The 72,089-nt window shown below is 45.9% G+C and overlaps 2 protein-coding genes and 2 pseudogenes across 2 annotated transcripts; 1 reads left to right on the plus strand and 3 right to left on the minus strand.

Moving 5' to 3' along the window:
* Positions 1-26,551: 26,551 nt before the first annotated feature.
* Positions 26,552-28,660, plus strand: LOC125554982 (putative F-box/FBD/LRR-repeat protein At3g49030). Its single transcript, XM_048718317.2, has 3 exons — positions 26,552-27,475; positions 27,580-27,726; positions 28,262-28,660. The coding sequence occupies exons 1-3, from the start codon at positions 26,567-26,569 to the stop codon at positions 28,658-28,660; spliced, it is 1,455 nt and encodes a 484-aa protein (XP_048574274.2). The 5' UTR covers positions 26,552-26,566.
* Positions 28,661-33,865: 5,205 nt separating this feature from the next.
* Positions 33,866-35,432, minus strand: LOC125554980 (uncharacterized; annotated as a pseudogene).
* Positions 35,433-49,526: 14,094 nt separating this feature from the next.
* LOC147977232 (uncharacterized) lies at positions 49,527-51,821 on the minus strand. Its single transcript, XM_087519927.1, has 3 exons — positions 50,065-51,821; positions 49,750-49,982; positions 49,527-49,702 (listed from the first exon to the last, which is right to left on the minus strand). The coding sequence occupies exons 1-3, from the start codon at positions 51,819-51,821 to the stop codon at positions 49,527-49,529; spliced, it is 2,166 nt and encodes a 721-aa protein (XP_087376053.1).
* A 1,713-nt stretch (positions 51,822-53,534) lies between these two features.
* Positions 53,535-56,493, minus strand: LOC125554979 (uncharacterized; annotated as a pseudogene).
* Positions 56,494-72,089: the final 15,596 nt, after the last annotated feature.

Consider the following 72,089-nt stretch of genomic DNA (forward strand, 5'->3'; position numbering starts at 1 on the left):
AACCAACACACACAATAGCCCAAACGGCGGGGTTATGTCCAAGAATATGCATTTTCATTTTATGCTTCCAACTAGCAAAATTAGTACCATCAAAGTAAGGACCTCTATGGTGATAATTTCCCTCGCTAGACGCCATACTCTCCTAGGTTGTGAAACCAAGGCTATGCCACCAAAAGCTATGGAGATCAAAGCAAATGGAGACCAAAGCTCTGATACCACTTGTAGGATCGAAAGTATGTCTAGAGGGGGGGTGATTAGACTACTTGACCAAATAAAAACTTAACCCTTTCCCAATTTTAGTTCTTGGCAGATTTTAGCTATTTTAGGACAAGTCAAGCAATCATCACACAATTCAAGCAAGCATGCAAAGAGTATATTGGCAGCGGAAAGTAAAACATGCAACTTGCAAGAATGTAAAGGGAAGGGTTTGGAGAATTCAAACGCAATTGGAGACACGGATGTTTTTCCCGTTGTTCGGATAGGTGGTGCTATCCTACATCCACGTTGATGGAGACTTCAACCCACGAAGGGTAACGGTTGCGCGAGTCCACGGAGGGCTCCACCCACGAAGGGTAATGGTTGCGCGAGTCCACGGAGGGCTCCACCCACGAAGGGTCCACGAAGAAGCAACCACCCATGAAGGGTCCACGAAGTAGCAACCTTGTCTATCCCACCATGGCCATCGCCCACGAAGGACTTGCCTCACTAGCGGTAGATCTTCACGAAGTAGGCGATCTCCTTGCCCTTACAAACTCCTTGGTTCAACTCCACAATCTTGTCGGAGGCTCCCAAGTGACACCTAGCCAATCTAGGAGACACCACTCTCCAAGAAGTAACAAATGGTGTGTTGATGATGAACTCCTTGCTCTTGTGCTTAAAATGATAGTCTCCCCAACACTCAGCTCTCTCTCACAGGATTTGGATTTGGTGGAAAGAAGATTTGAGTGGAAAGCAACTTGGGAAGGCTAGAGATCAAGATTCATATGGTAGGAATGGAATATCTTGGTCTCAACACATGAGTAGGTGGTTATCTCTCAGAACATATGAGTTGGAATTGTGTATGTGTTCTGATGGCTCTCTCCACGAATGAAGAGGAGGTGGAGGGGTATATATAGCCTCCACACAAAATCCAACCGTTACACACAATTTACCAATCTCGGTGGGACCGAATCAACAAACTCGGTCGTTCCGAAAAGGTAAACCTAGTGACCGTTAGAGATTTTCGGTGGGACTGACATGCAACTCGGTAGGACCGATATGGTTAGGGTTTTGGCATAACGTAATCTCGGTGAGACCGATTACACAAACTCGGTGAGACCGAGTTGGGTAATAAGCTAACCAGAGAGTTGGTCAGGTAAACTCGGTGGGACCGGTTTGCTCTTTCGGTGAGACCGAAAAGTTACAAAAAGGAAACAGAGAATTTACATTGCAATCTCGGTGGGACCGATTCGCTCTTTCGGTGAGACCGAAAAGTTACGAAAGGGAAACAGAGAGTTTGCAATCTCATCTCGGTGAGACCGAGATCCTTATCGGTAGGACCGAATTGCTAGGGTTTGGCAGTGGCTTATGACAAGTGAAACTCGGTGGCGCCGGATAGAAAGAATCGTTAGGACCGAGTTTGGCTTAGGATTTAGGTCATTTGTGGATATGGGAAAGTAGTTGAGGGTTTTGGAGCATATTACTAAGCACATGAAGCAAGAGGCTCATTAAGCAACACCTCATCCCTCCTTGATAGTATTGGCTTTTCCTAAAGACTCAATGTGATCTTGGATCACTAAAATATAAAATAAAGAGTCTTGAGCTTTTGAGCTTGAGCCAATCCTTTGTCCTTAGCATTTTGAGGGTTCCACTTTCACATCCATGCCATGCCAATCATTGAGCTTTCCTGAAATAATCATCTTGGAATAGCATTAGCTCAATGAGCTATATGTTGTTATGAATTACCAAAACCACCTAGGGATAGTTGCAGTTTCAATGTTGCTATTGCTTTCTTCATGACTTATACATGTTCCTATGACTATGAGATTATGCAACTCCCGTTTGCCGGAGGAACACTTTGTGTGCTACCAAATGTCACAACGTAACTGGGTGATTATAAAGGAGCTCTACAGGTGTCTCCAAAGGTAAATGTTGGGTTGGCGTATTTCGAGATTAGGATTTGTCACTCCGATTGTCGGAGAGGTATCTCTGGGCCCTCTCGGTAATGCACATCACATAAGCCTTGCAAGCATTACAACTAATGAGTTAGTTGCTAGATGATGTATTACGAAACGAGTAAAGAGACTTGCCGGTAACGAGATTGAACTAGGTATTGAGATACCGACGATCGAATCTCGGGCAAGTAACATACCAATGACAAAGGGAACAACGTATGTTGTCATGCGGTCTGACCGATAAAGATCTTCGTAGAATATATGGGAGCCAATATGAGCATCCAGGTTCCGCTATTGGTTATTGACCGGAGACGTGTCTCGGTCATGTCTACATTGTTCTCGAACCCGTAGGGTCCGCACGCTTAAGGTTTCGATGACAGTTATATTATGAGTTTATACTTTTTGATGTACCAAAGTTTGTTCGGAGTCCTGGATGTGATCACAGACATGACGAGGAGTCTCGAAATGGTCGAGACATAAAGATTGATATATTGGAAGCCTATATTTGGATATCGGAAGTGTTCCGGGTGAAATCGTGATTTTACCGGAGTACCGGGAGGTTACCGGAACCCCCCGGGAGGTATATGGGCCTTAGTGGGCTTTAGTTGAAGAGAGGAGAGGTGGCCAGGGCTGGGCCGCGTGCCCCTCCCCCCCTAGTCCGAATAGGACAAGGAGAGGGGGGCGGCGCCCCCCCTTCCTTCTCTCTCTCCTCTTTCCCCCTTCCCGAATCCTATTCCAACTAGGAAAGGGGGGGAATCCTACTCCCGGTGGGAGTAGGACTACTCCTGGCGCGCCCTCCTCCTGGCCGGCCGCACCCCTCCTTGATCCTTTATATACAGAGGCAGGGGGCACCCCTAGACACACAAGTTGATCCATGTGATCATATTATTAGCCGTGTGCGGTGCCCCCTTCCACCATAATCCTCGATAATATTGTAGTGGTGCTTAGGCAAAGCCCTGCGACAGTAGTACATCAAGATCGTCACCACGCCGTCGTGATGACAGAACTCTTCCGCGACACTTTGCTGGATCGGAGTCCGGGGATCGTCATCGAGCTGAACGTGTGCTAGAACTCGGAGGTTCCGTAGTTTCGGTGCTTGATCGTTCGGGCCGTGAAGACGTACGACTACATCAACCGCGTTGTGCTAATGCTTCCGCTGTCGGTCTACAAGGGTACGTAGATCACACTCTCCCCTCTCGTTGCTATGCATCACCATGATCTTGCGTGTGCGTAGGAATTTTTTTGAAATTACTACGTTCCCCAACAGTGGCATCCGAGCCTAGGTTTTATGTGTTGATGTTATATGCACGAGTAGAACACAAGTGAGTTGTGGGCGATATAAGTCATACTGCTTACCAGCATGCCATACTTTGGTTTGGCGGTATTGTTGGACGAAGCGGCCCGGACCGACATTACGCGTACGCTTACGCGAGACCGGTTCTCCCGACGTGCTTTGCACAAAGGTGGCTAGCGGGTGACAGTTTCTCCAACTTTAGTTGAACCAAGTGTGGCTACGCCCGGTCCTTGCGAAGGTTAAAACAGCACCAACTTGACAAACTATCGTTGTGGTTTTGATGCGTAGGTAAGATTGGTTCTTGCTTAAGCCCGTAGCAGCCACGTAAAACTTGCAACAACAAAGTAGAGGACGTCTAACTTGTTTTTGCAGGGCATGTTGTGATGTGATATGGTCAAGACACGATGCTAAATTTTATTGTATGAGATGATCATGTTTTGTAACCAAGTTATCGGCAACTGGCAGGAGCCATATGGTTGTCGCTTTATAGTATGCAATGCAATTGCGCTGTAATGCTTTACTTTATCACTAAGCGGTAGCGATAGTCATGGAAGCATAAGATTGGCGAGACGACAACGATGCTACGATGGTGATCAAGGTGTCGCGCCGGTGACGATGGTGATCATGATGGTGTTTCAAAGATGGAGATCACAAGCACAGGATGATGATGGCCATATCATATCACTTATATTGATTGCATGTGATGTTTATCTTTTATGCATCTTATCTTGCTTTGTTTGACGGTAGCATTTTAAGATGATCTCTCACTAATTATCAAGAAGTGTTCTCCCTGAGTATGCACCGTTGCGAAAGTTCTTCGTGCTGAGACACCACGTGATGATCGGGTGTGATAGGCTCTACGTTCAAATAAAATGGGTGCAAAACAGTTGCACACGCGGAATACTCAAGTTATACTTGACGAGCCAAGCATATACAGATATGGCCTCGAAACACGGAAACCGAAAGGTCGAGCGTGAATCATATAGTAGATATGATCAACATAGTGATGTTCACCAATGAAACTACTCCATCTCATGTGATGATCGGACATGTTTAGTTGATTTGGATCACGTGATCACTTAGAGGATTAGAGGGATGTCTATCTAAGTGGGAGTTCTTAAGTAATATGATTAATTGAACTTAAATTTATCATGAACTTAGTCCTGGTAGTATTTTGCAAATCATGTTGTAGATCAATAGCTCGCGTTGTTGCTTCCCTGTGTTTATTTTGATATGTTCCTAGAGAAAATTGTGTTGAAAGATGTTAGTAGCAATGATGCGGATTGGATCCGTGATCTGAGGTTTATCCTCATTGCTGCACAGAGGAATTATGTCCTTGATGCACCGCTAGGTGACAGACCTATTGCAGGAGCAGATGCAGACGTTATGAACGTTTGGCTAGCTCAATATGATGACTACTTAATAGTTTAGTGCACCATGATTAACGGCTTAGAATCGGGACTTCAAAAGACGTTTTGAACGTCATGGACCATATGAGATGTTCCAGGAGTTGAAGTTAATATTTCAAGCAAATACCCGAGTTGAGAGATATGAAGTCTCCAACAAGTTCTATAGCCAAAAGATGGAGGAGAATCGCTCAACTAGTGAGCATGTGCTCAGATTGTCTGGGTACTACAATTGCTTGAATCAAGTGGGAGTTAATCTTCCAGATAAGATAGTGATTGATAGAATTCTCTAGTCACCATCACCAAGTTAGTAGAAACTCGTGATGAACTATAGTATGCAAGGGATGACAAAAACGACTCCCGAGCTTTTCATGATGATGAAATCGATGAAGGTAAAAATCAAGAAAGAGCATCAAGTGTTGATGGTAGACAAGACCACTAGTTTCAATAAAAGGGCAAAGGGAAGAAGGGGAACTTCAAGAAGAACGGCAAGCAAGTTGCTGCTCAAGTGAAGAAGCCCAAGTCTGGTCCTAAGCCTGAGACTAAGTGCTTCTACTTCAAAGGGACTGGTCACTGGAAGCGGAACTGCCCCAAGTATTTGGCGGATAAGAAGGATGGCAAAGTGAACAAAGGTATATTTGATATACAGATTATTAATGTGTATTTTACTAGTGTTCGTAGCAACCCCTCGGTATTTGATACTGGTTCAGTTGCTAAGAGTAGTAGCTCGAAACGGGAGTTGCAGAATGAACAGAAACTAGTTAAGGGTGAAGTGACGATGTGTGTTGGAAGTAGTTCCAAGATTGATATGATCATCATCGCACACTCCCTATACATTCGGGATTAGTGTTGAATCTAAATAAGTGTTATTTGGTGTTTGCGTTGATCATGAATGTGATTTGATCATGTTTATTGCAATACGGTTATTCATTTAAGTAAGAGAATAAATTGTTGTTCTGTTTACATGAATAAAACCTTATATGCTTACACACCCAATGAAAATAGTTCGTTGGATCTCGATCGTAGTGATACACATAAACATAATATTGAAACCAAAAGATGCAAAGTTAATAATGATAGTGCAAACTTATTTGTGGCACTGCCGTTTAGGTCATATTGGTGTAAAGCGCATGAAGAAACTCCATGCTGATGGGCTTTTGAAATCACTTGATTATGAATCAGTTGATGCTTGCGAACCATGCCTCATGGGCAAGATGACTAAGACTCCGTTCTTCGGAACAATGGAGTGAGCAACAGATTTGTTGGAAATCATACATACTGATGTACGTGGTCCGATGAATATTGAGGCTCGCGACAGGTATCATTATTTTTCTGTTCTTCATAGATAATTTGAGCAGATGTGAGTATATCTACTTGATGAAACATAAGTCTGAAACATTTGAAAAGTTCAAAGAATTTCAGAGTGAAGTGGAAAATCATCGTAACAAGAAAATAAAGTTTCTATGATCTGATCGTGGAGAAGAGTATTTGAATTACGAGTTTGGTCTTCAGTTAAAACAATGTGAAATAGTTTCACTACTCACGCCACCTGGAACACCACAGTGTAATGGTGTGTTCGAACGTCGTAATCGTACTTTATTTGATATGGTGCGATCTATGATGTCTCTTACAGATTTGCCGCTATTGTTTTGAGGTTATGCATTAGAGACAGCTACATTCACATTAAATAGGGCACCATCTAAATCCGTTTGAGATGACACCGTATGAACTATGGTTTAGCAAGAAACCTAAGCTGTCGTTTCTTAAAGTTTGAGGTTGCAATGCTTATGTGAAAAAGTTTCAACTTGATAAGCTCAAACCTAAATCGGAGAAGTGCGTCTTCATAGGATATCCAAAGGAAACTATTGGATACACCTTCTATCACAGATTCGAAGGCAAGACTTTTGTTGCTAAATTCGGAAACTTTCTAGAGAAGGAGTTTCTCTCGAAAGAAGTGAGTGGGAGGAAAGTAGAACTTGACGAGGTAACTGTACCTGCTCCCTTATTGGAAAGTAGTACATCACAAAAACCTGTTTCTGTGACACCTACACCAATTAGTGAGGAAGCTAATGATAATGATCATGAAACTTCAGAACAAGATACTACGGAACCTCGTAGATCAACCAGAGTAAGATCCGCACTAGAGTGATACGGTAATCCTGTTCTGGAAGTCATGCTGCTAGATCATGATGAACCTACGAACTATGAAGAAGCGATGGTGAGCCCAGATTCCGCAAAATGGCTTGAAGCCATGAAATCTGAGATGGGATCCATGTATGAGAACAAAGTATGGACTTTGGTTGACTTGCCCAATGATCGGCAAGCAATTGAGAATAAATGGATCTTCAAGAAGAAGACTGACGCTGACGGTAATATTACTGTCTACAAAGCTCGACTTGTCGCAAAAGGTTTTCGGCAAGTTCAAGGGATTGACTACGATGAGACCTTCTCACCCGTAGCGATGCTTAAGTCTGTCCGAATCATGTTAGCAATTGTCGCATTTTATTAAATCTGGCAAGTGGATAAACAAAATTGCATTCCTTAATGGATTTATTAAAGAAGAGTTGTATATGATGCAACAAGAAAGTTTTGTCAATCCTAAAGGTGCTAACAAAATATGCAAGCTCTAGCGATCCATCTATGGACTGGTGCAAGCATCTCGGAGTTGGAATATACGCTTTGATAAGTTGATCAAAGCATATAGTTTTATACAGACTTGGAGTGAAGCCTGTATTTACAAGAAAGTGAGTGGGAGCACTACAGCATTTCTGATAAGTATATGTGAATGACATATTGTTGATCGGAGATAATGTAGAACTATTCTGCAAAGCATAAAGGAGTGTTTGAAAGGAGTTTTTCAAAGAAATACCTCGGTGAAGCTGCTTACATATTGAGCATCAAGATCTATAGAGATGGATCAAGACGCTTGATAAGTTTTTCAATGAGTACATACCTTGACAAGATTTGGAAGTAGTTCAAAATGGAACAGTCAAAGAAAGAGTTCTTGCATGTGTTACAAGGTGTGAAGTTGAGTAAGACTCAAAACCCAACCACGGCAGAAGATAGAGAGAGAATGGAAGTCATTCCCTATGCCTTGGCCATAGGTTCTATAAAATATGCCATGCTGTGTACCAGATCTATTGTATACCTTAGACTATTTTTGCCAAGGGAGTACAATAGTGATCTAGGAGTAGATCACTGGACAGCGGTCAAATTATCCTTAGTGGAATAAGGATCTGTTTCTCGATTATGGAGGTGACAAAAAAGGTTCGTCGTAAAGGGTTACGTCGATGCAAGTTTTGACACTGATCCAGATGACTCTAAGTCTCGATCTGGATACATATTGAAAGTGGGAGCAATTAGCTAGAGTAGCTCCATGCAGAGCATTATTGACATGGAAATTTGCAAAATACTTACGGATCTGAATGTGGCAGACCCGTTGACTAAACTTCTCTCACAAGCAAAACATGATCACACCTCAGTACTCTTTGGGTGTTAATCACATAGCGATGTGAACTAGATTATTGACTCTAGTAAACTCTTTGGGTGTTGGTCACATGTCGATGTGAACTATGGGTGTTAATCACATGGTGATGTGAACTATTGATGTTAAATCACATGGCGATCCGAACTAGATTATTGACTCTAGTGCAAGTGGGAGACTGAAGGAAATATGCACTAGAGGCAATAATAAAGTTATTATTTATTTCCTTATATCATGATAAATGTTTATTATTCATGCTAGAATTGTATTAACCGGAAACATAATACATGTGTGAATACATAGACAAACAGAGTGTCACTAGTATGCCTCTACTTGACTAGCTCGTTAATCAAAGATGGTTATGTTTCCTAACCATGGACAAAGAGTTGTTATTTGATTAACGGGATCACATCATTAGGTGAATGATCTGATTGACATGACCCATTCCATTAGCTTAGCACCAGATCATTTAGTATGTTGCTATTGCTTTCTTCATGACTTATACATGTTCCTATGACTATGAGATTATGCAACTCCAGTTTGCCGGAGGAACACTTTGTGTGCTACCAAATGTCACAACGTAACTGGGTGATTATAAAGGAGCTCTACAGGTGTCTCCAAAGGTAAATGTTGGCTTGGCGTATTTCAAGATTAGGATTTGTCACTCCGATTGTCGGAGAGGTATCTCTGGGCCCTCTCGGTAATGCACATCACATAAGCCTTGCAAGCATTACAACTAATGAGTTAGTTGCTAGATGATGTATTACGAAACGAGTAAAGAGACTTGCCGGTAACGAGATTGAACTAGGTATTGAGATACCGACGATCGAATCTCGGGCAAGTAACATACTGATGACAAAGGGAACAACGTATGTTGTCATGCGGTCTGACCGATAAAGATCTTCGTAGAATATGTGGGAGCCAATATGAGCATCCAGGTTCTGCTATTGGTTATTGACCGGAGACGTGTCTCCGTCATGTCTACATTGTTCTCGAACCCGTAGGGTCCGCACGCTTAAGGTTTTGATGACAGTTATGTTATGAGTTTATGCATTTTGATGTACTGAAGTTTGTTCGGAGTCCAGGATGTGATCACGGACATGACGAGGAGTCTCAAAATGGTCGAGACATAAAGATTGATATATTGGAAGCCTATATTTGGATATCGGAAGTGTTCCGGGTGAAATCGGGATTTTACCGGAGTACCGGGAGGTTACCGGAACCCCCCGGGAGGTATATGGGCCTTACTGGCTTTAGTGGAAGAGAGGAGAGGTGGCCAGGGCTGGGCTGCGCGCCCCTCCCCCCTAGTCCGAATAGGACAAGGAGAGGGGGGCGGCGCCCCCCCTTCCCTCTCTCTCTCCTCTTTCCCCCTTCCCGAATCCTATTCCAACTAGGAAAGGGGGGAATCCTACTCCCGGTGGGAGTAGGACTCCTCCTGGCGTGCCCTCCTCTTGGCCGGCCGCACCCCCCCTCCTTGATCCTTTATATACGGAGGCAGGGGGCACCCCAGGACACACAAGTTGATCCACGTGATCATATTCTTAGCCGTGTGCGGTGCCCCCTTCCACCATAATCCTCGATAATATTGTAGCGGCGCTTAGGCGAAGCCCTACGACAGTAGTACATCAAGATCGTCACCACGCCGTCGTGCTGACGGAACTCTTCCCTGACACTTTGCTGGATCGGAGTCCGGGGATCGTCATCGAGCTGAACGTGTGCTAGAACTCGGAGGTCCCGTAGTTTCGGTGCTTGATCGGTCGGGCCGTGAAGACGTACGACTACATCAACCGCGTTGTGCTAACGCTTCCGCTGTCGGTCTACAAGGGTACGTAGATCACACTCTCCCCCCTCGTTGCTATGCATCACCATGATCTTGCGTGTGCGTAGGATTTTTTTTTGAAATTACTACATTCCCCAACAGTATGTAGTTATGCGGTCTGACAGATAAAGATCTTCGTAGAATATGTGGGAGACAATATGAGCATCCAGGTTCCGCTATTGGTTATTGACCGGAGACGTGTCTCGGTCATGTCTACATAGTTCTCGAACCCATAGGGTCCGCACGCTTAAAGTTCGATGACAGTTATATTATGAGTTTATGTGTTTTGATGTACCGAAGGAGTTCGGAGTCCCGGATGAGATCGGGGACATGACGAGGAGTCTCGAAATGGCCGAGACGTAAAGATCGATATATTGGACGACTATATTCGGACATCGGAAATGTTCTGAGTGATTCGGGTATTTTCGGGAGTACCTGGGAGTTACGGGAATTCGTATGGGCCTTAATGGGCCATACGGGAAAGGAGAGAAAGGCCTCAAAGGGTGGCCGCCCGTCCCCATGGGCTGGTCCGAATTGGACTAGGGAGTGGGGGCGTCCCCTTCCTTCCTTCTCCTTTTCCCTTCCCTCTCCTTCCCTCCTACTCCTACTACTTGGAAGGGCTCCTAGTTCTACTAGGAAAAGGGGAATCCTACTCCCGGTGGGAGTAGGACTCCCCTAGGGCGCGCCATAGAGAGGGCCGGCCCTCCCCCTCCTCCACTCCTTTATATACGGGGGCAGGGGGCACCCCAAAGACACAACAATTGATCTCTTAGCCCTGTGCGGTGCCCCCCTCCACCATAATCCACCTCGGTCATATCGTAGCGGTGCTTAGGCGAAGCCCTACGTCGGTAGAACATCATCATCGTCACCACGCCATCGTGCTGACAAAACTCTCCCTCAATACTCGGCTGGATCAGAGTTCGAGGGACGTCATCGAGTTGAACGTGTGCAAAACTCGTAGGTGCCGTGCATTCGGTACTTGATCGGTCGGATCGTGAAGACGTACGACTACATCAACCGCGTTGTGCTAACGCTTCCGTTTTCAGTCTATGAGGGTAGGTGCACAACACTCTCCCCTCTCGTTGCTATGCATCACCATGATCTTGCGTGTGCGTAGGAAATTTTTGAAATTACTACGTTCCCCAACAGTGGCATCCGAGCCTGGTTTTATGCGTTGATGTAATATGCACGAGTAGAACACAAGTGAGTTGTGGGCGATATAAGTCATACTGCTTACCAGCATGTCATACTTTGGTTTGGCAGTATTGTTGGATGAAGCAGCCCGGACCGACATTACGCGTACGCTTATGCGAGACTGGTTTTACCGCCGTGCTATGCACATAGGTGACTAGCGGGTGTCAGTTTCTCCAACTTTAGTTGAACCGAGTGTGGCTATGCCCGGTCCTTGAGAAGGTTAAAATAGCACCAACTTGACAAACTGTTGTTGTGGTTTTGATGCGTAGGTAAGAACGGTTCCTGCTAAGCCCGTAGCAGCCACGTAAAACTTGCAACAACAAAGTACAGGACGTCTAACTTGTTTTTGCAGGGCATGTTGTGATGTGATATGGTCAAGACGTGATGAGATATAAGTTGTTGTATAAGATGATCATGTTTTGTTGAAGTTATCGGCAATTTGCAGAAGCCTTATGGTTGTCTCTTTATTGCATAAGATGCAAGTGCCAAATAATTGCTTTACTTTATCGCTATGCGATAGCAATAGTTGGTGAGACGACCATGTGACGACACATTGATATAGATCAAGATGATGGAGATCATGGTGTCATGCCGGTGACGATAGAGATCATGACAGTACTTTGGAGATGGAGATCAAAGGCGCAAGATGATCATGGCCATATCATGTCACATATTATGATTGCATATGATGTTTATCTTTTATGCATCTTATTTTGCTTAGTTCAACGGTAGCTTTATAAGATGATCCCTTACTAAAATTTCAAGGTATAAGTGTTCTCCCTGAGTATGCACCGTTGCCAAAGTTCGTCGTGCCCAGACACCACGTGATGGTCGGGTGTGATAAGCTCTACATCCATCTACAATGGGTGCAAGCCGGTTTTGCACACGCAGAATACTCAGGTTAAACTTGACGAGCCTAGCATATGCAGATATGGCCTCGGAACACTGAGACCGAAAGGTCGAGCGTGAATCATATAGTAGATATGATCAACATAATGATGTTCACCATTAAAAGCTACTCCATTTCACGTGATGATCGGTTATGGTTTAGTTGATTTGGATCACGTGATCACTTAGATGATTAGAGGGATGTCTATCTAAGTGGGAGTTCTTAAGTAATATGATTAATTGAACTTTAATTTATCATAAACTTAGTCCTAATAGTATTAGCATATCTATGTTGTAGATCAATAGCTCGCGTTTAGCTCCCCTATTTTATTTTTGATATGTTCCTAGAGAAAACTAAGTTGAAAAATGTTAGTAGCAATGATGCGGATTGGATCCGTGATCTGAGGATTATCCTCATTGCTGCACAGAAGAATTATGTCCTTGATGCACCGCTAGGTGACTGACCTATTGCAGGAGCAGATGCAGACGTTATGAACGTTTGGCTAGCTCAATATGATGACTACTTGATAGTTTAGTGCACCATGCTTAACAGCTTAGAATCGGGATTTCAAAGACGTTTTGAACTTCATGGACCATATGAGATGTTCCAGGAGTTGAAGTTAATATTTCAAGCAAATACCCGAGTTGAGAGATATGAAGTCTCCAACAAGTTCTAGCGAAAAGATGGAGCAGAATAGCTCAAGCAGTGAGCATGTGCTCAGATTGTCTGAGTACTACAATCGCTTGAATCAAGTGGGAGTTAATCTCCCAGATAAAATAGTGATTGACAGAATTCTCTAGTCACCATCACCAAGTTAGTAGAACTTCGTGATGAACTATAATATGCAAGGGATAACGGAAACGATTCCCAAGCTCTTCGTGATGCTGAAATCGACGAAGGTAGAAATCAAGAAAAGCATCAAGTGTTGATGGTAAAACCACTAGTTTCAAGTAAAGGGACAAAGGGAAGAAAGGGGAACTTCAAGAAGAACGGCAAACAAGTTGCTGCTCAAGTGAAAAAACCCAAGTCTGGACCTAAGCCTGAAACTGAGTGCTTCTACTGCAAAGGGACTGGTCACTGGAAGCGGAACTACCCCAAGTAATTGGCGGATAAGAAGGATGGCAAAGTGAACAAAGGTATATTTGATATACAGATTATTGATGTGTACTTTACTAGTGTTCATAGCAACCCCTCGGTATTTGATACTGGTTCAGTTTCTAAGAGTAGTAACTCGAAACGGGAGTTGCAGAATGAACACAGACTAGTCAAGGGTGAAGTGACGATGTGTGTTGGAAGTGGTTCCAAGATTGATATGATCATCATCACGCACTCCCTATACTTTCGGGATTAGTGTTGAACCTAAATAAGTGTTATTTGGTGTTTGCGTTGAGCATGAATATGACTTGATCATGTTTATTGCAATACGGCTATTCATTTAAGTAAGAGAATAAATTGTTGTTCTGTTTACATGAATAAAACCTCCTATGGTCATACACCCAATGAAAATGGTTTGTTGGATCTCGATCGTGGTGATACACATTCTCATAATATTGAAGCCAAAAGATGCAAAGTTAATAATGATAGTGCAACTTATTTGTGGCACTACCGTTTAGGTCATATTGGTGTAAAGCGCATGAAGAAAATCCATGTTGATGGGCTTTTGGAATCACTTGATTATGAATCAGTTGATGCTTGCGAACCGTGCCTCATGGGCAAGATGACTAAGACTCCGTTCTCTGGAACAATGGAGCAAGCAACTGACTTATTGGAAATAATACATACTGATGTATGCAGTCCAATGAATGTTGAGGCTCGCGGCGGGTATCGTTATTTTCTGACCTTCACAGATGATTTGAGCAGATATGAGTATATCTACTTGATGAAACATAAGTCTGAAACATTTGAAAAGTTCAAAAACTTCAGAGTGAAGTGGAAAATCATCATGACAAGAAAATAAAGTTTCTACGATCTGATCGCAGAGACAAATATTTGAGTTACGAGTTTGGTCTTCAATTAAAACAATGTGGAATAGTTTCTCAAAATCGTGCCACCTGGAACACCACAACATAATGGTGTGTCCGAACGTCATAACCGTACTATTATTGGATATAGTGCAATATATGATGTTTCTTACCGATTAACCACTATAGTTTTGAGGTTATGCATTAAAGACAGCTACATTCACGTTAAATAGGGCACCATCTAAATCCATTGAGACGACACCGTATGAACTATGGTTTGGCAAGAAATCTAAGCTGTTGTTTCTTAAAGTTTGAGGTTGCAATGCTTATGTGAAAAAGTTTCAACCTGATAAGCTCAAACCCAAATCGAAGAAGTGCGTCTTCATAGGATACCCAAAAGAAAATGTTGGGTACACCTTCTATCACAGATCCTAAGGCAAGATATTCGTTGCTTTGAATGGATCCTTTCTAGAGAAGGAATTTCTCTCGAAAGAAGTGAGTGGGAGGAAAGTAGAACTTGATGAGGTAACTATACCTGCTCCCTTATTGGAAAGTAGTTCATCACAGAAATCTGTTCCTGTGACTACTACACCAATTAGTGAGGAAGCTAATGATGATGATCATGTAACTTCATATCAAGTTACTACTGAACCTCGTAGGTAAACCAGAGTGAGATCCGCACCAGAGTGGTACGGTAATCCTGTTCTGGAGGTCATGTTACTTGACCATGACGAGCCTACGAACTATGAGGAAGCGATGATGAGTCCAGATTCCGCGAAATGGCTTGAGGCCATGAAATCTGAGATGAGATCCATGTATGAGATCAAAGTATGGACTTTGATTGACTTGCCCATTGATCAGCGAGCCATTTAGATTAAATGGATCTTCAAGAGGAAGACGGACACTGATAGTAGAGTTACTATCTACAAAGCTAGAATTGTCGCAAAAAGGTTTTCGACAAGTTCAAGGTGTTGACTACGATGAGAGTTTCTCACTCGTATCTATGCTTAAGTCTGTCCGAATCATGTTAGCAATTGCTGCATTTTATGAAATCTGGCAAATGGATAAACAAAACTGCAGTCCTTAATGGATTTATTAAAGAAGAGTTGTATATGATGCAACCAGAAGGTTTTGTCAATCCTAAAGGTACTAACAAAATATGCAAGCTCCAGTGATCCATCTATGGACTGGTGCAAGCATCTCAGAGTTGGAATATACGCTTTGATAAGTTGATCAAAGCATATAGTTTTATACAGACTTGCGGTGAAGCCTGTATTTACAAGAAAGTGAATGGGGGCACTACAACATTTCTGATAAGTATATGTGAATGACATATTGTTGATCAGAGATAATGTAGATTTATTCTGCAAAGCATGAAGGAATGTTTGAAAGGAGTTTTTCAAAGAAAGACCTCGGTGAAGCTGCTTACATATTGAGCATCAAGATCTATAGTGATAGATCAAGACGCTTGATAAGTTTTTCAATGAGTACATACCTTGACAAGATTTTGAAGTAGTTCAAAATGGAACAGTCAAAGGAGTTCTTGCCTGTGTTACAAAGGTGTGAAGTTGAGTAAGACTCAAAACCCGACCACGACAGAAGATAGAGAGAGAATGAAAGTCATTCCCTATGCCTTAGCCATAGGTTTTATAAAGTATGCCATGCTGTGTACCAGACCTATTATATACCCTGCCCTGAGTTTGGCAAGGGAGTACAATAGTGATCTAGGAGTAGATCACTGGACATTGGTCAAAATTATCCTTAGTGGAATAAGGATATGTTTCTCGATTATGGAGGTGACAAAAGGTTCGTCGTAAAGGGTTACGTCGATGCAAGTTTTGACACTAATCCAGATGACTCAAAGTCTCAATCTGGATACATATTTAAAGTGGGAGCAATTAGCTAGAGTAGCTCCGTGCAGAGCATTATTGACATAGAAATTTGCAAAATACGTACGGATCTGAATGTAGCAGACCCGTTGACTAAACTTCCCTCACAAGCAAAACATGATCACACCTTAGTACTCTTTGGGTATTAATCACATAGCGATGTGAACTAGATTATTGACTCTAGTAAACCCTTTGGGTGTTGGTCACATGTTGATGTGAACTATGGGTATTAATCACATGGTGATGTGAACTATTGATGTTAAATCACATGGCGATGTGAACTAGATTATTGACTCTAGTGCAAGTGGGAGACTGAAGGAAATATGCCCTAGAGGAAATAATAAAGTTATTATTTATTTCTTTATATCATGATAAATGTTTATTATTCATGCTAGAATTTTATTAACCGGAAACATAATACATGTGTGAATACATAGACAAACAGTATGTCACCAGTATGCCTCTACTTGACTAGCTCGTTGAATCAAAGATGGTTAAGTTTCCTAGCCATAGACATGAGTTGTCATTTGATTAACGGGATCACATCATTAGAGAATGATGTGATTGACTTGACCCATTCCGTTAGCATAGCACTTGATCATTTAGTTTGTTGCTATTGCTTTCTTCATGACTTATACATGTTCCTATGACTGTGAGATTATGCAACTCCCGTTTACTGGAGGAACACTTTATGTGCTACCAAACGTCACAACATAACTGGGTGATTATAAAGGTGCTCTACAGGTGTCTCCGAAGGTACTTGTTGGGTTGGCGTATTTTCGAGATTAGGATTTGTCACTCCGATTGTCGGAGAGGTATCTCTGGGCCCTCTCGGTAATGCACATCACTCAAGCCTTGCAAGCGTTGCAACTAATAAGTTAGTTGCGGGATGATGTATTACGGAATGAGTAAAGAGACTTGCCGGTAACGATATTGAACTAGGTATTGGAATACCGACGATCGAATCTCGGGCAAGTAACATACCGATGACGAAGGGAACAACGTATGTAGTTATGCGGTCTGACCGATAAAGATCTTCGTAGAATATGTGGGAGCCAATATGAGCATCTAGGTTCCGCTATTGGTTATTGACTGGAGACGTGTCTCGGTCATGTCTACATAGTTCTCGAACCCGTAGGGCCCGCATGCTTAAAGTTCGATGATGGTTATATTATGAGTTTATGTGTTTTGATGTACCGAAGGAGTTCGGAGACCTGGATGAGATCGGGGACATGACGAGGAGTCTCGAAATGGTCGAGACATAAATATCGATATATTGGACGACTATATTCGGACATCGGAAAGGTTCCGAGTGATTCGGGTATTTTTGGGAGTACCGGGGAGTTATAGGAATTCGTATTGGGCCTTAATGGGCCATACGGGAAAGGAGAGAAAGGCCTCAAAGGGTTGCCGCACCCCTCCCCATGGGCTAGTCCGAATTGGACTAGGGAGGGGGGGGCGCCCCCTTCCTTCTCCTTTTCCCTTCCCTCTCCTTCCCTCCTACTCCTACTACTTGGAAGGGCTCCTAGTTCTACTAGGAAAAGGGGAATCCTACTCCCGGTGGGAGTAGGACTCCCCTAGGGCGCGCCATAGAGAGGGCCGGCCCTCCCCCTCCTCCACTCCTTTATATATGGGGGGAGGGGGCACCCCAAAGACACAACAATTGATCTCTTGATCTGTTAGCCGTGTGCGGTGCCCCCCTCCACCATAATCCACCTTGGTCACATTGTAGCGGTGCTTAGGCGAAGCCCTGCGTCGGTAGAACATCATCATCGTCACCACGCCGTCGTGCTGACGAAACTCTCCCTCAACACTCGGCTGGATCGGAGTTCGAGGGACGTCATCGAGTTGAACGTGTGCAGAACTCGGAGGTGCCGTGCGTTCGGTACTTGATCGGTTGGATCGTGAAGACGTACGACTACATCAACCGCGTTGTGCTAACGCTTCCGCTTTCGGTCTACGAGGGTACGTGGACAACACTCTCCCCTCTCGTTGCTATGCATCACCATGATCTTGCGTGTGCATAGGAAATTTTTGAAATTACTACGTTCCCCAACACCATAATGCAATAAATATTGATATAAAAGCATGATGCAAAATGGACGTATCACCCACGTTGCTAAGAAGATGGTGCGTCGCAGGCAGATTCTGTTGATGAGGCACCTTAGTGTGCCAGATGTGAAGAGTGGCTCCGAGAAGACCATTACTCCTGAGGATACTTGGTGCTTGGAGAACTGTCAGTGGTCTGATGAAGCACATGCTTCTTCCTCTGTCCATGTTCCTGAGGCAGCTACTGCGACGGCTGAGGAGTCTGAGGAGTCTGATGAGGCTCAGGATCCTGACGATGATATTGATGATGATGCATTAGACAGCTCCGCGGCCACTGGCGAGGAGGTCTACTAAGCCCCGGGGCGCTAGCTTCGCTCTGTTCCTTTTTGGTGTCTCGATGCCAAAGGGGGGAGAGCCCCATTAGGTAGGTCACAGGAGTTGCATGGGTGGTTATATCTGCAGTTGGTCTTTCTAGTTTATTTTCCTGCTCTTTCTAGTGCTCTATGGACTTATTCTATGTTGTGATCTCGTGCATGGTGTAAGACATGCATCGTTCGGGTTATCTATGCACTCTTCGTTCAGTAGAGTTTATTATATGTTGGTTTATTATATGTTGTCTCTACTGCTTTAATTCATTACGGTTGTTTTGCGCTCTTCGGTTGGTCTATAAAATCCAGGGGGAGCATTCCCTAGTGTGCGAACTTTGCATTCCAAAAGCAAACTCTTAATAGTGCTCACACTCAGGGGGAGCCCCTCCTTTATTTTTAGAACTCTGGACTAATCGCGTGGTTGTCATCATCCACCAAAAAGGGGGAGATTGTAAGGGCATCCTTTGCCTTAGGGTTTTGGTGATGATGACAAGACACGTGGACTAATCATACGCCATAGTTTTCTCAGGTACACATGGTGTGGCGCAAGACGGTTAGGTCTTCCCTCTACGCGGAAAAGATCGAAGACGGAGTTTCCGACGCTTTTATTCCTTTGGTCGTAGGATATCCGTACTATTAAGAGGGAATCAACATTGGAAGGTACTGGGTGAATCATTTCACGTACACATTCTTTGCACCCACCATATACCTTCCGTTTCGACGAAAGAGAGGTTCCCCATCATCTGTTCTGTGCAGTCCTGCTCTTGGCGGTTGTACCGCTTCATTGAGCGGTTGTACCGCTGGCCGGTAGTTCCGGTCCTACCACCGCCCCTACTACCGGGGTGACCCCCTTCTGGACCAGGTGCGGTTGTAGACCGGTGGTGGAACGGTAGCTCTGGTTTTTCTCGATAAACCAGTACTACCGGTGATCAGGGCGGTAGTACCGCCTCGGACCCCACCGCCCAGGAACTTCAGGCCTAGCGGTAGTTCCGGTCCAACCTCCGCTCCAAATACCGGCTTGAGGGTTTTTCTTTCTGTTGTGGCCCAGCAGTTGAGCGGTGGTTGTGCGGTAGTTCCGGTTTGTTCCGATAAACTGGTACTACCGGGTGCGCCACCGGAAGTACCGCCCTGGTGCCCTGGGAAGGCTTCCCCGCATTCACCGGTTGGACCGGTGTCTTGTGCGGAAGTACCGGTCCCATGCATTTCTGCACATAACGGTTGGATCTTGGGGGGGGGGGGCTATTTAAGGAGGTGCTTCTCCTACCTCCCACCTACCTCTTGCCTCTCTCTCTCCTCCATTACTGGCATTAAAGCTTTCTTGCCCGATCTCTCTCCCTAGCCACCCAAACTTGTTGATTTGCTAGGGATTGAAGGAGGAGACCTAGATCTACACTTCCACCAAAGGATATTTGATTCCCCCATACTTTCTTGTGTGGATTTTGTTACTCTTGGGTGCTTGGGCGCCCTAGACGGAAGAGGTCACTTTGGAGCCACATTCGATTGTGGTGAAGCTTCGATGTTTAGTTGGGAGCATCCAATTAAGTTGTGGAGAGAGCCTCAATCTTGTTTGTAAAGGTCTGGTTGCCGCCTTCAAGGGCACCAATAGTGAATCACGACATCTCGCATTGTGTGAGGGCGTGAGGAGAATATGGTGGCCCTAGTGGCTTCTTGGGGAGCATTGTGCCTCCACACCACTCCAACGGAGACGTACTTCCCCTCAAAAGGAAGGAACTTCGGTAACACATCCTCGTCTTTACCGGCTCCACTCTTGGTTATCTCGTGCCGTTACTTGTGCAAGCTTATTTGTGTTTTATCCCTTGCTTGCTTGTGTGCTTGTTGTTGTTGCATCATATAGGTTGCTCACCTAGTTGCATATCTAGACAACCTACTTTGATGCAAAGTTTAAGTTGGTAAAGAAAAGCTAAAATTGTTAGTTGCCTATTCACCTCCCCTCTAGTCAACTATATCGATCTTTTCACTGGCCTCTCCTACAAGCAAAAAAGTAAATCACACCAAAATCAACACAAAAGGCGCACCAAATCAAGTCGAGAAGTGAGAGTGTAAGGGATTCATCGTACCTAATCCGGAGAGACGGCGGCGGCGGTGATCCGGAGCGGCGGTGGCGGCGATCCGAAGAGGGGCGGCAGTGAGGGGATCATCACACGTGCATGCGGGTGGGCTGGATGGGATAGTGTGTGGCGCGGGGTGGGGTGTGTGTACGTGTGACCAATTCCTTAGTGTTGGTTTTTTCATAGGAACCTCGTGTGGGCATCGTTTTTTTATTGGTTCAGTGCTGGTACGTGGGAGGTGGGAATGAGGACGAAAAAAAATCCGGGTTTGGTGGGACGAAATTTAACCCGGAACGGAGACTACCAGCTGAGGCATTAGGAGTAGAGATATGTTGGCCGGGTGATAGTGATGATCCAACTAGTGGCACCATAACCTCGCCTCGTCGTTGTTGGTGCTAGGCCAAGTCGACGGCATCATGTCGTAGGCATGCGCTGCCTCCTCCGCGGTGGCAAACGTGTCGAGCCACCTCTTCTATCGCTTATCTAGATTTGGGATCTTCGTTGCCCAAGTGCCTATGGTCGCTACTGCATGCTTCGATACTTTGGCGGTGGCCGCTGGTACATGGAGGCTTGAGGATGCTGTGGCGGCCCGAATCAGAGGTCCGGAGGCGGAGCGAGCACTCGTTCCGGCTCCTTGTCGATGAGCTTTTGAAAACTAGATGCGTCGATTCCAGCGAAGGTAGTGGTCGGCGGACGAATCGAAGTGTGGTGGTGGTGGTGGTGTGTGTGTGGGGGGGGGGGGGGGGTAGGCAGGGGCTGAGGGGTGCACGTGGGCATGTGTGGTGGTCATCGGAGGCAGGTTGAATGTTAAAAAAATTTAATCATACTAAAAAACATGTTTTTAAAATTATTCATAGATTTCAAAAAAAGAAGCCAAATCAACACCCTTAGGACATGTCCAACGCGGACCCTCAAAACCACATGCATACGTTTGGACCGTGTTGACCTAACGTGCTTTGCCATCCGACGTATGCCTGTATCCGTCCACTCGGCGATCTGGACGCACTTTTTCTCGCAAACCACGTCCATGTGGGGTGGGGGGGGGGGGATTGTGGGCGTCCAGTGCGCTGTCACGTCCGCTTTTGACTGCCCTGCCCCACCCAAACTCCCTCCCTTGCCAGCGTTTCATATCATTATTTTACAATTTTTATATACTTTTGTCAACAATTTATATTATTTTGGGATTAACATATTGGTCTAGTGCACATTACCCGTTACCTTTTTTGCATGTTTTTGTATTTCGCAAAATCCATATCAAACTAAGTCCAAACACGATAAAAAGTTACAATAGTTTTTTTTGTATTTCGCATGTTTTTGTATTTCACCACACCAGTCCAACGCAGAGTAGTCACAGTAGCCCCATTGGTCGTCGAGAATGCACGCGCCGAATTTCATGGTGGAGGTGCAGTGTGGGACGGGGCCGTGCTCCTTGTAGCCCTCCAGCCAGGCATGAAGGAAGCCCAGCATGGGGGGAGCTCCGTGGTGGTCGTGGTAGCGACCGCGAAATCAAGCGTCGGAGAGGCGGTCGAGATAGAGCTTGCTGGTGAGGAAGGCTCGCCCGGCGAAAGGTGGAGGAAGATCTCCTCGAGGAGCTCGTCCGGCAGTGGCGGCGGCAGTGGCATCGTGGGTGGCGGGGCGAGTCTTTTTTTGTTTGAGAAGGTGGCGGAAGCGAGGGTTGCAATCGGGAGGGGATCCGTCTGGAGTGGAACGGTTCAACCTGTTTTTGTTTAGTTGTGCGTGGCATGCTCAGCTCAGTGTACGTCGGCGGGTTCTGTTTGCTAATTGCTGACACCGTTCGAGGATTCTGTTTAATTTTGACAACATTTTTTCAGTCCTAAGATTTGCCATGTCAAAAGTGTACTTCACTTAGTCTGACAGCATTTCTTCCACTGGTTGCCGAGGCGGACGATATCACTTGGGCTGGGCATCTGTAGCCTTCTCGCCTTCTCCTGATCAGTTCCTGAGACGAACAATTGTTTGTCTACATTCCAGTACATGATTAAGCAATATCATGTTATCAATTTTAAAATTTATTGTTCTGACACATTAGGCAGTTTATTATCTGTTTGAATCCATAGCGAGAAAAGAAATGCAAGTTCTACCATTTAATAAGCTCATGGTTTAGTATATTGAAACATATATAGATGCAACATCCACACATGAGAAGTTTGTTCACTACAAACGTGTTGCACCTACGGTTCATTACATTCAGACATTCATAGTTGCAACATCCATACATGAGAAGTCGGTTCACTACATTTTTCGATAAAAAAAGTATTAATATCGCGAAGATACCAATTACACCCGACCTCTATACCAACAAGATGCCCAAAAGGATCAAGGATACATACAACCAAAAAAGAATATAAAAAGAACAGAAAAAGGAAAAAGAAAAAAAGGCCGCGTCATGGTGAACAGTCACTAGCAGCAGCAGCACTCTAACCACCACCAAAGACAACACTCAGAATACAAAAGATATTCTCCAAAAGCAACGCCTTCAAGAAAGAAACAATGCACAAGCGTTGTCGTTGCCTGATCGAAGATCTTAGGCTTTCACCCCGGAGAAAGTCTGAGTTCATCCAAACAATACCTTCAACAAGGCGATTGTCAGGTACAACCAATACAGGCAAGACCTTAGGCTTTCACCCAGTGAATCGATACTCGATACTCGAGGAGCACCACCAAAAATGCATTCCTCCAGTGCTACCGCCCCTCGCTTGCCGAGGCCGCTGAAGCAAGTTACCATACATCTGGCACACAAACTTCATCGCATCCAATATACCCTTCCACCAACGATCCAAGACCTCCAATCGCATCCGCCTTGACTTTCCCACCTCTATCAATGTCTCGGGAATCTTTACTTAGACATGTCCCATGACACTGATAAGAGAGCGAAGCTTCGCGCCGCACCCTCCTAAGGCCGTGTTTGGCTGATAATAAGAGCGCATGCGACCGGAGTTTTCCGGTCTAGATATCAGGGGCGACATACGCCAATCCATATAGATCTCCGACTGGAAAAACCGAAACTCGTCAGCTGCCAGATCCAAGAGGTCAACATTCGGCAGAAAGATGACTTGGCAGAAGAAGAATGCTAGGGCTAAGATCCGGCAGAACCAAATCGGGACAAGCCACCACAAAGGACGGGAGCTCTTCCACGACCTAGCACACCACCGGATAGGACTTCGTCTGAGCCGGGTGCGCCGACGAGAGAAGGCCAGGCTGTCGATCGGCAGGAGCCCCGCCAGCCGCTGGCACACCTCGCATGCCTGCCATGGCCCAGATCCGGCAATGTCGGCTGGAACCAGACGCGGCCGCTACCGCCCGGTGTCGCTCTCCATGGCCTGTCACACGGCCGCCCCTCTCCCGATGCGCAACCACACGTCAGAGTGCAGCCGTGCAGTGATGCCCCACAGGAGCAACACCTCCAGATGCGCCTTATCAGCCCACGACAAGCTAGCGCACGAGGGGACAAAGGAGACAAGACCAAAGACACGGATGATCACTTTGGCGAACCTAGGCACTGACTCAACTGTAGTATCTTCGCCAATGCAAAGATACTCGTCGGCATAGTCAGCCGGAATGCCATATGCAATCACCCGCATAGCTGCCAAGAGTTTTTGACATGCGCTAAAGCCCAACAAGACCACGGCGTTTCTCCTTTGAGTAAAAAAGCGAGAATTGGCCTCGCAAGCTTGCACAATTTTTACGAAGAGGGATCGGCGCATTCGATACCTTCTCCGGAATAGGTGCAGCGGATAAGTAGGATTATCGGCGAAGTAGTCTTGCATCAATGTCATGTTTCCGAGCTGGCGCTTGCAAGGGATGCAAGGACGGCCGACGGCCGATCCTCACCGTCTCTTGTGGGTTCGTCCTCGACCTCCTTCACGGCTAGGACCTCCACCACCATCTGATGCCGATGGCGATCGAGCATCGACTCCACGTCCGAGTCGTCAGACGACGAGTCGGATGAATCCTCAATTAAAAATATGCTCGCATGGACTCAAATCCATCTACAAAACTGCATTCGAGCTCGCATCAAGGAAATTTCAACACGCGCGGTCGAGCTAGGGGCTAAGTAGGGGCTCACCGGTGACGACTCGGCGGCTCGGCGAATCCGAGGCGGGCGGGGACTCGAGGCGGTCAATCCGGGGCGGCGGCGACCCGTGGGCGGCTTGGCTCAGCGGATCCAAGGCTCCAGCGAGTGGACCGGGTGCAGTGCGGCCCGGCGACGCTATTCTACTGGCGGAAATGGCCGGAATCGCAGGCGGCGGGTGGGCGGCGACGGTGGTGGGCAGCTGCAGGAGGGGATGTGGGGAACGTGCGTGCTGAAATGTCCTTCCTGCCAACCGCTTTCACGGGATACAGGGCACCAACGGGGGGGACCTGGGTTTCCACGGGTTGGAGGCGGCAATTTTACTGCGCTCCTCAAATTTTTTAAAAGTCGGGCGCATTTACGGTTTATGTTCAGGTCATTTTTTCCCCACAAAACCGTAAACCGACGGTTATTTTACGGGTCGGGACGATATAAAGCGTGTGCTAGAGATGCTGTTAGGACAAGCGCAGCTGCATATTAACCATGAGTGCAATCATAGCAAGCGAATTCTCCCTCGTCCTCCTCCTTTTGTAGGGTATTTCAGGGATCGAGGGCTTTGTGGTATTCATTGATGAATCCCTTCATCTCTACTAAGTGACTATGCATTGGATGAGCTCTATATTCGTATGGTAGGCTCTGTTCAATTTGTTGGATGCACGGACCCACTAGCTTTTCTCCTTGACTTTAGGTTGACTTTCAAGAATCTTATACTCTTCATAATCATATTCCGCCAGTTCCTTTAATTTGCTTCATACTTTGTCTGGAATCAGGTGGGTGGGGGGAGGGCGGCTATGAAACCTACTCGGCTAGCGTGGAGTCTCATGGGATCCGCATATGACCGATGGTTTAAATTTTCTTATTTTACTGGTTGGCTTCGGCAGTCAAACAGTTTGGCGAAAAGCCAAGTGTGAGAATCAAACATATTGGAGCGAGGCGATTTGGAGCTCAGGCTGTAATGAGCCCAAATTTCTCTAAATAAGAAAAATAAATAAAAAGCATATTTTTTTAATAGGACATTATATCGGTATATTTAAAAATGTAAATTTGTTAGGAGATATTTAACATTTGAGGTAACTAAAAAGACTAACTTGTGAATCTATAATACTAGCAAGCATTGCATCTGCAATTTTCATATCTGAATATTTTTATTTTTTATATACCAATATATAGAAACAAGCACTACATGAAAATTTGCACTTCGAAAGAAAAACTTTCTCCACTAAAAAAAGACTTTCTGATTTATACACACATATAAAAGCCATAAAATTGCATGAAAATGAAGCCCGTTATCCAACTGGCATTTTCGAGCACTTTGCACTGGTCCTAGCTAGGGACAAGGATATACAATGTTTTCGAAAAAGGTAAAAAGAAAAGCACACACACGTTATAGCATTATAGTGTAGTAACATATATTTGTATAAGCTTTCTTCTGAATATCGGTAGTGGTTTTTATTGAGATATTGTTACATTTTGTTAAAAAAAAATCCAAACTTCTTTGCAAAATAGACCTGCTACAGGTACGATAAAAATTCATACAATCAGACTCATCTGACGTTGTGGGCTCAAACATCGGGAAGCGTGCCTGTCTCTTATATTATACAAAAATCATATGAAAAACCATCGTACGCAAGGCAGATGCATTTGGAAAATCAGCACAAATCTAGTGTAGAAGGTTATAATTATAGCCAAATTTCATAGTTACAATTTTCTGTGCGAACATTCATATTTATTATTTTTGTTGAAATATATGTATCCGTGTTTTTTATGAAACTTGACGCCACAACTTCGAGAGGTGTATTGGGAAGCGGAGTGCAGGAGGCCTCCCAATCCGCGGCCGCATCTCGGCGACTGGTTCTAGCTAGGGTTTCAATTCATCAATCGGCCTCCCAATCCAAGCCATGGAGTCGCCGCCTCTCAAGCTCAGCGTCGGCCGAGGTGAGGACAGGATCAGCACGCTCCCCGACGAACTCCTCCTCCGAATCCTCGAACGCCTCGACCTGCCCGAGGCGGTCCGCGCCGGCGCAGTGTCCACGCGGTGGCGCCACCTCCCTCACCAGCTCTCGGTCCTGATGCTCGGCATCCACGACATGCCGGTCGAGAACATGGACGCGTTCACGGGCGCTTTGATGTCTGTGTGTCCCCCGGCTGACCGGAACTGCGAATGCCAGCGCAGCCGTGCCATCAAGGCGCTCGTCCTCGGCTTCTACCTATCGGCCCTTCATCTGAGCTCCATCGGCAGCGCAGTCCAAGACGTCATCAGCCGTGGCAAGACCAGATGCCTCGTCTTTCAAATATCCCCGCCGCCTGTGGACAACAACACTGCTCAGCAGCCGCAGCTCGCTGAGTTGGGGCAGCAATTCATGTCCTTCTCCCGCGCCTACCAGGTCGCCTTCCGGTGGCTCACCAGGCTACACCTCAGGAGCTTTGCGTTCGGTGACTCTGACATCACCGACCTCATCACCGCTTGCGATAAGCTCAAGCATCTCAACATGAGGTCCTGCAGACTGGTTGATCGGCGCTCTGCGCTAAAGATTGACACACCATATTCTGGGCTCCAGGAGCTCGAGTTTACACACTTTGGGTGCAAGAGGATCGAGCTCATATCCGTCCCCAAGCTCAGGACAATGCTGTGCCATTCTTGGCGCTCCAAGAACCCTCCAGTTCGCTTCGGCTACGTTCCAGAGCTTTGCAAAGTCAGCCTCACTCGTGAGGCCAAGGTGTGGCAGGCACCATTCCTGCTGAGCGAGTGCTTGTCAAGGAGTGCAACGAACCTGTCGAAACTCCATCTCAATTTTTGCCACCAAATGGTAAAGCTAATTATTCTGCACCATATAATTTTCTTGTGGACACATATCGTATGTTCTTCTTTACTAATTTATGCAGACTATTTGTGTTCCTCTTCTTGGTGCAGATATGGATTAATCCGGAACATCCGAAGCAGCTCAGGGCTATATTCAGAAATCTAGCCGATGTGTCCCTTTCTGGCATCTTCCCTGAGTGTGATCTGAGCTGGACCCTATTTATCCTTGAAGCTGCACCTGCCCTGCAGAAGTTTACAGTAAGTTTGCTACTCTACCTTTTTAATTTAATCCACACCTTAGCCTGGATATGGCACGTTTTCCAATATTCAGCATTAACAACATACCTGCAAGTTAATCTAATTTTTTATCACTCGCAAACTCTAATGTATCACAAAATTTTGAAGCAGTGCATACAGGCTGCAATGAAATTGGGACATATGGAACGCATTGATTGTATTGTATATGAATGATACTATGAATGACAGGGCAATCCAAACGGAAGTTCTGTAGCTCTGGTTTTGAACTTTGCAGAGGGACCATGTCCATAGAAGACGAAAAAAAAATCATGTTGAATCGTACCTCGTTTAGAGTTATCCGAAGCATATTCGCATGTCTTACTCTGCCATAATTTAGTTCATGCAAGTTCGTCCAAACTTAAATACTACACCGAGATATGTTGTAAATTTTCAAATGGCAGATATTTTAATATCAAATGTTACTGCATTGTCCTACATGGCCTGGTGTCAACTTTTCTTAACATGCCTTGTTTATTTTCTTTGCCCGCGCATGAAGTTATCTCGAGCTCAACTATGTGCCAAAACGGCCGTGGACAGTGCCGAGAAGACCAACGTGGTGTGGGGACCATCCAAGGATTTCAAGCACTTGAACTTGAAGAAGCTGGCATTTCAAGGGTTCGAGGAGGAAGACAAGGTGACAAGCTATATAAGGCTAGTCATGGAGCGAGCTGTGGGGTTGAAAAGAATTGTGCTGCTTGGTGAACTCCCATGCCAGGACTGCAACGACTGTAAAAGAAAATGCATGGTTGGTGAACTCCCATCCAAGGACTGCAACGACTGTAAAAGAAAATGCAAGGTGGATAAAGCTAGGAGGCATCGGGTTAAGGAGCAACTCGCCCATGGATCCTGCTCATCTGTGGAGATAATAATCTGCACTCTGAAATGCCATCAATGAATATCGACCAGTATTCCAAGGAAGGAACTCTGAATCTGGAGATAATTTGTGGTTATTAATTGCCTGAGAATGCTTGATTCGTGTGGACCTTGCAGTGTAGCAGCTACATCCTACATCGAAATTGCTGTGCAGAGGACAGTACACACCCGACATGCAGCCAACACTTATATCAAACGGTGGAGTAGTGTAGCTGCGTGCATCAGATGGTGCAATCTTCAGCATCGTTCAGAAATCGTCTGTGTACTGTCATGTGTATATCAGGGTTCTAGCTACATTATGTGTGCACTGCAATCTGGATGCCTGCTTTTCTCCTTCAGTTTAGCAAGAAATTTCCTACCTACTATATGTTGATCTGTTTACCTGGCTTTGTGTGTAGTAGGCTTGGGTCTCTGGGAATGTTTGCTAGTCCCTCCGATCCATAATAATTATCGTGGTTTTGTGTACCTGGATTTTTCTAGTCAATATGAACATGTGACGGAAGCAATGGATGCGAGGTTGATCACTTGATCGTGCCGACGGTGTAGAGAAAATATTTGTGCACCTTTTTTCCTATGCTAATTTGTGCCTGGATGTGTCTGACTCTGGCAAGCCTTTAAAGTTGTGTACTTGATATCAACCAGTATTCAAATAAAGGAAGTCTGACATTTTTCCAGCAAGAACATAATCTTGCCAATGGGGATAAATTAATATCGAGAGGACAACCCAACCCAGCAAACAGTATATATGTTTTAGCATTTACAATAGCCACCCTCAGAAAGTGTTTGCTCAAAGGTAGCATTCCCCATTCTTTTGTATATCATCAGTCTGCAAATTCCTCGGCTGCAGCCAATGTTTCTGATCATTCTACTGTACTCCTCGGCTGATCCTACACCATCAGTATGCATGACTCAAGTGGTTGTTCCCAGCAACAATACCAATGAACGGTGCAGGCAGGTTCAGCCGGGCCTTCAGGTTTACAGATGTGCCCACTGAAATGAATATCTGCGCCTTCCAAATAACAAGAATAAGCCTTTCTTTGAACGATTTCGTGGTAGTTGATCTTGATGCCGACATCAATATACCAGAGATTTCTGAAATAACTCAAAGATAATATATTGGTAAGACTTTTGAAACAGTTCATATAAATATAGCTTTGTGTTGCTTTGCTCAAATGATCTTCTAATCTCTAGCAACAAAATTAGTTCACACATTTTCTGCACATAAATCCCTCACGGACCTTGCAAGCTATGCACATTTTCTATGCACCATATAAATTTCCTCTGCACACATATCATATGTACTTCTCTTCCAATTTCAGCTGTGTATTTGTGTTCTCATACAGATTTGGATTCAACCAGAACATCTGAAGGAGCTCACTGCTTTATTCAGAAACCTGGTCGATGTGTATCTTTTTTTTTTAATCTTCCCTGACTGTGATTGAGTTGGACCTTATTTATCCTTGAAGCGGCATCTACTCTGCAGAACTTTACAGTAAGTCTGTTACTCTCTACTTTTTTTAAAAAAATTAACCCACATCTTAGCCTGTATATGAATCTGTCTAATATGACAGGTTTTCGAATATTCAACATTAGCAACATACCTGCAAGTTAATCTGCTTTTTGATCACTCCCCAACTCTAATGTACAGGGCCGGTCCTGAGATTTTGGGGGCCCGGGGCGAAAGTAAAATTTGAGGCCCCTTAATATAAACATCATAGCAATGATAAATAACAATTCTAAAAAAATAATAATAAATAATATATGCATCTACAAAATGTTATCAATAATTACTTAAATGCATCCAAAAGCCAATATTTATATAAAATAACTTATACAATGTACCTACAAATTTTCTTGTAAAATTCTTCGATGCAAAGCCACTTACGATTGTGTCGATGTCAATCTCATCCATCGATTTCTTCTCGATACATAATTTGTTCATCAATAATTTCAAGTTGGAAAGCATCCTTTTAGCTGATGCAACAATCACCGATTCAGTACGTAAATCTGAATAAATCTTTAAACACCATGAGTTTTTTAAAACCTTTCTTCAAAGAAGTGATCAATTAAAACAAACAAATATTTAACATGAAAATCCTTCCAACTTCTAGAATTCCTTCTTGGCTACTGAAAATTGTAGTATCAAACTATTTCTTCCTCTAGCACGAAGTTTTACTGAAAATTGTAGGAAAATTATAGTATGATATACCTTGGATTGATTAGATCGGCGTCAGTGGCTGGACGCTCGGCGACGATGCGATTGCGTTTTCTGGTGGCAGGCACTTGGCGATGTGTGTGCTGCGTCGTCGCTGCGTTCAGGGCCGGGAGACCTGTCTGCCCTGCGCGACCTGGGATCTGGAGTTTTGAAACCATGGAACAGAGAATAGCAAATTAGGGATGAACTGATGTCGCACGATCGTTTTCTTTTGCTGAAGGAGAGTGTCTCGTAATAATAATAACGGCACGACGTGATTTACGTGCGTACTTGCTCTTTTTTCCGTCCTGATCGTACGCTGATTGAAGCGATTTACATGCGTATGCTGCTGCCTGCCGTCCCTTTCTATTTGGATCTGGCTACTTCTTTTCCTACGTGAAGCTATCGCTTATGGGCTGCTTTACATTCGCGTAATTACCTGGGAGGGGGCCCGGGGCGGCCGCCCCTGCTGCCCCCCCCCCCCCCCCCCCTCAGGGCTGGCCCTGCTAATGTATTGCCAATTTTAGAAGCAGCCTGCATTGCAATTGGGACGTATGAAACACATGGATTGTATTGTATTTGTATATGAATGATAGTGCAATGCAAACAGAAGTTTTGTTGCTCCATTTAAACTTTGCAGAGGGACAGTGTCCATGCAAGAAGAAGAAAGATCATGTTGGATCATACCTTGTGTTAGAGTTATCCAAAGCATATTGGCATGTCTTACTTTGCCTAGGATTTAGTTCATGCAAGTTTGTCCAAAAACTCTATAAGTACCTAAACTTAGAGACTAGCTACTATCGAGCGTTTTGCAATATTTTATTTGGAGGATATATTTTATATTAATTGTTATTATGTTGTGCTGCCTTATTTATTTTCTCTGTCTTTGCATGAAGTTATCTCGTGTTGACTATGTGCCAAAACGCCCAGGGAGAATGCCGATAAGACCAACGGTGGTATGGGGATCATCCAAGGATTTCAAGCACTTCAACTTGAAGAGGCTCACAAGGAAGACAAGGTGACAAACTATATAAGTCTAGTCATGGAACGAGCTGTGGGGTGAAAGAGAATCGTGTTGCTTGTTGTGTTGGAGTTAACCTAGCCTATAAATAAACTTATACGGTGATGGACTCCTGATCCGAACCGGACAGGAATCACGGTCGTGATTAACTCCAACGATCACCCAAGCACTTCAACTTGAAGAGGCTCGCAATTCAAGGGTTTGGAAGGAAGACAAGGTGACAAACTATATAAGTCTAGTCATGGAACGAGCTGTGGGGAGAAAGAGAATCGTGTTGCTTTTGTTGTGTTGGAGTTAACCTAGCCTATACATAAACTTATACGGTGATGGAGTCCTGATCCGAGCCGGCCAGGAATCACGATCGTTCTTAACTCCTACAATCACCCCCCTAATCATGATGTCATCACGTTACAGCTTCAACGCCGGTCCTTCTTCGCATCTTCAAGAACTTCTCTCTTCCCAAAGACCTGGTTAGGATATCTGGTAGCTGATCATTGGTGCAAATGTAGTTGACCTTCATCTTACCTTCTTCCACGCGGTCCTTTATGTAGTGATACAATGTATCAGTATGCTTGCTCCGATCAGGCCGCACTGGATCCTCACATAGAAAACTTTCAAACTTGCTATCAACAATGAGTACAACTTGTTCCGGATATTGATCCTGAGATCACCGTATAGCCCTGCTAGCCACACACCTTGACACGCCGCAGCGGCCGCTACAATATACTCTATTGCATCAACTGCAGGTATTTTACTCTTCTTGCTCAGCTCAAGACGAGGTTCCATTGAAGCGTGAACTGGATTGTAATCTTTCATGCCACGGCTTTCAAATACCTTCCTTGTGTATGTCTCATGGCATAGTGCAATCCCCTCCGTCTTTTGATGTACCTCTATCCCGAGGTAGTATCTCAAAAGACCTAGATACGGCTATCGAAGAGGGAGGTCATCAACTAGCACGCTCATTTTAGAATAAAAGAAATGAAAAAAAGGAAAAAAGAAAGAATAAAAGAAATGATAGGTTCTAGTTTACCAGATCCGGCTGGTTGGTGAGGTGGTTACACCAGTGTATATCGAAGAGGGAGGCCATCAACCAGCACACTCATTTTTTGCGGATTAAAAACACGGGGAAAAACTACATGGGCCGGCCTAGTGCAGGGAGCTTCAGGCGGTCGTTTGTAAAATACACATTAACGGGCGCCAAAAATAGGATTCACCCAGAATCCGACTATGGACACTTGTGGAAGACCCCTTGTTTGCTGGTGTCTTGGGCTGTAGGTTCTTGTTTACCTGATCCTACTGGTTGGTGAGGTGGTTACACCCGTGTATATCAAAGAGGGGGGTCGTTGGTTCGAAGCACGCTCAATTTTTGCGGATTAAAGACACGGACAAAACTACATGGGCTGGCTCAACGTGGGGCGCTTCACTCAGTCGTTCGTAAAATACACATTAACGAGCGCTTAATATTCGCTCAGAATCCGACTATGGACACTTGTGGAAGTCCCCTTGTTCGCTGCTCTCTTGGGCTATAATCTTTATGGGTCTGGGCCTTCAGCTAGGCCATATGTAGCCATGGGCCTATCACGTAGGTGTTCCTTCGTCAATCTGTCTATTTTGCCAACTGAAGTTCATGCTCTTGTCCTGGATGCTTTTGATATTGGTGTCCTGTTTCAGAGTGCCACAGCTATTGCAAATGCAGAATAATGCCGTTGTTTTTTTCTATTATTTGTTGTTTCTTCTATTGATTTCACTTGTTATCATTTTCTATTTCAGGTTTCAAGTAAAATTTTGAAAATAGGTGCGTAGATCCAATACAGTAGCCATTTTAAAGCAGAGCTTAAATATATTGCCCATAAAGTTTTTCTCGCCACCAATATCCAAAACTAACCAAATTTTTTTATATTTTAGAGAAAAGGCATACGGCCGACCAAAAACTAACAACTGACTAGGCGCGATCATCGCTCTAGTAGCAGCCATGAGCACTTATTTTAAGTGTTTTTATAATTCATTGACAATCAACATATTGTTATTTTGACAGACAAGGAGGATTCATGTGTGAGTCGCTCCTTAATCCGGTACCTGCTAGCTTTGTCAACAAGGGATCTTGTGGACTCAAGTTCAAGGTCCGTGGCATTGCACTTATCACAGGGGTGTTTACCACGCAGCTCGATTCTTTTCAAACCCACGGCTCGTTCCATGAAAAGTCTTAGATCATTTGTCACCTTGTCTTCCTCCTCGAACCCTGCCATCACGAGTAACTTCAAGTTCAGGTGCTTCCAATCCTTGGATGGTTCCCGCAGCATGTTGGTCTTCTGGGCACTATGCTCAGACGTTTTGACACATGGATGTTGATTTCGATACAACTTCATGCATGCACACAGAAGATAAACACATATTGCAGTTACGTATCTCCTTTGCAATTTATAAAAAAATGAAACCAACAATACCATTATTTAAGTTCAACGTGAAGCTTACTGTAAAATTCAGTAGGGCAGGTGCAGCTTGGACGATAAACATGGTCCAGTTCAGATCACACTCGGGAAAGATACAGTTAAGATACACATCAGTCAGGTTTCTGAATATTGTAGTGAGGTGCTTGGGATGCTCAGGTTGAATCCAAATCTGCAGCAAGATGAAGAACACAACAAACAACTAAAATTAGTAGGTAAGAAGAAATATGATATGTAGATGCAAAGAGGAATTCATGTGGAGTGGAGAAATAAACATACCATTTCACAACCAAAATTGAGATACAATCTCGACAGATTCGTGGCACTCAACAAGCACTCGCTCAGCGCAAATGGCGGCTGCCACACCCCAGCACGTGAACCAAGGCTCACCTCACGAAGTTGGGGAACATGGCCGAAGTGCACCGGAGGGCTCTGGCAGGGCCAAGACCAGCACCACACTTTTCTTAGCTGGGGGACAGGGATGAGCTCGATACGTTTGCAGGCAAAGCCAACGAACCAAAGCTCCTGGAGCCCGGAGCATGGCGTGTCAATCTTGAGTGCGAGTGATGATCAACTAGTCTGCAGGATATCAGGGTGAGGTACTCGGCGTCTCCAAACGCTAGCTTCTCGAGGGTTAGCACGGTGAGCCACCGGAAGGCGACGAGGCAGGCATGGGAGAAGGAGATGAACCGCTGCCCCAACTCGGCGAGCAGCAGAGTGGTGTCGCTCGAGGGCGGCGAGAATATATCAAACTCGAGGTATTCGGTCTCGCCGCGGCTAACGACGTCCTCGACGACGCGGCCGATGGAGCTCAGTTGGGGAGGGTCCGACATGTAGAAGCTGAGGGCGAGGGTCTTGATAGCACGACTGCACACGGAGCACGGAGGCGGATAGATGGACAGCAACCTCCGTGCCGCGTCGGTGAACGCGTCCATGATCTTGATCGGCGTGGCACCGTGGAACTGGTCGACGTGAGCTCTAGGTGGAGGCGTTCGAGGATTCCGAGGAGGAGGTGGTCGGGAAGAGTGCTGATCATGTCCTCATCCTCACCGATGTTGGAACGCCGATTGAGCGACTTGTTGCGCTTGCGCGGCGGCAGAGAGCCGAGGCGATGACCCGATCGCAATTCCATCGATTGCCGCAGCCGCAAGCGAAACCCTCCTGGTAACGTAGAGGAGGATTCTTGATGAGCTCCTATAACAGAATAAGTCGTGGTCGATCACCGAGAGAAAAACCATGAGCCCAAACTTAGACAGTGGTTTAGTATCACAGTAGTTTTGAGTGAGAGTTCTTGTACCTATTACTCTTGAGAGCTGCGCACTCTCTAGACGGATAGGTTTCGGCTTCTAGTGTTGAAGAGTTTTTGTCTTCACCGAGCCAGATTTTCAGCAACCAAGAGTGATTGTGGTTCGTGAAGGTTGACCGAAGGTTTGGAGATCGCCGACAAGGATCTATCACGAGTAAAATCAACCTGAGTCTGATCAGCTCTACGTTGAAGGAGAAAAGGGTGAAGAGAGTTTATCTTCCGTGTTAAGTCACAGCCCCTCCAACCAGATGTAACCCTTTGCTGAAAGGGTGAACTGGTCTACCAAATCTCTTTGTCGTCATGGAGCACCACTGGTTCTATTCTTCTTCACTGTAATTCTTTCCGCAGTTATTATGTGTGCTTCGTGATGACTATTATCTGATCTGATACCCTCTGCTGCATGTCCTTCATCATATCTCACGTAGAGTTATGTGTCATTCGTAGGCTGAGTTATTATTCGTTGTAATTTTCCTTCACAACTCTGCTTATGTTCGTTGTCATGATCTTAGTTCTTTTGGCATCCTGTATTACAATTATTATTGTTAAGCCTGTTGTTGCCTACGCTCGAATTATTATTGCATCTTACCTTGAAGGCTTTGTTCCTCAGTAGCTAGCTTGTTGGGTTTTCTGATCTACCGATCTTTAATTTCGCAGTTTTGCTTGGGTTCAGTTCAAAATATTCGCAAGAATTTTTGAATCTCCCATTCACCCCCCCTTCCCTTCTGGTCGATATACTCGGTCCTAACAGAGGTGCTAAATTTTTTTTGTCACATAAGATGAAAATATGTGCTGTTTTGTTACTAACGAGCTTAACAAGCTACTCGTTAAACTCGTTAGCTCGTTTGTTAAGCTCGTTAAGCTTACCGAGCTAAAATCAATGATTGGCTCTTTATTAAGAAGCGAGTTACGAGTTTAATGAGCCGAACTATCGAGCAATCATTAAGCTCGCGAGCTACGAGCTTTTGGTCCTGCCCAGGAGGTGGTCCGAGATCATCATCTCCGCGGATTTTGAACGGCGGTGGCTCCATGATTGCAGCCCAGATCGGAGTCTGGAGAAGAGGCCGATCGATGTGGATAATTTATTTGGGCCAATAGGTGCGACGTTTTTCATGCGAATTGGAAGGAGTGCGATGTTGTTGGAATGAATGGCTGCGATCCGACGTTTTAGAAGCAAACAATAGCTCCAATGCGACATGGCTCTGTTTAACCATGAAATGAAAAACACGAGGGGTTAGCGATTCGAGTTATGACACGCGGGACCTAGCAGTTACTCGCATGCGGGTGGGACCCACAACTTATCCACGCAAGCATGCCCGTGCTCATCAGCGTGCCCCGACCCGAGCCAGCCACGAGCCCGAGCCATCCCACCCCACCCCCCCGCCCTCCATTGCTTGCCCTGCCCCTTTCCTTTCCCACCTTCTTCTTCCTCTGCTCCCGCAACGAAGCGCGCCGCCGGCGAGTGATGTCTAGCTCGACTTCGGCCTCCCGCCAATCATGGACGCAGTATGGTCCACTGCCATTGACAAGATGCCCCGATTGCCCGCGCATGGAGCCTCTGAAGCGTTTGACTTGTGTGAGGGAAGAAAATGGCAACCTTGGGCGCAAGTTTGTGAAATGCTTGAGCAAGCCACAGCCGGGGCAGGTTAGATCTGTGTTCTTGACCAATCCTATGGTCTAATTTCTCCCGATTTCTTTCTTTTTTCCTCGAATTAGGGCGGTGGATCTGGGTGGTGGATCTAGGATTCATGCGCCTCCGGCCCCCTGTTTTTCAGGTTCTGAAGAAATGTGGGCATTTTGAGTGGCTCGATGACTATGTTGAAAGGTTGAAATTGGAGGGATCAACTGGAACCCAAGAGCTCAATTTTGGGGGGCGGCTTGCCATGGAACAAGCCCCCAATTTGGCGGACAGAGCCGATCCGATGATGCACAGTGCAGAACTGAAGTGTGAATTGAAGAAAATTGGCAAGCAACTAAAGCATCTGATCGATTTGAAGTAGCAAGCAAATATGATGGTTGGAGCATTTTATGGTTGTGTCATTGCTATGGGTTTATTTTACTTGATGTTCATCAATCACTAGAATTTGTTAGAGTTTCAGTTAGTGTGTCAACTAGTTTCAGGGGTGCCCAGTAGTTTGAGTTAGCCAGGGACCATTTGTTAGATGAATTTGAATTAGTGTGAAGCAAAACTTGCTTGAATTATTGTAATGATATTCTCAGGGGCCCTATTCAGTGTTCATGCTCTGTTTCCTCTGTTTTTGTTCTTCAGTTAACAGAGTACACACCCAAATTCAGTTTCTAGTAAAAAAACAAAACTGGGCTGCCGAATAGATGTTGGGCCGTGAGAAAATGGGCCCTGAGAAAATAACCATGCCCAAGACCAGCTCACCCGCGTAGGGGCACCAGCCCACCTCTAACTTCGGCAAATAAAATGGGGCCCAATAAAATGTTACTTGTCCTTTTATTCTGCCTTTTTCTTGCACTAAATTTTGTGATGGATCATTTTTTGATGCAGTAAAGCTAAATGTTAATTGTTTTTATGCATGTCTACGGTTCCATGAACTAAATGAGTTGCATGCGTGCATGAAGTGTCCGAAGTAAATTAGTTTGCATTTCCTAGTTGCACCCATGTCCATAGTGGGTTTGCATGGGGCTCCTAGTTGCATGTCCATGGTTTGGCTAATATTTTGAAGATGTTGTGTGTGGTGATTGGGGTGTAGAAACCCAAGCCCGTAGCAACCCATAGCAATACACGAATAATAAGCAAAAACAACCCATAGCAATCCACAAATAATAGCACAAAACACACAATATATATAGTAGCATACCCAACGATTATATAGAAGCATAACGATTGCAACCCATAGTTCCACGATAGCCTTACAACTCCATGATAGCCTTACAACTTAAAGTACAAATAAAACTTAATAATAGTAGCATAATGATTACAACTTAACAAAACTAATAAGATAGATCTATAGCAAGCTAGATAGATAGGGGGGCACCAAACGCGGGTTCTTCGGGTTCTTCTTCTCCTCCTCCTCTGGGGCCACCTCGCTCCTCGGGCACCCTCGCTCCTCCGGGCGCCGCCCTTCACTCCTCCCCCTCCCTGTTGTTGATGGGGTACGGGAGCGTGTGCATAACGCCGTTGTTGGGGAAGATGCCGTTGAAGTCAGTGAAGATATTGTAGGTTGTGAAAGCTATGAACTCACAACCAACCCAATACACTCGCCTGAGGAGATGGAAAGCATCGAAAGGGTTAGTGAACGTGGCGAGGAGCCCAACCACAACGCCGTTGTGGTTGACCTCCTCAAGATGGTACATCCGAGGAGAGCCGCGGGGGAGGTGGCGAAAGCCGGCCGCAAGGAAGAACTCCGTTAACTCCCTTGCGCCCCTCCACCTCGAGATCGCCCAAACCCTAAGGGTTCTCTACATACACTCCGGCCGGGTAGAGCCTTTCCAGCGTGGTTGGGGGGAAGCGGTAGGTGGGGCCATTGTACTGCATGGTGGCGGGGTGGCTCGAGGGCTCGATCGGGTTTGATGGAGAAGAAGGAAGAAGGAGGGCAGAGGAGGCAGAGGATGGGGTGTGGATGAGGAGGAAGAGGAAGACGATAGTGCCCGGCTAAAATAGCCCAAGTGCGACGTGGTTTCACCCCATAGAATTAATGGGCGGGCGGCGTTTGGTGGCGCCCCATGAAAGTGTGTACACGAGCGTGGGAAATGGGATGCGATCCTTCTGTGCCACCGGTCGCGGGTCAAGGGGGACGGGTTCACGCACGCGTCTGTGCCGTCGTGGGTCAAGGGGACACGCCTGCTGAAGGAAATATGCCCTAGAGGCAATAATAATGTTATTATTTTATTTCCTTATATCATGATAAATGTTTATTATTCATGCTAGAATTGTATTATCCGGAAACATAATACTTGTGTGAATACATAGACAAACCAAACGTCACTAGTATGCCTCTACTTGACTAGCTTGTTAATTGAAGATGGTTATGTTTCCTAACCATAGACATGTGTTGTCATTTGATTAACGGGATCACATCATTAGGAGAATGATGTGATTGACTTGACCCATTCCGTTAGCTTAGCACTCGATCGTTTAGTATGTTGCTATTGCTTTCTTCATGACTTATACATGTTCCTATGACTATGAGATTATGCAACTCCCGTTTGCCGGAGGAACACTTTGTGTGCTACCAAATGTCACAAAGTAACTGGGTGATTATAAAGGAGCTCTACAGGTGTATCCAAAGGTACATGTTGGGTTGGCGTATTTCGAGATTAGGATTTGTCACTCCGATTGTCGGAGAGGTATCTCTGGGCTCTCTCGGTAATGCACATCACATAAGCCTTGCAAGCATTACAACTAATGAGTTAGTTGCAAGATGATGTATTACGAAACGAGTAAAGAGACTTGCCGGTAACGAGATTGAACTAGGTATTGAGATACCGACGATCGAATCTCGGGCAAGTAACATACCGATGACAAAGGGAACAACGTATGTTGTTATGCGGTCTGACCGATAAAGATCTTCGTAGAATATGTGGGAGCCAATATGAGCATCCAGGTTCCACTATTGGTTATTGACCGGAGACGTGTCTCGGTCATGTCTACATTGTTCTCGAACCCGTAGGGTCCGCACGCTTAAGGTTTTGATGACAGTTATATTATGAGTTTATGCATTTTGATGTACTGAAGTTTGTTCGGAGTCCCGGATGTGATCACGGACATGACGAGGAGTCTCGAAATGGTCGATACATAAAGATTGATATATTGGAAGCCTATATTTGGATATCGGAAGTGTTCCGGGTGAAATCGGGATTTTACCGGAGTACCGGGAGGTTACCGGAACCCCCGGGAGGTATATGGGCCTTAGTGGGCTTTAGTGGAAGAGAGGAGAGGAGGCCAGGGCTGGGCCGCACGCCCCTCCCCCCTAGTCCGAATAGGACAAGGAGAGGGGGGCGGCGCCCCCCCTTCCTTCTCTCTCTCCTCTTTCCCCGGCCCGAATCCTATTCCAACTAGGAAAAGGGGGGAATCCTACTCCCGGTGGGAGTAGGACTCCTCCTGGCGCGCCCTCCTCCTGGCCGGCCGCACCTTCCCCTGCTCCTTTATATACGGGGGCAGGGGGCACCCCTAGACACACAACTTGATCCACGTGATCATATTCTTAGCCGTGTGCGGTGCCCCCTTCCACCATAATCCTCGATAATATTGTAGCGGTGCTTAGGTGAAGCCCTGCGACGGTAGTACATCAAGATCGTCACCACGCCGTCGTGCTGACGGAACTCTTCCCCGACACTTTGCTGGATCGGAGTCTGGGGATCGTCATCGAGCTGAACATGTGCTAGAACTCGGAGGTGCCGTAGTTTTGGTGCTTGATCGATCGGGCCGTGAAAACATACGACTACATCAATCGCGTTGTGCTAACGCTTCCGCTGTCGGTCTACAAGGGTACGTAGATCACACTCTCCCCTCTCGTTGCTATGCATCACCATGATCTTGCGTGTGCGTAGGAATTTTTTTGAAATTACTACGTTCCCCAACAGTGGCATCCGAGCCTAGGTTTTATGTGTTGATGTTATATGCACGAGTAGAACACAAGTGAATTGTGGGCGATATAAGTCATACTGCTTACTAGCATGTCATACTTTGGTTCGGCGGTATTGTTGGACGAAGCGGCCCGGACCGACATTACGCGTACGCTTACGCGAGACCGGTTCTCCCGACGTGCTTTGCACATAGGTGGCTTGCGGGTGACAGTTTCTCCAACTTTAGTTGAACCGAGTGTGGCTACGCCCGGTCCTTGCGAAGGTTAAAACAACACCAACTTGACAAACTATCGTTGTGGTTTTGATGCGTAGGTAAGATTGGTTCTTTCTTAAGCCCGTAGCAGCCACGTAAAACTTGCAACAACAAAGTAGAGGACGTCTAACTTGTTTTTGCAGGGCATGTCGTGATGTGATATGGTCAAGACATGATGCTGAATTTTATTGTATGAGATGATCATGTTTTTTAACCAAGTTATCGGCAACTGGCAGGAGCCATATGGTTGTCACTTTATTGTATGCAATGCAATTGCGCTGTAATGCTTTACTTTATCACTAAACGGTAGCGATAGTCGTGGAACCATAGGATTGGCGAGACGACAACGATGCTACGATGGTGATCAAGGTGTCGCGCCGGTGACGATGGTGATCATGACGGTGTTTCGAAGATGGAGATCACAAGCACATGATGATGATGGCCATATCATATCACTTATATTGATTGCATGCGATGTTTATCTTTTATGCATCTTATCTTGCTTTGTTTGACGGTAGCATTTTAAGATGATCTCTCACTAATTATCAAGAAGTGTTCTCCCTGAGTATGCGCCGTTGCGAAAGTTCTTCGTGCTGAGACACCACGTGATGATCGGGTGTGATAGGCTCTACGTTCAAATACAACGGGTGCAAAACAGTTGCACACGCGGAATACTCAGGTTATACTTGACGAGCCAAGCATATACAGATATGGCCTCGGAACACGGAGACCGAAAGGTCGAGCGTGAATCATATAGTAGATATGATCAACATAGTGATGTTCACCAATGAAACTACTCCATCTCACGTGATGATCGGACATGGTTTAGTTAATTTGGATCATGTGATCACTTAGAGGATTAGAGGGATGTCTATCTAAGTGGGAGTTCTTAAGTAATATGATTAATTGAACTTAACTTTATCATGAACTTAGTCCTGGTAGTATTTTGCAAATCATGTTGTAGATCAATAGCTCGCGTTGTTGCTTCCCTGTGTTTAATTTTAATATGTTCCTAGAGAAAATTGTGTTGAAATATGTTAGTAGCAATGATGCGGATTGGATCCGTGATCTGAGGTTTATCCTCATTGCTGCACGGAAGAATTATGTCCTTGATGCACCGCTAGGTGACAGACCTATTGCAGGAGCAGATGCAGACGTTATGAATGTTTGGCTAGCTCAATATGATGACTACTTAATAGTTTAGTGCACCATGCTTAACGGCTTAGAATCGGGACTTCAAAAGACGTTTTAAACGTCATGGACCATATGAGATGTTCCAGGAGTTGAAGTTAATATTTCAAGCAAATACCCGAGTTGAGAGATATGAAGTCTCCAACAAGTTCTATAGCCAAAAGATGGAGGAGAATCGCTCAACTAGTGAGCATGTGCTCAGATTGTCTGGGTACTACAATCGCTTGAATCAAGTGGGAGTTAATCTTCCAGATAAGATAGTGATTGACAGAATTCTCTAGTCACCATCACCAAGTTAGCAGAACTTCGTGATGAACTATAGTATGCAAGGGATGACGAAAACGAATCCCGAGCTTTTCATGATGATGAAATCGATGAAGGTAGAAATCAATAAAGAGCATCAAGTGTTGATGGTTGACAAGATCACTAGTTTCAAGAAAAGGGCAAAGGGAAAAAGGGGAACTTCAAGAAAAACAGCAAGCAAGTTGCTGCTCAAGTGAAGAAGCCCAAGTCTGGTCCTAAGCCTGAGACTATGTGCTTCTACTGCAAAGGGACTGATCACTGGAAGCAGAACTGCCCCAAGTATTTGGCGGATAAGAAGGATGGCAAAGTGAACAAAGGTACATTTGATATACATGTTATTGATGTGTGCTTTACTAGTGTTTATAGCAACCCCACAGTATTTGATACTAGTTCAGTTGCTAAGATTAGTAACTCGAAACGGGAGTTGCAGAATAAACAGAGACTAGTTAAGGGTGAAGTGACGATGTGTGTTGGAAGTGGTTCCAAGATTGATATGATCATCATCGCACAGTCCCTATACTTTCGGGATTAGTGTTGAACCTAAATAAGTGTTATTTGGTGTTTGCGTTGAGCATGCATATGATTTGATCATGTTTATTGTAATACGGTTATTCATTTAAGTAAGAGAATAAATTGTTGTTCTATTTACATGAATAAAACCTTATATGCTTACACACCCAATGAAAATGGTTCGTTGGATCTCGATCGTAGTGATACACATATTCATGATATTGAAGCCAAAAGATGCAAAGTTAATAATGATAGTGCAACTTAGTTGTGGCACTGCCGTTTAGGTCATATTGGTGTAAAGCACATGAAGAAACTCCATGCTGATGGGCTTTTTGGAATCACTTGATTATGAATCAGTTGATGCTTGCGAACCATGCCTCATGGGCAAGATGACTAAGACTCTGTTCTTCGGAACAATGGAGCGAGCAACAGATTTGTTGGAAATCATACATACTGATGTATGTGGTCCAATGAATATTGAGGCTCGCGACAGGTATCATTATTTTCTGATCTTCACAGATGATTTGAGCAGATATGAGTATATCTACTTGATGAAACATAAGTCTGAAACATTTGAAAAGTTCAAAGAATTTCAGAATGAAGTGAAAAATCATCGTAACAAGAAAATAAAGTTTCTACGATCTGATCATAGAGAAGAGTATTTGAGTTACGAGTTTGGCCTTCAGTTAAAAACAATGTGAAATAGTTTCACTACTCACGCCACCTGGAACACCACAATGTAATGGTGTGTCCGAACGTCATAACCGTACTTTATTAGATATGGTGCGATCTATGATGTCTCTTACCGATCTACCACTATCGTTTTGGGGTTATGCATTAGAGACAGCTGCATTCACGTTAAATAGGGCACCATCTAAGTCCGTTGAGACGACACAATCTGAACTGTGGTTTGGCAAGAAACCAAAGTTGTCATTTCTGAAAGTTTGGGGTTGCGATGCTTATGTGAAAAAGCTTCAACCTGATAAGCTCGAACCCAAATCGGAGAAATGTGTCTTCATAGGATATCCAAAGGAAACTATTGGATACACCTTCTATCACAGATCCGAAGGCAAAAATTTTGTTGCTAAATTTAGAAACTTTCTAGAGAAGGAGTTTCTCTCGAAAGAAGTGAGTGGGAGGAAAATAGAACTTGATGAGGTAACTGTAATTGCTCCCTTATTGGAAAGTAGTTCATCACAGAAATCTGTTCCTGTGACTACTACACCAATTAGTGAGGAAGTTAATGATGATGATCATGTAACTTCAGATCAAGTTACTACCGAACCTCGTAAGTAAACCAGAGTGAGATCCGCACCAGAGTGGTACGGTAATCCTGTTCTGGAAGTCATGTTACTAGACCATGACGAACTTGCGAACTATGAGGAAGCGATGATGAGCCCAGATTCCGCGAAATGATTTGAGGCCATGAAATCTGAGATATGATCCATGTATGAGAACAAAGTATGGACTTTGATGGATTTGCCCGATGATCGGCAAGCCATAGAAAATAAATGGATTTTTCAAGAGGAAGACGGACGCTGATAGTAGTGTTACTATCTACAAAGCTAGAATTGTCGCAAAAGGTTTTCGACAAGTTCAAGGTGTTGACTACGATGAGAGTTTCTCACTCGTATCTATGCTTAAGTCTGTCCGAATCATGTTAGCAATTGCCGCATTTTATGAAATCCAGCAAATGGATGTCAAAACTGCATTCCTGAATGGATTTCTGGAAGAAGAGTTGTATATGATGCAGCCGGAAGGTTTTGTCGATCCAAAAGGAGCTAACAAAGTGTGCAAGCTCCAGCGATCAATCTATGGACTAGTACAAGCATCTCGGAGTTGGAATATACGCTTTGATGAGTTGATCAAAGCATATAGTTTTATACAGACTTGCGGTGAAGCCTATATTTACAAGAAAGTGAAGTGGGAGCACTACAGCATTTCTGATAAGTATATGTGAGCGACATATTGTTGATCGGAAATAATGTAGAATTATTCTGCCAAGTATAAAGGAGTGTTTGAAAGAAGTTTTTCAAAGAAAGACCTCGGCGAAGCTGCTTACATATTAAGCATCAAGATCTATAGAGATAGATCAAGACGCTTGATAAGTTTTTTCAATGAGTACATACCTTGACAATATTTTGAAGTAGTTCAAAATGGAACAGTCAAAGAAAAAGAGTTCTTGGCTGTGTTACAAGGTGTGAAATTGAGTAAGACTCAAAGCCCGACCACGGCAGAAGATAGAAAGAGAATGAAAGTCATTCCCTATGCCTTAGCCATAGGTTCTATAAAGTATGCCATGCTGTGTACCAGATCTATTGTATACCCTACACTGTGTTAAGCAAGGGAGTACAATAGTGATCTAGGAGTAGATCACTGGACAGCGGTCAAAATTATCCTTAGTGGAATAAGGATATGTTTCTCGATTATGGAGGTGACAAAAGGTTCGTCGTAAAAGGGTTACGTCGATGCAAATTTTGACACTGATCTAGATGACTCTAAGTCTCAATCTGGATACATATTGAAAGTGGGAGCAATTAGCTATAGTAGCTCCGTGCAGAGCATTGTTGACATAGAAATTTGCAAAATACATACGGATCTGAATATAGCAGACCCGTTGACTAAACTTCTCTCACAGGCAAAACATGATCACACCTTAGTACTCTTTGGGTGATTAATCACATAGCGATGTGAACTAGATTATTGACTCTAGTAAACCCTTTGAGTGTTGGTCACATAATGATGTGAACTATTGGTGCTAAATCACATGGCAATGTGAACTAGATTATTGACTCTAGTGCAAGTGGGAGACTGAAGGAAATATGCCCTAGAGGCAATAATAATGTTATTATTTTATTTCCTTATATCATGATAAATGTTTATTATTCATGCTAGAATTGTATTATCCGGAAACATAATACTTGTGTGAATACATAGACAAACCAAACGTCACTAGTATGCCTCTACTTGACTAGCTTGTTAATCGAAGATGGTTATGTTTCCTAACCATAGACATGTGTTGTCATTTGATTAACGGGATCACATCATTAGGAGAATGATGTGATTGACTTGACCCATTCCGTTAGCTTAGCACTCGATCGTTTAGTATGTTGCTATTGCTTTCTTCATGACTTATACATGTTCCTATGACTATGAGATTATGCAACTCCCGTTTGCCGGAGGAACACTTTGTGTGCTACCAAACGTCACAACGTAACTGGGTGATTATAAAGGAGCTCTACAGGTGTATCCAAAGGTACATGTTGGGTTGGCGTATTTCAAGATTAGGATTTGTAACTCTGATTATCGGAGAGGTATCTCTGGGCCCTCTCGGTAATGCACATCACATAAGCCTTGCAAGCATTACAACTAATGAGTTAGTTGCAAGATGATGTATTACGAAACGAGTAAAGAGACTTGCTGGTAACGAGATTGAACTAGGTATTGAGATACCGACGATCGAATCTCGGGCAAGTAACATACCGATGACAAAGGGAACAACGTATGTTGGTATGCGGTCTGACCGATAAAGATCTTCGTAGAATATGTGGGAGCCAATATGAGCATCCAGGTTCCGCTATTGGTTATTGACCGGAGACGTGTCTCGGTCATGTCTACATTGTTCTCGAACCCGTAGGGTCCGCACGCTTAAGGTTTTGATGACAGTTATATTATGAGTTTATGCATTTTGATGTACCGAAGTTTGTTCGGAGTCCCGGATGTGATCACGGACATGACGAGGAGTCTCGAAATGGTCGAGACATAAATATTGATATATTGGAAGCCTATATTTGGATATCGAAAGTGTTCCGGGTGAAATCGGGATTTTACCGGAGTACCGGGAGGTTACCGGAACCCCCCGGTAGGTATATGGGCCTTAGTGGGCTTTAGTGGAAGAGAGGAGAGGTGGCCAGGGCTGGGCCGCGCGCCCCTCCCCCCTAGTCCGAATAGGACAAGGAGAGGGGGGCGGCGCCCCCCTTCCTTCTCTCTCTCCTCTTTCCCCCTCCCGAATCCTATTCCAACTAGGAAAAGGGGGGAATCCTACTCCCGGTGGGAGTAGGACTCCTCCTGGCGCGCCCTCCTCCTGGCCGGCCGCACCTTCCCATGCTCCTTTATATATAGGGGCAGGGGGCACCCCTAGACACACAAGTTGATCCACGTGATCATATTCTTAGCCGTGTGCGGTGCCCCCTTCCACCTTAATCCTCGATAATATTGTAGCGGTTCTTAGGCGAAGCCCTGCGATGGTAGTACATCAAGATCATCACCACGCCGTCGTGCTGACGGAACTCTTCCCCGACACTTTGCTGGATCGGAGTCCGGGGATCGTCATCGAGCTGAACGTGTGCTAGAACTCGGAGGTGCAGTAGTTTCGGTGCTTGATCGGTTGTGCCGTGAAGACGTACGACTACATCAACCGCGTTGTGCTAACGCTTCCGCTGTCGGTCTACAAGGGTACGTAGATCACACTCTCCCCTCTCATTGCTATGCATCACCATGATCTTGCGTGTGCGTAGGAATTTTTTTGAAATTACTACGTTCCCCAACACCTGCCCCGGGTTCTCTGCGTGTGCCGCCCATGCATTCATGCCGTAGCCCATTAATTTGCACATCTTGCTAGGGCTTGGCTAGAGGGCAACGTTCGGTCGATGGGAGACGTGACAATAATGGACGCCTTCATTTGCCCATCTTGTAACGGGCAGCACGCCATTTGAACTGCATCGATACCCACATCGATACCCCATGCCCGTATTGCGTCCTCAAAGAGGAGCACGCCATGTACAGCACGCCATGCAGCGTTGGCTTTTTGGTTGTCTTCATCGGGCTGCTGCATTATGGCCGGGTGCATGCTTTGATGCGATGATGCATCGGTTGTAATGGTAGGCATGCGACAGCTTACTGCGTCCATAGGGGTGGCGGAGCAGGGCTACGTCGAGGCCATGCATGCAAGCACGAGCGCAGTTCTGCGGGTGAGCATGCATGCTACGGGTAGGCACGGGCACGCGTGCAACGCTGGAAAGGGCACTGCGTAGGCTTGGTCCATGCACCGCGTCAACTCTTGTCGTTGGATTCAAATGAACGGTCCTGATGCCCCAATGAGAGAGGCTGATCCAAACCCCACCGATTCAACCAATCAGCGCGTCTCATGTGGATCGATGCACACTGATTCAACCAATCAGGGCGTCTCATGCGGATCGATGCACACTGTAGCTAACCCTAGCGCCTGATCTCAACCGTCCATGCACAACGATCGGCGACCCAGTAGTGTGCGGGGTTTTGAGGGGTTTTGAGGGGTTTGAGGGGTTTTGGCTGTTTAGGGTTGAGCATAACTAATTCAAAAAAAATCAAAAAAAATAAAACTTGCGCACATAGTCTTATTATGTCGTATAGTAACGAGAAAAAAATATAAATATGATTTACATACATTTTTGCGAAAAATCCTTCACAAAATTGTCATTCCTCGAACAATATAGTATGGAGTTCAAGGGAGAGAGTAGTGGGCACCCGAGAGTATAGGTGGGGTTTTGAAAATGAAAAGTGTGAAAACCTCACCAAAACTTCATTTTGGATTGACTAAGAAAGATCTTAACTTACTTTTCTCATTTTCATGTTTTAAACTTGTTTTAGATATAATTTTCTATTAAACCTTGTTTTTCCAAAAAAGAAAATAATAGAAAATTAATTCAATAAATAGTGAGACTTTAGATTTACACTATATAGGTAGAATAGATGTGTAGAAAAATTATTTGTCTGGTTTAGACAAGGTGCAAAAAAACTTGCTTAAATATGAGGCCGTTTACCCTACCTTTGGAGGTCATTTGAGACACACTTTTCATGACTATGAGTTCAACTTACCAAAAGGGCTCGGAATGATCAGCAAACAAACATATTTTAGTTGAGGTACTTTAGATAGCATTAAAACATCAATACCCCACCCCTAATTCAAATTTGAGCCCAAATTTGAATTTAAATTTGAATTTTATTTGGCTGGTTTAGACAAGGTACCAACAAACAAGTTCGAATAGAAATACGGGATACATAGTGACTACCAGTATGCACCAAGTTACAAATATTATCACATGCCCCAAATTTCCAAACTGTTCTCTGTTCTACCTCTTCCTACCACGTCGCGTGCCCTTCTTCGCCTTAGCACTTCTTATTTTTGGTTCAACTACACACACAAGTTCACTGATCATCTTGGTTTTTTTCACTGGTCTTTTCAACACCTCGCCAACACCCTCGTGATCAGTGTCTTCAGTCTCAATGTTGACAGCAGTTTTAGTTTCTTCGATGTGTACCCAACATGGGTTTCTTCAGTCTGAACCTCGACACGCTCAGGTTCAGTTTCAACCTCGAGAGCGGTTTCTTTAGTCTGAACCTCGACACGCTCAGGTTCAGTTTCAATCTCGAGAGCAGTTTCTTCAGTCTGAATGTTGACTGCAGCAGGATTTTCTTCACTCTGCTCAGGCTGAGGCACACTTCTCTTCTTTCTACCGCCATTGACTCTTGCTTTTTTTGTTGGCCAACACTGTTCAACAACAAGGGGCTGACTTGCTCGCTTCCTCCTGGCCATTGGGAAAATGTTATAGATATAGTAATTGGAAAAAAGCACCAAATCAAAACACAGACAAATAAACAAGAACATACTTTGGCTTATCAGGAGTGTAACGGCATTTGACAGATCCCACTCTGTGCCCAAGTTCCTGGCACAACTTGCATCTGTTTTTGTTACCTTTTTGGGCCCTTTTTGGCTTTCCATCTTTATTTCCCTTCTTACTACTCCCACCTTTCTCAAACCATGCCTTGAATCTACTCTGTTTAGGCCTGCCAGCCTTTCTTTTCGTCAAGGGAGGACACATGGAAAATTCAATGTCCACTTCAGGCCACTGAGACTGATCTGTAAATGCTGGAATTGGAGTAGCATATGCAGCTTTGAATCTTGCTACCGAATAATATTCATGCAAATATGGGTGCATGTTTATCTTCGGTTGGGATGCTAAGAAGAGAATGGCATGCTCACATGGTTTACCAGTGTGTTGCCACTCGAGGCAAGTGCAATCATGCAATTCAGTGTTAACAACATGTCTCCTTCCAGTTTTGTTATCTCTAACTTCAGCACCCCAAGGTGAAGATTTTTCAACAAACAAATGTGAAAGACATCTGCTCCTATTGACCACCTGTTGTACCACTGCTGGAAGTTTATCACCTTGCAGACAATCACCTATCCTTCTTCTCAATTCCCACAACCGCATGAGCATGATCCTGATTTGGTCAACCATGTCATGCACAGGCAAATCTTTTAACTCCTTCACCTTGTTGTTGAAACTCTCTGCCAAATTGTTGTTGATGTGGTCACACTTGATGGCAGTGTTGAATGCTGACCTGTACCATAACAAAGAATGGTAGGTGTTCAGCCATGGACCAAACTCATCACATGCTGCCATTATCTTATCAAGATGATATTTGTGTGTCTGTCTAGTGTAAGATCTTGCTGCTGGCCACATGCGCCCAAATTCTTCTCCTCTAAATTTTTTGATCAAATTCATCCACAAATGATCGAAGCACTCCCTCTGCTCAGCATGTGGGAAAACATTTTTCACTGAATTTTCAAGCCCCTTACATGCATCTGTGTGTATAGCCAAAGGTGACACTGGCCCTAGGCATCTTTTCAACTGGATCATGAACCATGTCCATGAAGCCTCTGTTTCTGACTGAAACAAGCCAACAGCAATAGGAAACATCCAGTTGTGTCCATCTAGAGCATTGCATGCTGCCAACTGACCATTCCACTTACCTGTCAAAAATGATGAGTCTATGCTCAAATATGGACGGCACCCTGCTTTGAACCCATCAATGCAAGGCTTCAAAGCCATAAAAAACTTGGAGAACTTGACTTCACCTTTGGCTGATACCTCTGTATCTATCTCCACAACACTGCCAGGTGACCTCTTTTCCACCTCTGCTTCGAAGTTGTAAAGCATCCTAAATGTATTTGCCCAATCACCATATAAATTTTTCATTGCCCTTTGTTTTGCCTTCCACACCGTGGTATATTTCAGTTTAATGGGGTACATATTTTCCAAGTCTACTTTGAGTTTCTTCGCAGTAGTGTTTGGTGTTTTGGCTAAAATTGGGGTGATCTTTTCTGCAACCCAAAGTTGTGATGTCATGGTTGATACTCTCCGTGAACTTGTAATACAAGTATGTTGATTGGGGATTTGGTTAACCCTGACTGTACTTCCATCAGGTTGCAGTCTAGCAGATATGTACAACTTGCAAGGCTTCACACTACGATCAAATCCTCTGCACCTCGCATAAAACTTCTTTCTATCAGTCCAAACAGTCTTGGCATCAAACTCATGTTTCACTGCATAAGTGTTGAAACACATCCTAAACTCCTTCATGCTTGGGAACAACTTGCCTACTTCAATGATAGGGTTTTCTTTGTCATACACATGCACCAACTCATCATCATGTGCATCATCTACTTCATCTGCAGCTTGTTCCATCAACTGTCCATCTACTTCTTCATCAGCATTAGCAGGCAAACTAGATTGACCCCTCTCCTGCTTATCTCTGTCATCGACTGGAATGCCAAAAAGTTTGGCCATCTCAATGTCAGGCATTGGTGCAATGACCAAATCAGTAGGCTCATCTAATTCAACTACATTCCAATCAACAGTTGCTGCAGTTTCAGTTTCAGTTCCAGTCACCTGTCCCTCTTCGGCTATTACTGTAAGTTCAGTACACATGGGAATCAATGGCCTTTGTGTAGTCCAATCATCATCTACCATCCGTGCAGCCAATTGTGATGGCACATATCCAACCTTCAAAAAAATGTTCAGATCAACGAGCTCAGCAAAAAAATTAGCCCGTTTGCTTGTCCAGCCATTTTGCCGATCGATTTCTTCAACAATCTGTTCACCATCTTCTATTCTCACATACTCTCCTTTCCAATCATCAAACCTCAACAGTGATACTTCTTGCTCTGGACCCCAAGCAACATTCTCCCCAATTTTTTCCACCCATTTCTTCACTGCCGTCTCTCCCATGTTCTGTAGAATTTGTGGATCAATCTCTGTAAACTCAACCTCCCATTTAACAATTGTGTCTCTCTCAATGTTCTGTATGCTACCATCAACTAATTTCGCCTTTGATGGAAAGAAATTAACTGTCAATTCGAAGGTCCGAGCGGTAGCATCCCCTCTGTCAGTGGCGGACAGTATGAGCCCGTGAGAAAAAGGGGAAAAAGCAGACGAGGCCACCCCCTAATTGCATGCAAAATTGGATCGAGGAGAGGCGCATTACCTATTTGAAGTTGAATCTGGCGGCTCCATCTCAGTATGCCCACGGGCTCCCCTCACAACCTATCGATTCCGCAAGCGAAAACAGAGGAAACGAGTTGAGACTACGGGTCCGAGAGAGGAACGGGAGGGCGACTAGGGTTTGAATTCACTCACCATTTTCTGAGGACGAAGACTCCGCCGCCATTGAGAACGAGGGCTCCGCCGTCGCCACCGAGAACGCAAGATCCGCCGCCACCGGAGAAGAAGGGGGGCAGAGTGGCAGGCCTGGCACGGTCGGGCGGCAGGGCACGGTCAGCTGTTTTGACGAACAATTAAGTTGGACCCACATGTCCTAACATAAACGGGCGTGCTTGGTTGACGACCAATTTAACCACATGTCCTAACATAAACAGCCATTCCCTCGAACAACGTCGCACTCTTGCCAATTCACCTCAAATGTGTCGCACAGGAGCTATTGGCCCGATTTATTTTGGATGATGCCAAAGACACATTCTGAAAAGAGAGAGCCTCAACAGGTCAAGAGTTAATTTGAATGATGCTCCTGGCAGGTAAACAAATAAGCATACAGTAAGTACTAGGTAATTTCTCAGTAAATTGGAAGACAAATGCATGCATCCAGAATTCCAAATCACAGTACACACATAATTTAGTTATGCATTGCGAGGTCCACACCAATCAAGTATTCTTAGGCCACTAAAACTAGAAATTAAAATTGGGAATGGCTGTGCGTCATACACTGTCATCACTCTACCTGCTGCAAGCCTAGGATCCCTATGATGCTATTAGCATTCCTTGACAATATAGTATCGATCAACATATTATTATTGCCACGGACGAGGAGGATCCATGGGTGAGTCGCTCCTTAATCCGACGCCTGCCATCCTTTTCCACGTTGGATCTTTCAAGGTCGACGGTGTTGCAGTCCTCGCATGGGTATTCACCATGCAGCTGGATTCTCTTCAACTCCTTAGCTCGTTCCATGACAAGCCTTATATAGTTTGTCACCCTGTCTTCATCCTCGCACCCGAAGATCAGCAACACCTTCAAGTTCAGGTGCTTCAAATCCTTGGATAGCTCCCAGACCACGTTGGTCTTTTGGGCACTGCTCTCGGGTGTTTTGACACATGAATGTCGAAATAACTGGATGCGAGGAGATAGAATTACAAGTAACACAGGTTAATTAAACTGCAGGGCAATGTAACAACATTTGCAATTAAATATAAGTTTAGACCCCTGTAGAGTTTTGGAGGAATTTGCATGAACTAAATCTAAGGTAAAGTACGACAGGAATATGCCTACTACAGCTATATTATTCATGTTTCTTTCAATCAAGACACATTATTATAACACAGAATTTCAATCAAGAGGGCTATGTGCATCACTTGATGCAGAGGGCAAGCCTTCCCCCGTTTTAGAAAAAAAAAAGGGAAAGTTGTGGCTACAGCAGAGAGCACAACACCCACCTATCTAACCATCCATTTTGTGCCCCGGCGATCTGTGCGTAAACACATCTCTCTTTTCTGTTTGTCCCAAACCAAACAACATTTGGACTTCAAACTTTGCAGATGAGCATTTAGAATTAAAATGTGTGAAAAAATTCGGAATTTTTGGTGCATTGTAAATCATTAAAACATTTTTTCTTAATAATAATAATATCATATTTTATATATTTATATTGGACAAAAATTTTGAAAGTATTTTCTAGACATTGTTATCCTCAAGTTATATTGGCCCACAAAGTATGAAGTCCATATGTTTTTTCATTTTGGAGAAACAAAAAAGAGAATCCTTCATATAGTAAATTAGTTGTTTACCACAGATCTCAAAGCAATGTTAGATGGTACAGATAAGGGGTACAGTGCACCTAGGTACGAAAAGAAACGTCGAATGAGCCATACCCAGGATAAGATGTGGATTTAATTAAATGTAACACTTACTGTAATACTCCGCAAGGCAGGTGCAGCATCAAGTGTAAACAGCGTCCAGCTTAGATCACACACGGAACATACCCAAAAGAAACACAGTGGTCAAGTTTCTGAATATAGCAGCAAGGTTCTTCGGATGTTCTGGCTGAATCCAAATCTACAAGAAGAACAGAAATACACAGCTGAAATTGGTACGGAAGAACATATGACATGTAGATGTAGAAGATATTCATGGCATGTGTATAAATTAACTTTACCATTTGGTGGCCAAAATTAAGTATCAGTCTCGACAGGTTCTTGGCACTCCTTGATAGGCACTCACTCAGTTTGAATGGTGCCTGCCATGCCATGGCTTTATTAAAAAGACTTACATCACGAAGCTCTGGAACGTAGCCGAAGCGCACTGGAGGGTTTTCGAAGGACCAACATACGCACCGCACTTGCCTAAGCTTACGGACAGAGATGAGCTCGATCCACGTGCACATAAAGTAGATGAACTTGAGCTCCTTGATTCCGGAACAAGGCGTGTCAATCTTGACCGCGGAGTGCTTAACCAATCTGCAACAACTCAGGGTGAGGTGGTCGAGCCTATCACAAGCGTTAATGAGATTTGTGACGTCGGAATGTCCAAAAGCAAGGTTCTTGAGTGTAAGCCTCGTGAGTCAAGATGGCAACGGGGACGAAACCCACCAGGTTTTGCTTGCCCAAACCCATCCCCACGAGAAAATCGCAAACCCGTCCCCGTCCCCATCAACATACGCGGGGTTAAATTTTTGCCCGTCCCCTAAACCCATCGTATTTTCAAAACCCACGGGGAATCCGTCCCAACGAGCAGTCAATGAAAACAGCAACATTTGAAAGAAAAACAGAAGCATATTACAGCAGCAGGAAATGGCTGGGGGACCTAGGTTTAGGTTTAGGTGTCGTGTTGTACAGGAGAGAGAGTCCTAAAGAGCGAGTAACACTGCATCGACCGAGTGAGGGGTTGGTTTGTACTCCAGGCCTCGATGTTGTGGGGCTCGGCTCCTCGGGCAATGTGGCTTTGGGCCACTTGAGTCAAGATGGATCGGTGTGTGCTAAATAATGTATTTTGACGGGTTTTATCGGGTTTCGGGTTCCGGTAGTACTCAAACGGGTTTAAACCCGTGAAACATGCCGGGTTTAATAATGTACCCACAAGCAGCCCCGCGGGGATAGAAAGTCGCCCATCCCCGTCCCTTAATAGGGTAAAAACCCGCGGGGACGCGGGTTTCGAGGCCCCATTGCCATCTTGACTCGTGAGACATCGAAAGGTGACCCGGCAGGAGCGGGAGAAGGACATGAACTGCTTCCCAAACCTCGTTTTGTTCCCAGACGGCAGGGATATGTTAAACTCGAGCCTTTCAGTCGCGCTGTGGGTGACGACGTCGTCCACGGCGCGGCCAATAGAGCAAAGGTGAGTGGATGACATGTAGAAGCTGAGACTTAGGGTCTTGATGGCACGACTGCTGTTGCAGTCAGCCGCAGGAGAACACGTGGACAACAACCTGCGCATCGCGCCCATGAAGGCATCCATGGTCTTGAGCGGCGTGGCGCCGGGGAAGTGGCCAACATCGAGGTGCAGGTGCGATAGCTGGTGCGGGAGGTGCTGCCACCGCGCCGGCGCGGACCACCGAGGGAAGGTCGACCTGTTCGAGGATTCCGAGGAGGAGGTGGTCCGAGAGCGTGCTGATTCTGTCCTCATCCCGACCGATGTCGATGTTGGACGGCGTTGACTCCGTGATATGATTGGAACGCCGATTGAGCGACTTGTTGCGCTTGCGCGGCGGCAGAGAGTTGAGGCGACGGCCCGATCGCAATTCCATCGGTTGCCGCTGCCGCAAGCAAAACCCTCCTGGTAACGGGCCCTGTTTGGTTCATAAGTTCTAGGATTTTTTTTAGTCCCAACTTATAAGTCTCAAGTCCCTAGAAAGTCTCTACCTGTTTGGTTCCTGTGACTTATAAGTCTCTATAAGACCATATTACAACTATGACCCTGTTTGGTTCATAAGTCCTATGACTTTTTTTAGTCCCAACTTATAAGTCCCAATTCCCTAAAAAGTCCCTACATGTTTGGTTTCTGGGACATATAAGTCTCTATAAGACCATATTACAACTATAAGTCCCTATAAGTGCCTCCTTGAGAGTCTTATTTTATAAATCCCAAATGCCCACTTTAAGTCCCTATAAGTCCCTCCTGTTTGGTTTAGATGTGACTTATAGGGACTTATTTAAGTCCCTAGACCAATAAGTCTCTGGAAACAAACACCCTCTATAAGTCTCTATAAGTTCCTCCTTGAAAGTCTTATTTCATAAGTTTCAAATACCCACTTTAAGTCCCTATAAGTCTCTCCTGTTTGGTTTAGATGGTACTTATAGGGACTTATTTAAGTCCCTAGACCAATAAGTCCCTGGAAACAAACACCCTCGTAGAGGAGAATTCTTGATGAGCTCCTATAACAGAATAAAGTCGTGGTCGATTAGCCTCTTGCCAATTAATCAGCGCACTTTTTTTTCTACATGGAATTAATCAGCACAAAGACAAACATAATTCCTGCCTTGGCACAGTAGGATTCTTCGGAGTTTCCTAGAAACTGAATTGAATAAATCCACAAAGATCATTATTGCACACAAAATAGATCATCCACATCGATCGACCTCTTCTCCTCCTAGGTCGTGCTTTACCTAGGATTTAGTTCATGCAAGATCCTCTCAAACTATACAGGGGTCTAAACATTGAGACCTTTTTTTTGCGGGTACAGACCTTGTAGAGTGCATCAGATCAATACTAACCATTTATTTATGTGTTTAGACCGCCCAGATATGGAGATACTACTGTAGATTTTCGGTATTATATTTTGCATTGAGGGGCAATTTTGGTATTTCGCTGTGTAGCCTTCCTGGTGTCCTAGCCAGTAGGCGGCGGCAAGATTGCCCCGCCATTTGTGTTCCCACTAGTAGAAAACTGGGCTTTGATCCAGGCCAGATAAATGCATTAGTCCTGTTTGTGTTACGAACCGGGACTAATGGTTGCATCAGTCTTGGCTCGTGAGGCCAGGACACCGGCCAGGCCTCGGCAGACACCAGTCCCAGTTCGTCTGATACCTTTAGTCTTGGTTCGTGTCTGGAACGGGACTAAATGTCAGTCTTCTGTCCCGGTTCTAGCCGCAAACCGGGACTAAAGAGATGCCTATACGTATGCTCGCCCCTTCCCGCTCACCTCTTTATTTTTTGGCTAGCCCGTGTGGGAGGTGTGTGTTGCTCTGCTCTCACCTCCTATGCACATGAGGTGTTCGATGAAATGGCTGAGCCATACATAAGTTGTCAGTGTACAAAAGTAGGGGCTCCCCTTTTGCACCCCTTTACTTGTGCACGGACAGTCAGGGCCGCTCCCACGGCCACACTAAGCAGGGCAGAGGAGGGAAGCCAGAGCACAAGACGACCAAAGCAACGCTAAGACCAGAGGTGCAAAGAGAGCAAGAGGGCGAGGTGGACTCCCCTGGCAAGACCCTTGCCGGGGTGGCTTCCGCAGCCTCGGCAACATCCTTGCCGGGGAAACTTGCCTGACGGCAGCAGAGCGCGCCGCCCTTGAGCCCAAGGGGTTCCAACACCATCAACCATATTGGAACCAAGGCTCGGGAGGCACCTCCGTGGTGGCATGCAGATCTTTGTAGAGATCGTAGATACACAAGATCAGATGGGAACCAGAAGACGACGATCCTTGGCGAGACCCTTGCTAAGGAAATCCACGAGACCCCCGGCAAGATCCTTGCCGGGGACGACTGCGGTGCTGCAGCGAGACCCTTGTCGGGCCCTCGGCAAGACCCTTGCCGAGGATGCCTGTGAGGCCGCAGCCAGGCCCGCGTCTGCCAAGACTCCACCGCCGCTCCCATACAGCTGCCAGCTCGACCAGCTAGGCAGGCATCTGCGTGGCAGCGCGCTGATTCTACACCAACTCAGCAAGCACCTACGTGGTGGCATGCAGATCTTTGTGAAGGCTCCACCACCGCACCAGCCCAGTAGCCAGCCAACGTGGCACTACAACGCCTCAGCAGCTTGGACGCGCGTCGAACCCAGGCGAGGCGACGACAACTGGGACGAGATTCTTTGCCGTCCCCAATAAAGCAAGAGGGGCACGTCGGCAGCGCATTAAATGTGTTTGTCTGACGACACCAGGAGGTAGAATCAGCCCCTGTACACCTTTCCACCTCCTGTGTGCCACAGTGGCAACCCCTTTTTTGTCTATAAAATGAGGCTCGAGGCATACTAGAGGGGGATTTCGGATCTTTGGGCTAGACACGCACCGTAGCTAGTTCAAGAACGCAAGAACACCCAAATATACATCAAAGCAGGACTAGGGTTTTACGCGTCTCGGCGGCCCGAACCTGAATAACGATTTGTGTGCTGACCGCCAGACCCGCTCTTTGCACAACCCCGCACCCGCCAACCATAGAAGGAATCCCAGTGACCCCATAGGTGTCGTTTCCCACCGACATCTCTGGCGCACCAGGTAGGGGCTGCGCGGTTGTGGAAATCTGGTCTTGTTGAAGCAGCGGCTTCATCGTGGTCGTCACTCCAAGGAAGCAGATGACGGAACAAGTGGCGTCCTCGGTGGACGCAATGAACGCTCACGCAGCGGCAGGAAAGCTAAGTCATGCAAAACTTTGAGTAGTTCCTTTATATATATAAAGGTTATCGTCCCCGACGATCTTGCCCTGTGTTTGGAAAACCTGCATGCAATGGGGCCCTGCCACTATTGGCAACACCCTCGTCCTGTTTTGAGTCTGCTCAGTAGTTCGAGCGAATCCATCGAGAACAGCGGGGGTGACCCTCTGCAATTGGCAACGCTCTCGTTCTGTCTCGAGTCCGCTCGACAGCTCAAGCGGCCGCGTTAAGAGGAGTGAGGTGGTTTGCCAGGCAGCAAGCATATCCAGCAGGCCATTGGGGATCCGTCCTCAAGGCGCCGCGGCCTGGGTTTCAGCACCGGCAAGCCAACCCGGTTAACGTAGGGTGGACATACACAGGGAGATCAAACGGGAAAATAATATGCATCGTTTCAAAAGCACTGCAGAGTTATATTACACCAATAGTTTTTGTGGTTCTAACTAAAGATAGAAATTGTCTTGGTCATGAACCTGTAGCGGCGATAAGAAACGGGGTGCCTAGTCCCGGCGTTGGCCTTCTATCCTTCGAACTCCGTCGTTGCGGCTGATGAGGGCCTCGATACGCTCCTCGAGCGGCGCGAGGTCCACATCCTCCGGCAAGCTCTCCAGCACAGCGTCGAAGTCAAGGTCGGGATTCCAGTATGCCACCTTGGTGAGGACCTTGGTCATGGCACCCCGGCAAAGCCTTCGGGCCTCCTCGGCCAGAGAGGCCGCCCTGTTGGAGCGGAACCGCTCCAGGGCCCCGAGAACACCCTCGAAGAACAGAGTCAGCCTGGCATTAGGACTCACGTCTGGCTCCGGGACATACCTCATGTTTGACATCCCCATGGTAGCCAACTGCGTGGTGATCCTACCGGCGACATCGGTGAGGTGGCTGACCCAGAGGTTCTCGCCCGCCACAAAATCTGTGTGGTTGGCGCCGTCGTTCTTCCGCAGCTGCCTCTCCTCCTCCAGATTCTTGGTCAGGGTCTCCTCCCAGGCCCTGACCTCCAAGAGCTTCCCCTCAAGACCCTCCAGTTTCAGCTTCAGGTCCTTGATGGCCTCGTTGGCCGTGGAGAGTAGCTCGACCTTGTCGAGGATTGCGACCTGCATGTCAGCCAAGGCGCCTTTGGCCACGTCCCTCTCCCCCCCGTCTTGCACCCCCACAGGGGCTTGAAGTTGTCCCAGAGATGGGCCGCGTCGACCGTCGAGGGGAAGTAGGCGAGGTGCATCCGCCGCGCCACCAACTCACTCTCCGACGGCTCCTTCCCCCCGGCATCTTTGGCCACTCCCTTGCCTTTTCTAGTTTTGGGTGCCATGGCAGCTGCGAGAGGCGAAGGATGAAGGACGGCGAAGACGCGGCGGCAGCAAGCGGGAGCAAGAGCTTGAGAAGGAAGAAGGAGGGGACGGCGGTTCTAAGATTGGAGAAGGCACAGAGGGTAAATGAGCAGCGCGCCCGCAGTTATTCCTTTATATGGGGAAGGCGTGGGCCACCTCTTTACCATTTACTGAATAGTGACGCATGCGTGCGGAAACCGCCCCACGCATGATCCCCACGTCACGCATGACCCCCCCTCCCCCACGTCGCACATTCAACGCGGGTCGTGAGGAAGCGCAGCGGACAGAAAAGTTACTACGGTAAAAATCCGACCCACCTGCCCGCGCACCGTTTTGGGCCTAGCCCAACAACGCGTCGCGCTTATGTGTGGCCCAGGCCCGGGGGCTCCTGCAGGTGTACAAAAGTAGGGCCTCCCCTTTTGCACCCCTTTACTTGTGCACGGGCAGTCAGGGCCGTGCCCACGGCCACACTAAGCAGGGCAGAGGAGGGAAGCCGAAGCACAAGACAACCAAAGCAACACCAAGACCAGAGGGGCAAAGAGAGCAAGAGGGCGAGGTGGACTCCCCCGGCAAGACCCTTGCCGCGGTGGCTTCCGCAGCCTCACCAAGATCCTTGCTGGGGCAACTTGCCTGACGGCAGCAGAGCGCGCCGCCCTTGAGCCCAAGGGGTTCCAGCACCATCAACCATATTGGAACCAAGGCTCGGGAGGCACCTCAGTGGTGGCATGCAGATCTTTGTAGGGATCATAGATACACAAGATCAGATGGGAACCAGAAGACGACGATCCTTGGTGAGACCCTTGCCAAGGAAACACACGAGACCCCCGGCAAGATCCTTGCCGGGGACGACCGCGGTGCCGCAGCGAGAACCTTTTCGGGCCCACGGCAAGACCCTTCTCGAGGATGCCTGCAGGGCCGCACCCAGGACCGCATCTGCCAAGACTCCACCACCGCTCCCATACAGCTGCCAGCTCGACCAGCTGGGCAGGCATGTGCGTGGCAGCGCGCGACTTCTACACCAACTCAGCAAGCACCTGCCTAGTGGAATGCAGATCTTCGTGATGTCTCCATCACCGTGCCAGCCCAACAGCCAGCCAACGTGGCGCTACAACGCCTCGTCAGCTTGGACGCGCGTCGGAGCCAGGCAAGGCGGCGACAGCTGGGACGAGCTTCTTTGTCGTCCCCAATAATGCAAGAGGGGCACGTCGGCAGCACATTAAATGCGTTTGTGCGACGATGCCAGAAGATAGACTCAGCCCCTGTACACCTTTCCACGTCCTGTGTGCCACTGTGGCGACCCCTTTTTGTCTATAAAAGGAGGCCCGAGGCATACTAGAGGGGGATTCGGATCTTTGGGCTAGACACGCACCGTAGCTAGTTCAAGAACACAAGAACTCCAAAATATACATCAAAGCAGGACTAGGGTTTTACGCGTCTCCGCGGCCCGAACCTGGGTAAATGATTTGTGTGCTGACTTCCAGACCCGCTGTTTGCACAACCCCGCACCCGCCAATCGTAGAAGGGATCCTAGTGACCCCATAGGTGTCGTTTCCCACCGACATCTCTGGCGCGCCAGGTAGGGGGTGCGCGGTTGTGGAAATCTGGTCTGGTTGAAGCAGTGGCTTCATCGTGGTCGACACTCCAAGGAAGCAGATGACCGAAGAAGTGGCGTCCTTGGTGGACGCAGTGAACGCTCACGCAGCAGCATGAAAGCTAAGTCATGCAAAACTTTGAGTTGTTCCTTTTTATATATAAAGGTTATCGCCCCCGACGATCTTGCCCTGTGTATGGAAAACCGGCATGCAATGGGGCCCTACCACTCTTGGCAACACCCTCATCCTATTTCGAGTCCGCTCAACAGTTCGAGCGGCTGCGTCGAGAACGGCGGGGTGACCCTCTGCGATTGGCAACGCTCTCGTTCCGTCTCGAGTCCGCTCGACAGCTCAAGTGGCCACGTTAAGAGCGGTGAGGTGGTTTTCCCGGTAGCAAGCATATCCGGTAGGCCATTGGGGATCCGTCCTCATGGTGCCGCGGCCTGGGTTTCCGCGCTGGCAAGCCTACCCGGTTAACATAGGGTCGACATACACAGGGAGATCAAACTGGAAAATAACATGCATCGTTTCAAAAGCACTGCAGAGTTATAATACACCAATTGTTGTTGCGGTTCTAACTAAAGATAGAAATTGTCTTGGTCATGAACCTGCAACGGCAATAAGAAACGGGTTACCTAGTCCCGGCGCTGGCCTTCTATCCGCCGAACTTCGTCGATGCGGCTGATGACGGGCTCGATACGCTCCTCGAGCGGCGCGAGGTCCACATCCTCCGGCAAGCAATCCAGCGCAGCGTCGAAGTCGAGGTCGGGATTCCAGTACGCTACCTTGGTGACGACCTTGTTCATGGCACCCCGGCAAAGCCTCCGGACCTCCTCGGCCAGAGAGGCCGCCCTGTTGGAGCGGAACCGCTCCAGGGCCCCGAGAACACCCTCGAAGAACAGAGTCAGCCTGGCATTAGGACTCATGTTTGGCTCTGGGACGTACCTCACATTTGACATCCCCATGGTAGCCAGCTGTGTGGTGATCCTGTCGGCGACATCGGCGAGGCGGCTGACCCAGAGGTTCTCGCCCGCCACAAAATCTGCGTGGTTGACGGCGTCATTCTTGGTCAGGGTCTCCTCCCAGGCCCTGACCTCTGAGAGCGTCCCCTCAAGACCCTCCAGTTTCAGCTTCAGGTCCTTGATGGCCTCGTTGGCCATGGAGAGTAGCCCGACCTTGTCCAGGACTTCGACCTGAGCATCAACCAAGGCGCCTTTGGCCGCGTCCCTCTCCCCCCATCTTGCACCCCCACAGGGGCTTGAAGTTGTCCCGGAGATGGACCGCGTCGACCATCGAGGGGAAGTAGGCGAGCTACGTCCGCCATGCTGCTAACTCACTCTCCGGCGGCTCCTCCCCCCCGGCGCCTTTGGCTACTCCCTTGCCTTTGCTAGTTTTGGGTGCCATGGCGGCTGCGAGAGGCGAAGGATGAAGGACGGTGAAGACGCGGCGGCGGCGGCATGCGAGAGCAAGAGCTTGAGAAGGAAGAAGGAGGGGACGGCGGTTCCAGGATAGGAGAAGGCACAGAGGGTAAATGAGCAGCGCGCCCGCGGTTATTCCTTTTTATGGGGAAGGCGCGGGTCACCTCTTTACCATTTATTGCGACGTGACACATGCGTGCGGAGACCGCCCCACACATGATCCCCACGTCACGCATGACCCCCCCCCCCCCCACGTCGCACGTTTAACGTGGGTCATGGGGAAGCGCAGCGGACAGAAAAGTTACTGCAGCCAAAATCTGCCCCACCTGCCCGAGCACCGTTCTGGGCCTAGCCCAACAGCGCGTCGCGCTTATGTGTGGCCCAGGTCCGGGGGCTCCTGTTGGTGTACAAAAGTAGGGGCTCTCCTTTTGCACCCCTTTACTTGTGCACGGGCAGTCAGGGCCACGCCCACGACCACACTAAGCAGGGCAGAGGAGAGAAGCCGGAGCACAAGACGACCAAAGCAATGCCAAGACCAGAGGCGCAAAGAGATCAAGAGGGCGAGGTGGACTCCCCCGGCAAGATCCTTGCAGGGGTGGCTTCCACAGCCTCGGCAAGATCCTTGCCGGGGCAACTTGCCTGACGCCAGCAGAGCGCGCCGCCCTTGAGCCCAAGGGGTTCCAACACCATCAACCATATTGGAACCAAGGCTCGAGAGGCACCTCCGTGGTGGCATGCAGATCTTTGTAGAGATCATAGATACACAAGATCAGATGGGAACCAGAAGACGACGATCCTTGGCGAGACCCTTGCCAAGGAAATCCATGAGACCCCCGGCAAGATCCTTGCCGGGGACGACCGCGGTGCCGCAGCGAGACCCTTGCCGGGCCGTTGGCAAGACCCTTGCCGAGGATTCCTGCGGTGCCGCAGCCAGGCCCCCGTCTGCCAAGACTCCACCGCCGCTCCCATACAGCTGCCAGCTCGACCAGCTGGGCAGTCATCTGTGTGACAGAGCGCGGCTTATATACCAACTCAGCAAGCACCTGCGTGGTGGCATGCAGATCTTCGTGAAGGCTCCACCACCGCGCCAGCCCAGCAGCCAGCCAACGTGGCGCTACAACGCCTCATCAGCTTGGATGCGCGTCGGAGCCAGGCGAGGCGATGAAAGTTGGGACGAACTTCTTTGCCGTCCCCAATAAAGCAAGAGGGGCACGTCGGCAGTGCATTAAATGCATTTGTCCGACGATGCCAAGAGATAGACTCAGCCCCTGTACACCTTTCCACCTCTGGTGTGCCACTGTGGCGACCCTATTTTGTCTATAAAAGGAGGCCCGAGGCATACTAGAGATGGATTCGGATCTTTGGGCTAGACACGCACCGTAGCTAGTTCAAGAACTCAAGAACACCCAAATATACATCAAAGCAGGACTATGGTTTTACACGTCGCCACGGCCCAAAACTGGGTAAATGATTTGTGTGCTGACCGCCAGATCCGCTCTTTGCATAACCCCGCACCCGCCAACCGTAGAAGGGATCCCGTGACCCCGTAGGTGTCATTTCCCACCGACATAAGCTTTCTACTCCTCAAGCTCGACCTCCAAGCTCCAGTTTCCCCAAGATTTTTTTACGTTTGGCGGTCCATCCCGTCCCATCCCCGTACTCACCGTCATCGATCACCTGCGTCGATCTCATCGCCGGCACCACCGTGTGGTGAGCCTCTTGTTTTTATCTTCTTTGTAAAAGAAAACATTCTTACTTGGATGATTTAGATAGCTACTTGTATAATTTTCTTACTTTTATTATTGTTTGTTATTATATAGTGCCATGGTTTTGGTATCCGCCCCCGTCGGCTCTCGTCCAGTCTATGATTCGGATGTGGTATATTATATTTTATAACTATTTGTTTCATTTAGTGTTTATGACAATTATGCCGACCAACGTGACTTAGATGTTTTTATCTAAGAGGTATGTGAACCGGAAATTCCAACCGACCCTCTTGTCGAGAGGTTAAGTTTAGTTGAAAAAGAAAATAATAATTTGAAAGAAAAATTGAAAAGAGTTGAAGAAGAGAAGGTGAAATTGGAGTTGCATGTTGCCGATGTCGTCGATCTACACAAGATCCAGATGGGTGCAATGGGCTTGAAGATTAGAAAGACTGGATGATACCCCGCGCGTTGCTGCGGGAATTTATACTTCTATATAGGAGGATGTTTATGGAGTGAGAAATAGTGAAACCATGGAGAAATATATAAATATATGTTTGTTTGAACCATTGATTGAATGATATGAATAGACATAAAAGTTAGGGTAATTTACTTGATAAGTGAATTGGTAATCTGCTATGATACTTAATTCGGAAAGAAGTCACAGACCATTGTTCACCTTGGAATAAAACAACTTCCCATGCGATCAGAACTACCAAAAATGCATTAATCTTGTATTGTACCGGAGTTGCATATGCCAACTGGATCGGATCCTTCTTAGCATGCTAGTATGGTACATGATAATTATACAATCAGTCTATTCGTAATTGATTTTGACCCGAATATAAAGAACTAACACGACATGTTTCATCACAATAATAATTAGTACAAAAAAGCTGAAAAGCAAAAAAATCTGCTAGCATATATGAACTCAAATATGATATCCTCGTAGTATCGCAAAGGAAACAGAACACATATGTCCCTGCATATACATATGCAAATAGTAATCTGGCAAGTAAACAATATCAATTAGATAATCTAAAACCCAGAGGCATAATAATTGATAACTCAAAACGTGTTATATACATTAATGTACACTGTAGTTCATCTAAAAGAATACTACAGATTAAGCAAGCGAAGACATACCAATATTATTGTTCCACAAGACCGGAAGGTTCCCATTGCAACCACTCATGCACAGTTCTAACAGGATAATCACATATGCTCTACCTGATCGAAGAGATTGAAGAGACACCCCTGCTTATAATAAAAACAATATACCATTAAACATCATCAGACTAAACCGATTATTTTTTCGGCTTTGCGTTGGAGTCTATGATTAATCTTTGATAATGCAAAAACAAAACACAGAGTGTTGAACCGTCACCAGTTCACTACACATCCAGCCATATCTGGTCGGCCACCCTCTTTGCTGGAGTTTGCGACGTGCACAACCGTGCCCAATTTTATGTGAGAGAGCAAACATTGACCATGATCATTAGCAACGACCCGGGAAGAGGCACGCGAGATAAACAACACTCACTCGCCACCAGGCGAGACCCAAACATGGTGACACGAAAATAAAGAGAAGTCGAGCCGCATGTTTCCTCTATATGGTGCAAGAAGTTGGGGAGAAGAACCTGGAGAGGAGCGACAAGCCCCTGCCAGGGGCCCTCCTTAGTCCTGCATCGCGACGGTGCCGTCCGCGAGCCATTTGATGCAGCCTTCCTGCATGCGTCATATCCAGCCAACACATGTGAGATCCATCTCCCTTCTTCTTGGTTTATTTGGGGTCTCCTTTCTGTTTGTTTGTGGTGGTGTGCAGGTGATTGATGGGGCGAATAAACTACACGCAGATCCATCTCTTTGCTTTGTTTGTTCTTGGCTGGGTGGAGGTGAATCTAGGCGCTGTGGTTCAGATTGGATCCGCAATGGAGAGGGGGTCAGGGGAGGGGATTAAACGTTTAGGAAGCAGCTGGAGAAGGAAGAGTCAAATATAAACTTATAGGGAGATAAAAGGACAGGTGTTAAAGATTGGAAGATGGCTGGCCCTCTGTATGTTCCGTGCTATGGTAAATAGAAGTAAGGGAAGGAACAATCGTGGCTGTACGTATATTAAAGATTGGGATAGATTTTGTTTTTTCATTCACGGAAAAAAATTGGTGAGACCTGATGAGGTGGGCTGCGTGGGATTGCATGAGGTATGACATGGCGGGTTGCTGATGTGTATATGTTGCATGTTGAGATAAATCAAGTAGTGGGGGGTGAACTTCTTAAGTATATAGGATTAGAAAATATGACATTGATAATGAGGCTTGGTATCATTATGTTGTTAGATCAATTGTTACCTTAGTTACGATTTTGATCGCATTTGTTGTTGAATTTAATTTTTTTTACATAGTTGTATGTTAGTTTCAATGTATGTTTTAATTAGATGCTCTAGAGAGCTGTATGTTGTTCTATGAGAACAATGTATGAACTTTATGTATTTTTTCGGTAATAACATTTGATCACTACTATACTTTGGTTTTAATGTGATGATGAATTTGTATTAATTTGGTCATTTCTCTATTAATTTATGATATGTTGTAATGGTTTTTGATACACTTAATTATATAATGCATGTAGATGAACCGACAATGGATGTACGGTGACCGATGCACCTCCGAGTACATTACGAGCCTGCATATTTTTCTCGATGTGGCTGAGGCAACCAAGCAGAATGGTTTTATGTATTGACCATGTACTGTTTGTGGGAATACGAAGGATCACTCTTCCTTGAAAACCCTTCACATCCAGCTGCTTGAGAAGGGTTTAATGCCACACTATAATGTTTGGACCAAGCACGGAGAAAGATGGGTTGCGACGGAAGAAAACGAAGAAGAAGAGGATGATGACAACTATCCCCCTGAATACGGTGATACTGCAACGGGGGAAGCTGAAGATCAAGAGGAACCAGACGATGGGCCGGATGATGATCTTCGTCGGGTCATTGTTGATGCACAGAGAGAATGCCAAAGTGAAAGGGAAAAGTTGAAATTCGATCGCATGTTAGAGCATCACAAAAAAAGGGTTGTACCCAAATTGCGAAGATGGCAACACAAAGCTCGGTACCGCACTGGAATTGCTACAATGGAAGCCAGAGAATGGTGTAACTGACAAGGGATTTGGGAAGCTACTGAAAATAGTGAAGAAGAAGCTTCCGAAGGATAAGGAATTGCCTGACAGTACTTACGAAGCAAAGAAGGTTCTTTGCCCTCTAGGTTTGCAGGTGCAGAAGATACATGCATGCCCTAATGACTGCATTCTCTACCACGGTGAGTACGAGAATTTGAACGCATGCCCGGTATGCGGTGCATTACGGTATAAGATCAGACGAGATGACCCTGGTGATGTTGAGGGCGAGCGCCATAGAAAGAGGGTTCCTGCCAAGGTGATGTGGTATGCTCCTATAATACCCCGGTTGAAACATCTGTTCAGAAACAAAGAGCATGCCAAGTTGTTGCGATGGCACAAAGAAGACCGTAAGAAAGATGGGAGGTTGAGAGTACCCACTGACGGGTCGCTGTCAAGAAAAATCGAGATAAAGTGGCGGGACTTTGCAGATGACGCAAGGAACGCATGGTTTGGTTTAAGTATAGATGGCATTAATCCATTTGGGAAGTAGAGCAGGAATCATAGTGCATGGCCCGTGACTCTATGTATCTATTACCTTCCTCCTTGGTTGTGCATGAAGCGGAAGTTTATTATGATGTCAGTGCTCATCCTAGGCCCTAAGCAACCCGGCAACGACATTGATGTGTACCTTAGTCCATTAGTTTAAGAACTTTTACAGCTATGGAATAAAAAAGATGTACGTGGGATGAGCACAAACAAAAAGAATTTGACCTACGAGCATTGTTGTCTGTAAACATCAATGATTGGCCTGCTCTTAGTAACCTTTCAGGAAAGACAAACAAGAGATACAACGCATGAACGCATTGTTTAGATGAAACTAAAAGTATATGTTTCGACAAATGCAACAAGAATGTGTACCTGGCCCATGACTCTAACGTAGGAGGCCCCTCAGCAGAATCCTCCTCTGCCTCAGCTGTCTCCGGCGCGTCAGCCGTCTCTGCTGCCTCAGCTGTCTCTGGTGCGTTAGCCGTCTCCGCCGCCTCAGCGGGCTCCGGCGTGTCAGCAGACTCCGCCGCCACAGCAACGGCAGAAGAGAGCCGCCGCCGCTCCAGCTGGTAGCAGTACAAAAGGGAAGAAATTCAGAGCTGGTCCAAGCCTCAAGGCTCCTGCCAAGTTACCATATGAGAGCACTAACAAGGAAAACAAGGACATAGTGGCTGCCCAAGTGAAGGCCCATTTTGAACGGAAACGTCCACCTCCGAAGGAAATAATAGATCCGGTGAATGCGAAGTGCTCTCTGGATGCCCTTAAGTGACCAACGCCGCCTTCGCCGAAATCACACTATGAAAGTTGTATTTAAAAGACATATGATTAAGTGCGACGATCGGGAAGTACTATCAGTGCTGCAAGATGAAGTGAGAAAAAAATCCCCAGCTCGGCGAACAGGAGAAGCAATCGTGCCCCTACTCAAGGTGTCTAGCAATATCGATAATCATCCGGGGCTAGCGCCCGGTACCAATCTTGGTGATTACATGGGCGATGATGTATAGTTTGAAATGGATGAGGTGGTAGCACTGTTTAGATACTAGCACAGGAAGCCTCTCCTCAAACCTAATCAGCTCCTGCATCTACCAACGATGATGCGAAGATTGCATGATTGGTACTTGGAAACCTGCAGCAAGGATGGGACCGACAGCATGTTGGCTGGAATTAAAGGTGAGCACGACTTCATCGGCGTCAACCTAATGTACGTTGAATTTGTGGAATTATTTCAGTTATTCAATCAAGACGTCATCGACAAAACTCTCATGACTTGCCACTATCTGTAAGTATTATTTCTGTAATTAAGTCTCTACTTCAGCTCCTTCATTGCATGTATATATAATTATACTCACTACATTATGCAGATTGAAGATCGTCGATTGCAAAAGAGGACAAATTTATGACATTGGGTTCATTATCCCAAATACCGTAAATGAATGAGCGGTACAAAACAAAGCCAAAGATACTAAGGAAAATTGCTAAACGCGTTCCGTCGACATCAAAACAAAAGGGAAATACTCTTTCCTTACAAGTTCAAGTGAGTGTTACTGTCTTGTGCATATTCGGTTTCGCTTACTCGAGGTTAAGTGTAATTGATGAGTTATGCGTGCGCAGTTTCCACTTTATTCTAATATCCATTAAGCTTGACGTGGGAGTAGTAACCATTTTAGACTCGAGACGTAAAGAGCCTAAGCTATGGACGAACAATAGTGAAATGCTTCATAAGTGGCAACTTTCGTTCATTTCCTGATATCAAGTAATCAATTTTTTTGCCGGGCAGGGTTTGGAAAAAGTTCACCATAATGGTTCCGGGTCTGAAGAAGGAGCTTCGATTTACACACCCCAAAGTAAGTAGTATTAGCTAGTTCCGTACATCTCTCATTGATTCTTATTTTCATCAATACCATTATCATGCTTGATTATCAGTTGGATTGAACTCTATTCTCTTAAAGTGCTTCACTAGTAGAAAAAGGGTCAAATGTGAAGCACATTAGTGCCAGTTTGAATTTGAGCCAGCACTAATGTGTGCATTAGTGCCGGTTCTAATGGCTAGCCGGCCGCTCTCATTAGTACCGGTTCGTGGCGAACCTTTAGCACCGGTTCGTGCCACGAACCGGTACTAAAGTGAGTGGTGGCAGGATGTTGTCAGTCCGGGGCCCCTCTAGCACCTTTAGTACCAGGTCGTATCACGAACCGGTACTAAAGGTCGTCCTACATAGACCCTTCGTCCACCCGAGGTCGCTCTGTTCTTCCCCTTTCCCCTCTCCTCTCTATTCTTTTCCCTCTTCCTCTCAAGCTCATCACACATTTTGTCCAAAATTTGTCAAGATTTGAAGGCTCCCATCCATTCAAATGATCACAAAGGTTAGCAACTTTGTCCTTTTATCTCTCATTGCTAGATTAGCTCGTGCAATGCTTTATATAGTGATTGATTTTTGAGTTTAGTAATTTGGGAGGAATTATATATATGAGCTATTGTTTGATTTATATGCAATTTGAGGTCAAAAATAACACTTAGTTTGCATATGTAGGTGTGGTTTACTTAGTACCTTCTAAATCTCCGTCGTAACCACCGTCGATCGCTCGCAATGTCCCGTCGCCGGCACCACCTTGTGGTGAGCTTCTTGTTCATGAAGTTTTATATAAAAAATTGATGTTTGTGTGATTTGGATATATAGTTACTCGTATAATTATCTTACCCATACGTTGTTTGTTATACATAGTGCCATGGTTTGATATCCGTCCCAGTCGGCCCTCGTCCGGGTTATGATTCGGATGTGGTATATTCTCTTTTAAAACTATTCATTGCATTTCGTGTTTATGACAAATTATGCACATCAAGTTGACATAGATATTTTTATGTAGGAGGTAGTTGAACCGGAAGTTCCAACCGACCCTATTGTCGAGAGGTTAAATTTAGTTGAAAGAGAAAACGAGGATTTGAAGGAAAAATTGAAAAGAATTGAGGGGGAGAAGATGGAATTGGAGTTGCATGTTGCCGATGTCGTCGATGATCACATGATTAAGATGGAGAAAATGCGCTTGAAGATTAGAAAGATTAGAAAATA

The sequence above is a fragment of the Triticum urartu genome, chromosome 4A (assembly GCF_056163025.1).
Source record: "Triticum urartu cultivar PI428250 chromosome 4A, HENAU_Tu73, whole genome shotgun sequence".
NCBI lineage: Eukaryota > Viridiplantae > Streptophyta > Magnoliopsida > Poales > Poaceae > Triticum > Triticum urartu.

Excerpts from the sequence above, each read along its gene's own strand:
- LOC125554982 (XM_048718317.2), top strand. The coding sequence starts at position 26,567 with ATGGAGTCGCCGCCTCTCAAGCTCAGCGTCGGCCGAGGTGAGGACAGG. Across the intron at positions 27,476-27,579 it reads TCAATTTTTGCCACCAAATG|ATATGGATTAATCCGGAACA; the intron begins GTAAAGCTAATT and ends TTCTTGGTGCAG. Across the intron at positions 27,727-28,261 it reads CTGCCCTGCAGAAGTTTACA|TTATCTCGAGCTCAACTATG; the intron begins GTAAGTTTGCTA and ends CCGCGCATGAAG.
- LOC147977232 (XM_087519927.1), bottom strand. The coding sequence starts at position 51,821 with ATGAAGGAGTTTAGGATGTGTTTCAACACTTATGCAGTGAAACATGAG. Across the intron at positions 49,983-50,064 it reads TACACTCCTGATAAGCCAAA|GAGGAAGCGAGCAAGTCAGC; the intron begins GTATGTTCTTGT and ends CCCAATGGCCAG. Across the intron at positions 49,703-49,749 it reads GGTTGAAACTGAACCTGAGC|AAACTAAAACTGCTGTCAAC; the intron begins GTGTCGAGGTTC and ends TACACATCGAAG.